Raw genomic sequence first — 69,718 nt, 5'->3', positions numbered from 1 at the left:
TGGTCAAACTGAGCTGTTGAAATAGAGAAGTGTGGTATTTTCTGGAAGCACTGGGTGTTGTTGCTACACGGCATCTTAAGGGCACAGTCAACTGAAGGGAAGGCAAGGCAAGGCAAGTGCATTTATATATTTCATACACTGGGGTAATTCATAGTCACACCTTTTCTTTGGGTTGCGCTTTGTACTTTCATGTAAGGCTATGGCTTTGTTCAAAACGAGGCCATAATTCCATTAAGATGGAACACACATTGTCCCAGTTTCCCAGATTTGTTAAGAAGCTCTTAAGTGCTAAGAACTTCTTAGGAGTGTTCTTAGAACATTCTTAGAGCGCTCCTAAGAAGTTCTTAGCACTTAAGAGCTTCTTAACGAATCTGGGAAACCCGGCCATTGTTAGTCATCTTGGTCCCAAATGGGGGCTTATTTTCCTATAATAAGTTAATAGATATTTGTTCATATCATCATAGCTTTGTAATAAGGTAATAGATCTTCATATCATAGCTTTGTTTGTAATTTATTCATCCCTAATCAATGCCATTAGATTGAATACACAAATAATAAGATCAGGGCTATGTAATGCTATAAGACACTATTTAAAGCAACACTTAACCGTTTTTTCATATTAAACTATGTTATTCCCTTAATTAAGACGAGTTGATACATACCTCTCACGTTTCAATGTGTGCACTGGCTCTGGCGCGCGGCGCAAATTTGATAGCACTTAGCTAGCCCAGTGCATTCATTAGGATCCAAACAGAATACGCCACAAAATATAGTTATCCCTCTTACCTGCTTAGAAATGCACCACGTTTTATTTTGTCTCACCATACTTGGTCGTGTGACTACTCATGTAACTCTATTTTAAAAGGGAAAACATGGAGGTGTTTAGTCGCTTCTAACTTCTCTGTTTGGATCCTAATGAATGCATTGGGCTAGCTAAGTGCTATCAAAGTTGCGCCGCACGCCAGAGCCAGTGAGTGCACGCATTGGAACGTGAGAGGTATGTATCAACTCGTCTTAATTAAGGGAATAACATAGATTAATATGAAAAAACGGTGAAGTGTTCCTTTAACATGTAAAGTAACACATCACCCCATGTGTTTGTGAAGTTGTATATGGGACATTTGGTCCCTCCCAGTGTTGACTCTATGGCTGCAGCCTTGTCATGCAGAGTAACAGCGCTACAATTAATTTGGACAGTTAATGTCTAAAACGTCATTGTTTCTCATAGGATGCATACTCATAAGATGCATACACATAGGATGCATACTTGTTTTACTTTGCCAAGAGTAGAGTATGACAGGAAACCCGAGTTCCTACTCCAATATTTTATTTGCAAGGTAGATGTCATGCCCTTCAGCATTTAACAGTGCTTGGCACCATAAAATAAACAGAAAAGCGGCAATGACCTACTGAGAAAAAAGATTTGAAGTGCAACAGAATAAACAGTAACAGTGAATGTGAATTGTGGTACCCAATATCTTTCTGCCATATGAAAACAGCCCGGCTAGATTTAAAAAGGACCAGAGTGGTGGTTGGGGTTGTGTATAAGGGGGCATATCTAATAGCGTCCTGGGGCTGTTTCCAGCTGGCTGCTTATAATTCTGTTTTTTCACTGTATCACCAGCTTTATTTTTATTTTATTTTTTTTATTTGCTCACTTGTGTCTGACCTATTGCTTATGAACTGAACTGACTGTAGTCAGCAAGCACAGCATACTGGAATAGATGTTGTCTCTGCACTGGCTCTCAACCTGCCACAGAGCCATGGCCAGCATTGAGTTTTTGGGGTGATGTGTTGAGCCCTTAGTGTCATGTGAGGACTCTTGCAGCTGTGTTTTGAATGAGCTGCAGCTGTCTTGTGGGAACAGAGAGAGAGAGAGAGAGAAAGAGAAGGGGAGAGTAAGAGAAAGAAAGTGAAAGAGAGTGGAGTTTGCTAGTGATAAAGGTGAACATGAGGTTCTCTTTTGTGATGTCTGTGATTCTCTAAGTCGTCTGATTCTGGTGTTGTTAGCCGTTTCGGATAAACGATTCCTGTAAGATAGCTGAACAGGGAAGAAATTGGCCAAACCACTGTATTCGGTCTCTTGGAACTAATTGCATGATTTGTGGAAAATTATTATGTGTGTAGCATTATGTGCTTTCTCTTTCCTGTCACTACTGAAGAAATTCCAATGGCATTATGTAAAACATCTATTAGCAGCAGTGATTAAAAACACCAAAACACAGTTACTGATTTTTTTCAGAAATGGTCATCACACTCACCACTAGTGAAAAAGTGAGTCATGATTGCGGAGGCTAAACAGTTTAGTGCATGCATGCATGCATGTGAAGTTATCCCGTCGTTCAATGTTACTGTCATGATATATAACAAGACCTTTGTTTGAGTTGGTTTTGTGATCTTATTCAGCGTCCTGTCATTGGGATCGAAAAATAAGGGTCAACTGAGTCATCACCTGGAAGATTGCCCAGAAATCATCCAGAAAACTGTTTCCCCCTTCATGAGATAGCAGAGTGCATGCCTAAATGATTGCTGTTTTGAACAGCTGAGTCACATCCACGTACAGATCCTTTCGTAATGTCACAAGCAATAACTAATGCTGTGTCACTTAACTGAAAACCACAAGTGACATCTGCTGAAAGATTTGCTGCATGCAGCCTCGGTAAACAGCGGAGGTCCATACGTGGAGTCCTAATAGGCGCTGGGATTTACGTCCCTCCTGTACAGCTCTAGGCCAGTAATGGAGGTCTAAATCCTGCACGCAGTACATTTGTCAAAGTTCAAAGAAAAATCATGCCTGGCCTGCTTAGGGCAGGGGGAAAAAAAAGAACTCTGTGAATCTTTAATTCCCTGACTTCATTAACATGTGCAAGCTTCCCCAGGCTTAGCACGGCACTGCTCTGCTCTCCCAGGTCCTGTCCTGGGCTGGCTCAGTGGAGGATGAGCGTTCTCCTGTAGGCTATGATCAGTTGTCAGTCATCTGCGGTCACGATACAAACCACAAAATTACTCTGTGGTTGTTGTTTTTTTGTCTCCCGGTCCCCTTAAAGATGGACAGAACCCCCCCCCAGATGTCTTGTCAAATCTCTCATCTTGCACTGTTTGCGTTCTCCTCCCCTCTCTCCATCTCACTTCACTTTGCTGTTTTAAAGCAGCTGTGTGTGAACTAAGCCCGTCAATCCTCCCCTAATCCTGTGCTCTGCCAGGGGAAATGTTGATTCCTGTGTGCGTGTCACTCCAGTGCACATCCTTCTGTCTGTTTCGCTCGTCTTGGTTCGTATTTATTCCTCATTCTCAGAAACATATTTTAACGATTTTCTCTGTCCTTATTTGTCCACGTATCCATTTTTTTCATAATAACTTCCTCATATGCAGGGATGGGCAGTATTTATGATAGATGCATTTCAAATACAAAATAGTATTTTGTCATTTGTCATTTATTTGGTTGAAAATGGCTTTGTATTTGGTTTAAAAAAAAATACTGGCAAATATTTTCGGTAAAACCAGCCTACTTTTGGTGATATGATGACATATGATGATGATGTGATGACATCTCTCTCTTCCTCTCACACCAACCTCAAGAGAACTCTAATCATCCAATCGAAACACATGGAAGAGGTTGTGTGGTTGCCCTGCAACATTGCCCCTAAAGTTGCTCAATACAGCACCGTTCGGCTCTTACCCAGTTAGTGAAAAACCAACTAAAAGGGTCATGTTGCTTCCTGATCACCAGCGTTACACAGTGCAGTGTCAAGACATTTGGACACGCGTTGACAATGTCACAGACTTGTCTCCACTTTGTACGGCTTGACAAGAATGGACACATTGAATGACCTCTGTGTATGAAATGTGCTATGACTATGTAAATAAACCTGACCTGACTCTTTCATTGTGCTTGAGTCGTGTTTGTCAGAGTGGAACAGAGCACGTCTCCGTTGCTTCCCGGGGCCTATTCCTGGAGCTCCTTATTTGTTTTGTTTTAATGTTCAATCACATTTCCCTTGTTATCTCTGTCTGTCCCACCCCTCTTTCCTCGGCCTTATCCCTCCCCTTTCCCTTTCATGTTTTAGCAAATGTTCTTTGTAGTACTTTGTATAATTTTGTGTCTTTTAGTCTTTCACTGTACAGCACTTTGGTCGGCTCATGCTGTGTGTAAATGTGCTTTATAAATCAATTGTACTTACTTATTTACTGACTTACTTCCTTCCTCAGATCACCGGAGCGGGCATGGACCGCGTGAGCCAGCTGTGGCGGCTCCGGCGTCGCGCCCGCCGAGGGGCGCTGTGCATGGCGCTCTTCTGCATGAGCATGGCCGTGCTCTACACGCTCTGCGCCGAGAACAGTGTGCCCGTCACGGACGCCATCTTTGGGGAGCGGGCCAGGACCCGCGCTCAGCCAAGAGCACACTCTCTTGTCAAGGTAAAGAAAAGACCCAAGGTCTGTCAGTATGGTGATTAAGCACAGCTGCCACATTACATGTACATAGTATTATGTACATAATCATACTGATATTCATATACTGATAGCTATAATACATATGGATGGTACAGTTTTATCCAGACGTACGAAACTGTGCAATGCATACACATGAATATTTTTGTATATTTATATGCATATACATGTTCTGAATTATTTGAAGGTGTTGCGAAGTGGCGGGTCAAAGCCCATCTACGTTGACCCACAAAAGCTCCCCGGGGTGGTCCCTGGTGACCCGCGCCGGCCCATTCCCGTACTCTCCTCCGTCAACCACTCCTTGGAGACGGACCACCACCAGGAGGTTCGCCCGAAGCCCAGGGACCGCAAGCCCCACGGCGGCTTCTTCTCCTGGCTGCCACGGCCGTTCACCCGCGCCATCGAGACCTTCTTTGGAGGCCGGCGCAAGGGGGAGCTGAGCGGCTCCTGGTCGGACAAGGAGTTCTTCGGGCCAAACGGCACCCTGGGAGAAGTGTGGGACGACGAGATGTCGAGCACCATGCTGGGGAAGAGGCTGAGGAAGGTGGTGCAAAACTATCAGGTGAGGAGGGTTTCACAGTACAGTTGTATGGTTTGATTTACATGTAATTAATACATTTCACACTCGCTGTGTCATAATGATGGAGATGGAGTGAAACTAGCTACTGTAGCTACCTGACTGAAAACAAATCTCCAGCAGCAATCTTGGCACGGATAAAAGTTTGATAGCATGCTTACCATCCAATCACTACCTCACTTTAAACTTTTTGCACTGTATAATTCATTTCTATTTACTGAACATAAAGAGTCAACCCCTGATAAAGGTGAACTATGCAAGTTTTTTTTTAGCTTATTTTGCCTTAACTGATCAGCTTCTGAGTCATTGGAATGGTTATTTGTCTTATTAACCTAAAAACCACGCTTGCAAGTTTGTGTCACCGGGCCTGTGGCACAGACAAAAAGTTTGCAGCCTCGCGATCATGCTCATGAAAAGGCAGACTGACCGATTGAGTAGTGCGCTAAAGCTGTAGGGGAAGCTCTGGAGAGAAACCTGCAAGCATAAAACGATAAAAACAGCGAAGTAATCGCCAAAATGGAACAAAATAGTTCCTCTTTAACAGTTCAACCCTGTGTCTCCATCACCCGACCCAGGCGATGAACAAGTACGGGGTGCAGTTCCAAGACGCAGGAGCCGGGGGGCGCCACCCCAAGCGCTCCGGCCCCGAGCTGCTCTGCCAGATGAAGGAGAGCGTCTCCATCAACACCCTGACCCCAGAGATGGAGCCCTTCGCCCACTTCCCCTGGGCCGCCCAGCTGCCCCCCCGACCCCTGAGCGTGGACATCGGGCCGTTCAAGACCTGCGCTGTGGTGTCGTCGGCAGGATCCATGAAGAACTCTGGATTAGGCAAAGAGATAGGTCAGTGTTGTTGAGAAGCTGATTTGTGTGTTTATGTGTAGCCTTTCTTATTTTTGCATGTCTTAGTGATTTGATAGTACTGCAGACAGTACAGTATGTTAAAAATTGAAAAATAAACACTGGTGCTCCATTCTCCATTTGTTACAGTATCTGTTAGGTGCACAAAATCAAATAGTGCTACCATAACATCACTGCTCCCCATTTACCAAAAGAAACCAGGCTTACCAGAAAAGGTTGCAAATAAGTAGTGTGTTAATCACTGCTAGAAGCCAGACCTGAAATGAATGACTGAGCTGTTATATATAATATACTATATATATTAATTTTCTTTGTATTTCACAAAACCTTGTTAAAAATGTGACTCCACTGACTTCTGTATTCAAGGTGAATTGAGTTTTTATTCCCGGGACGTTGGTGAAGCCAGAGTTAAAAGCTGCCATCTCCCCTGATGCCAAACCATAGCTGGCTAATCAGTTCTCCTTCTATAGGCTCACAACGCTGTTCTCTTTTCCTTTTCCAAATCCCATTAAATCCCAAATTAAAAGTATTTTAATTTTCATGCTGCTCTCCAGCAATTTGCCACTCCGTTATCAACTACGGATAAATACCATCGTACCACCAATATCAGTGTGCAAGTTTACACTGTATATGTACAAGTTGTGCTCTGTTACCTATAACAGAGCACTGCACCCTGTTGGGTATATAATTGGAAACAACTGGAGGTGGCTTACATCATTCTTGCTTAAGAGGTCCAAAAGCCTTACCTTAAATGGTGTGCAGCATCATCATGTTTTGTGTACATTTGAGCGTTTCATCTGTTGTCTTCCTTTGTCTTATGACCTCGCTCACCCACACACTCTTTCCCGTGATACACGTGTAGGAGCTGCTACTGCAGCAGAGGTGTGTGCTTGTGAAGGGTTACCTGAAACGATGCGTGAGCGTGTGAAGGATGTGCTCCAATACTCTCTCTCTCTCTCTGACTGAAGACAATGCTTTAGGATTCAATTGACGTTTTGAGATGCGGAGCTCTGTCATTAATTATAGCCTGCACACCTGTGTCTGCATGCACCAGGAAGGACAGTAGATATCTCATATAAAAAAATAAGATTACAGATGATGAAATAGAAATACTTGTGCACTCAGCATCTGGTGCCTCCCCAGAGGGCTTTATGGACTAACTAGAGTTGTAAAATTACCTTTTTTTTTTCATGTTGCCTTTACTGCGCTGACTGTGTTCTATATTGATGTCATTATTATTGCAAACAAAGAGGAGCCCTCTGAATGAGTTCAGGTGCTGATAGAAGGATTCATGACCATGTGATGATAGTTCTTTCTGAGTCAACAATCTTGTCAAAAATACTAGCTTACTAACTAGGTACGGTTGCAAATTTTACACAAGTAGTCTCTTCAGTGTCAGCTCTTCCACTTTTTGATGCCACAGTTAACATCAGCAATGTGGAAGACAAAATTCCAATCAACTGTGTTGGTATGGCAATAAATTATTGAACTTGAATTTGAACTTGAGATAAAAAAAAATATCCAACATCAACATTTATTTATGTTTATTGTTTGTTTGTTTGTTTATCGTTTTTTTAAACAGATGCCCATGATGCTGTAGTGCGGTTCAATGCCGCCCCCACAACTGGCTTTGAGAAAGACGTGGGCTCCAAAACAACGATTCGCCTCATTAACTCCCAGGTTAGCAACGTCTCCTCTCCTTCTGAACTGCTCTTTCATAGCTGACCCATTTGCTACTGCCATGTCAAACACACAGTGATAATAAGAGGAGAATGTGCAGTAATTGCCTGGATGTTTGCTGGCTTGATAGCGTCTGTTATTTTTGGACGCCCTCCCTTACACAGGAGAGGTCAGAAACACAGGTTTGTGTGAGGTCCCTGAGAAAAGCAGGAATATTGCCTTGGAGCTCCAGAACAGCTGGTGCCTTTCTAACAATGAAACAATTAAACTCTAAAGACTAAACATTTTCTATGCAGACACACTGTATTAAATTGTCTGCGCAGAAGTGTAGGCAGAACGCACACATTACACACTTAATTGTGGAGTGGAGGAATGCATTTTCACCTATTGTTATGGCAGCTACTTATAGAGAATAAGGAAATCCAAATAAATATGCCATACCTTTTTCAGTTTTGATAAGTGTTTTGTTAACTGCCCGGCATTTTAAGATATGGAAACATTGCAAGAGCATGCTGTGTGTAATTGATCATGAAGAGAGTTATCTGTGCTGTGTGTTTTGATCATGAAGAGAGTTATCTGTGCTGTGTGTTTTGATCATGATGAGAGTTATATCTGCTGTGTGTTTTGATTTTGGCTGGTGATGTGTAGGTGATGGCGTCAGAGGACCATCGGTTTCTGTCCAGTTCCCTGTACAGCACTGGCATCTTAGTGGGCTGGGACCCTGCCCCCTACTCCTCAGACCTGAGCGAAGTGAGCAGGCACTAGGCAGCCCTCTCTTGGGCTTGTTCTCGCACTGTACACAGTGTTGGTGTCTCTTATACTGTAGATGCCAGTCCCAAACACAATACCTCCATTGATAAAAATGTTAATAAGTCATGTTATTTAATTGTGTTTTGCAGGGAGTATCAGTGAAAATGTAGTTGTGTTGTTTTGAATCAAATAACCTACTTGCAGTTCCACTGATAATACCTGGAAAACGGCTAAAATCTATATATATTCATGAAAATGCATTAAAAATGGAGGATAGAGCGTTTTCGAACCAAACTCTTTATATGTTGTAAATATAGATAATAATAAGATAATAATTGCTGCAAACGTGCTATGTCTGCCTCTGCAGTGGTACAACAAGACAGATTATCCCATCTTCCTGCAATACCAGCGGTACCGTCGTCTCCACCCACAGCAACCCTTCTACATCTTGCACCCGCGGGTGGAGTGGCAGCTGTGGAATCGGATCCAGGAGAACATGGCAGAACCCATCCAGAAGAACCCTCCTTCCTCTGGCCTATTAGGTACCCACCGCCTGCTGCTCCACACCACATAATATCATTTTCACTATCACTTCACACCGGTAGAAATGACGCACGGAAGTTTGGAAATGCAGTGAGACCGGATAATAATTACAGAGATGACTATATTGATTTGACTGACAAGGCCCATTTCACACAAAACCCACTCAAAGAAAACCTGAATAACCTAAATAATATAATTTTCACTGTCATACCGGTAGAAATGATGCACGCAAGTTTGGAAATGCAGTGAACAGAACTCAATTATGTTGATAGAGATGACTACAGTGTATTGATTTGACTAGCAAGGCCCATTTTATCATACATTAATCTTTCTTGAGACTTTTATTGTTTTTTAAAACACAAACTTATATCATTGCAACAAAAGTATTGAAATTCATTTATACATTTTTAAATTTAAATTATGACATCATAACCTATGAATTCATGTGGTGGATAAATTGTAAGCAAAGTAGTTAGTCAGACATACAATGTAATGTTCAATTTTATCATAAAGTTTGATGTTTAATGTTCAAAAATATCTTGACCTGTTCCTTTGTTGTCCTCCTCTCTCCCAGGCACAGTGCTGATGATGTCGTTGTGTGAGGTGGTGCACGTGTACGAGTTCCTGCCGTCTCGCCGCAAGACCGAGCTGTGCCACTACTACCAGCGCTTCATCGACGCGGCGTGCACGCTCGGGGCCTACCACCCCTTGCTCTACGAGAAGAACCTGGTCAAGAGGATGAACCAGGGGTCCGACCGGGACATCTACACCCATGGACGGGTCACTCTGCCAGGTTTCAGCACTTTCAACTGTACCCATGGCCTCCCGGCTGCCCTGCGCTGAAAAACAAATTAAGGAATGAAGAAGCCCCCCCCCCCTAAACAAAAAGACCCACCATCAACACTGACCACAACGCCAAAAAAATTGCTTTGACACTTAGTTTAGCAAGTCACTTCATTGAAGACGCAACAGACTGAACAACACTGCCTGATAACACGACCATGTACCATGAATATGCAAAAGCATGTGTAAACCACTAGGAGGTGCTCTAGTCTAGTCTGTTGATCTCCTACTGACACGTTTTACGCCACACATGGTCAGAGACCTTGTGAGATAGCTTTACAGGTCCCCTGGCAGTGCAAACCAGCGTTATGTTTGGTGAAGTGTGGCATTTCTCTGTACGGCCCCTAACAAGTCACATGTACAGCATCTGTGACAATCTCACATCCACCGGCGAATGGATAATGCTCTAGCTATGAGGTCACCAATTTTGCTCAATATGTATGAAAAGCAGTGGGAGTTGACACTGCCATGTCTAAAAAGTATCACAGTAACAATGAACACATACCTTTACCCCTCTAAATCCAAAATAAGCATGTTTGTGTTTACAGTTTACAGACAGCATGTCATATTGCAACTTTACACTCTGAACGAAGGATACATTTTGTTTTCATTTTGGTTGTGCTCTGAGCATACGCATTTTTGAATGTGCACTTTCATAGTATAGGCACTGAATTTCTGTGCTGTAGGCATGTAAATACTCTCACATCAGTGATGTGAATCCAGTTCGTGTCACCTTCTATTATGCACAGTGGAGCTATACAGTATGTGGCAGAAACTGCTGCCCGTCTGAACTTGCTGTTTCCTGCAGCTGCTACCAATCTTACTGCACTGTGTGACCTATGTGTGCCAAATAAATTCACTATCAGTGGAGCTTGTTCTCCATATCTACTGAGACCTACTGGAACACCTTCCAGCAAGGCGTTTTTGCTTAAAACGTTGTTGATCAACTACCATAGTGACAAGGTAGAGAGACACAGTTACTATGGTAGTTTCTCAACAATGTTTTAGGTGGAACAAGGGCCAGAATGGTACTTTTTTATGCATATTTACTTATTTGCCTACTATGCTAGATATTGGTAGCGCTAAGGGGGGTATAAAACAGGTCTTATTTGATGTAGTATCTAATGTTTTCTACAGGGTAACCAATGCAATATTTGCTACATGCTTAGGTCCATGTAGAGATCGTTTGGAAGAGTGTGTACATTTTATGCTGTGAAAATGCTTCGATCTTTGTTCAAAAGCTTCAATCTTCATTGTTTCCCCTCCTGATTATCAGATTTATTTCTCTTCCTCTTATTGCATTGACCATCACCTACCGTAGTTATTTATATATCAAGAAACATTTTTTTTGTTTGTTATTAAGGAATGTAGAATGATGAGTCAAATTTGGACTATTTTTGATTCTCTGTTCAGGTAGCTGACATACAGTGTGTAGCCATTGTCGATACCAGCGAACTGTCAAGCTAAGAGTCTGTACCGATAGTAATAGTAGGGAGGACGGAAGGCTAAGTTAGCGATTAGCAGTTAGTTGAATGCCTATGGCACTTCTAGGAGCATTGGGGAGAGAGAGAAACATTTCTGAACACTACGTGAATGTTCAGAAATGTTTTGATTCTGCAGTCATAATGAAAACAGCCTAGACTGCTGATCTTTAAAGTTCCTCGGAGCTATACAATTCTGCTTGTCTAGCATTACTAAAAGAGATAGGGCACTCATTTAGGTCAGTTTTGTGCTTTGAGACACATCCAAACACTATGTAAGGGATAATGGAAAGCCTGCAAGCCATTCTTGAACGATAATTTCCTCAAGTATTGGCATTTTCAACAACTTCAAAACCTTTACACACAGCAGATATGAAAGATGTGACTCAGAATATGTGCAATGAAAATAAAATGAAAACAGAAATATCAACCCTCTGAATAGTCTGGCTATCACCATGCTCAATCTTTTAAGATTGAACATTAGTTTGGGGAGGCTGCGCTTTGTTTCTACTGCACAAGAGGCGTGATCAATGGGCATCGTTCAAATGAGTCTGTACGCGGATAGTCTTTCAACCAATCAGACCAACAATTCGGGTGCGTCTTTTTTATGCTAGTTTCTGATTGGAGCCAAAGGTTCGGGCAGAAACAGGGGAGGGAGACGTGCAGGTTTCCAGCCTGAGCTGCCGGGCGAAATCCAAATTCGCCGGAAGTTCAGGCAGGGTTCACCCAGCCTATGAATGCTCCATTGACTGCAATAAAATACTTAATCAGAATCCAAATGTAATCTTGAGGGCCATAATGATAATGAAAAGCACATAGACATTTGTATGCTATAGATGTCTTTGTACATGGCCTTAAGTAGCATCATTGTGACTATAATACAGAATTCATCATATTCCCATCCTTGGGATTTTGTAAATTACTGCACTTGGCTCCTAACACTAACTCTACGTACTGTAGCATGCACCATGTACAGTTAAATGTATTATATATGTATTGTAGGCGACAGCTGAGCATGCCACACACCACAGTAGACAGTGTGCTCTCTTTTCTTCATACTGAGAACACTATGCAACAGAGGTCAAGTTTAAGTGCGTGCAGTTTAGAACTGATATGTCACATACAATTTAGAACTCCAACAAAGTTACTATTCGGAGTTTCATACTTTAAGTCCGTTTATTTTGTTCAGTGGAAGAACAACTCGGCTTTCAATGTCAAAAATAAACCAACGGGCTGGACAAGGCTGAAGGCTGCTTAAGTGTTCAGTGTGAAATACATTGTCCAACACATTACATTCCTGTTTACTCAGCACAAAAGATGACCATTACTCTCCAGCTCTTGTACTCTGCCAGTTAGCTCAATAAAATGGCGGTGTCCTATACTGTCGCAAAACTGTTGTCTGATTGTTCGTTCACCACTGTAAAAGGTTTTGAAATGTATTGCCTCTTATCAGTATGCCGTGTATTTAACTCCTGGGATGTGTTATAGCTGCTTCATGTACTTAAAACTACAAATCAGAAAACACCCTGAAATTAAAGAAATTAACAGGAACACCAAGTTATCGGTCTCTCTGTAAATCAAATATTTATTCAAGCAGCTTTAAGAAAGAAAGATCAATTACACCAGTGAACAGCACAGCACCTAGGTCTGCCCAGCAATTTGATAGCAGTGATTACCTCAGGTACCATGCCATGGTGCACCTGAATGATTTATAGGAGATATGGACACCTGTGTGATAACTTTATCGTTGAAAGACTATCACAGGATGCTGTAAATCCTAACAGCCAGTTCTTTTACAAAATTAAGTAAACATAACCTCTGCACTAGAATGTGAGGTGATTAGAGGTGATCAAAATAACTGTTTATTACTGTTTATTGTTAAAGTTTTATAAAGTTGACTCAGTACTGACAAACACATGTCTTTTTATGTGTGAAAAAGGAAACTTAGCAAAGATATGAAAAAAAGAGAGAGAAAAATTAGAGCACTCTGAACATAGTTCTCGATTAGCGTTTCTCTACAGTAGGCCTACTGCCCTGGTTTTGTTTTGTTATGTAGCCCCGCCCCCTTAGATCTTCTTTCAGGTCTTTCAGATCTTCTTTCTAGTCTGGAACACCGTAGTTCATAACCGTTTCAAACAAGAAAAATGTCAGGCCAATCAGCGATGAGAGGGGAAGACGAAACCGAACGTTATTGTCATAAACAATACCAGCAACACCTGCAAACATCAGAAAATGCAGTTGGAAAAATACGGAAATGTATTTACAGCAAATGGTAGACACACATTCATTGTTTCCTGACTGTTGATGCTGTTTAGTGTTTACTGTCGGTTTGTAAGGTTTAGGCAAAGTACAGTAGTGAGTAACATAAGGAATCTCTGATCAATGTGATTGGTAAGGCTGGACGATTGAAGGTGGTGCCTTTCGCAATGCAAGGTTTGTACTTATAAATCCCAATCGTGGGTCACCAGATTCTATCCACTGTGAATGAGTCTGAATTTTCCAGGCTATAGGAAGATTGGTTCATTTAGAAAGATTTCCTTTATCTTTTATTCAATTAACCGGCGCTTTTATGGACTGTCTGATTTCTCAGAACTCTATGCACTTTATTTGCTAATGTACTTTGATAATGTACTAACATGATCATACTGCAGTCTGTGTTTTAAGTCTTTTTTTAAGCACTAGAAAAAGCACTTTTTAATGATTGCACTACTGGTTAGATGTTAAACTGCATTTCATTGTACTGGTTGTCCATACTTGTGCAATGATAATGAAGTTGAAGCTAATATTTGTCCAAAGCCAATGAGTAAATAGTAAAGGAGAAATAGTGTTCCCCAAACAGGTGAGACAGAGATGCAACAGGAAGACTAGGTGACTAACAGCTGGTACAGACATCAAGAGATCCAGGTAGCACAGAGACAGTTGAGAAGCACTAGAAAGCAATTAACCAGAACCTTGGAGAGAGAAAAAATCTCTCTCTCTTCGCTCTGCTCCTAACCTGAGTCTTCCGTTGATGAGAGCGTTCATGCTGCGGATGGGGGTGATGTTATACACCATGTACCCCAGGGCCAGGTCCATGTCCTTCATGAAGCTGCTGGACTCTCCAGCCTTCGGCAGCAGTGTCCGGACTGCGCCCTCGGCCTCTGCATCTATGTCCTGCCCCAGGTGAGCAAACAGGTGGGCCAGCGTCACCATGGCAGCACAGGATACCACTGATGTGCTTCACCTGGTTGGGAGGAGGGACTTAAAATGACAGCTTGTACCACTTTGACGTGACATGTATGTATATAGTTTTGTGGAATTCCATTGAAGGGGGGCCATATCAGCTACACATACACACATAAACACACAGACACACATAAAGACACGGGCACACACACAGCACACGCACACACATTTTTTCTATGTCCATGCGGAAAAAAAAAGATGACAGCCTACAGTGGCGCTCTCAGAGTGCTTTTCTAGTTGTATTATTCGTTCTGCACAGGGGCCACAGCAGGGGCCAGAGTCAGCATTACTGGGGCACTGGTCCCTGCTGGACCCCCCCTTAGAACCGCCCCTGGCAACTCTGTTGGAAAACCCTTCCCCTGGACATCGACCTAACATCCATAATTACGTTTTCACTGGGAAAAATGTTTTTCCCATGTGCATGAATGCACCAATACTGACTGAAGGTGCCTTGATCCTGCAAGATCTTAAGGGCGTTGTAACTTCCTTTCACACAAGAGGAAGTCGGACATTTCTAACCAGCATGCAACACGTCAAGTCAGATCCTCGCAGTGCTGCATTAAGTCGAATGAGCCTTCTGCTGCTTGGACAGCGTCCCACCGGTTATTACCCACATGAGCTGATGCCCAGGATGACCGGATGTCCAGGATTTCACTAGGAAAAAAATGTCATGTGCATGAATGGACCATTAGTTATTGGTTACCTAGGTGCTCCTATTCATTTGTGATAACAACTTGAAAACAGTTAATTAAATAGGCTATGTTGATATAATTATTATTTTATTCTAAACACGAGAGATTAAACATAATTCACAATTTACTTTTTGTCTTCATTCTATATATATCTATGTGCGATATAAGTTCAGGACATTGTATGTAGGCCTATTTAAATGTTCTGTATTTGTCCTTATCTTGGGAGCTATTGGAGCCAAAATCACAGTGATATTTTCTATAGCCTAGGCTAATTTAGGATGGATGGATTAACTTTAGGAAGTCTGACTTGGCCTACTTTAACTATAAATAGTCTAGAATTACTTTTAATTCAATTTAATAACACTTATTAAATTGGTTTCATAAATTAGCCTATGGTGTAAAATATTTCGGCCAATTGTCAGGGTTTACATGTTAACCTGGTGATTAAGGGAAAGCTTCCCCCTGACACTGTCCAATTCATTGACAGTAAAGGTCCAATTGTGTCTCTGACCATGTAGCTCCTTTGCCCTATTTACACCTTCATGGCATATTTGGTTTCGACGTTCCATTGCTTATGCCTCTTTGGTTCTTTCAGACGCCCGCCCCCGCCCCCCAACATCTATGCCATAGCCTAAATGTGTGTGTTTGGTTTATCGATGGACCACTGCCACAACCACGATGGTGCAGATGATGGAGTCACAATGCGAATATTTCATGTATTTTCCTGCTGTTCCGATATCAGACTTGTCAGACCCTGGACGGTACCGAACACTCCCAAGACGAAGTCATCTCTACCTGGGAGAGACTGTGCGCTTCTTGCTGGTTCTGCGGTGCAGCGATGCGGAGAGCGACACACGGACCGATAGCGCATTTGAATTCGGTGTCGAAAGTCCGAACGGTCGTGCATGGAGAGAACTGGCAGGTTCGCTTTGCGCAGTGGCGAGTGTGAGTCCAGCGGAAAAGCATCGCTCTCATACCTATCTCGACCATGACCACAGTAGCGGGAACGAAGGTCCTGAGGAGGGGGAAGAGAATGATGGAAGATCGTCAGTCAAGAGAGATGCTGGCTTCAGAGAATGCAAGCCTCTGCTTATTCATAACAACGGCAGCGGTGTCCGCGAGTTCCGCAGGGCCCCTCTGAAGGTATGAAAATGTATACATTCGTAATGGAGCAATATGATTTCTTCAAAGCATGAAGTAAATGATTCATTTTTATGATGTTGACACGTTGTGAAGTGATCTTGTGCTAACACTGACAGTGAAAATATCCATTTCATTAATCTATCTATCTCTCTAATGAGGTACTAGTTAGTAAAGCATGGCTTTTCTGTTTTTGAATGTGTGGTGTGAGAGATTGAGATTGCTTTCCGTCTTCCCATCCTGCTTTCCACACCATAACAAACTTATGCTTCACATCCATGTGTTGTATTTGTGTCACCCATAACAATGGGCTCATAGCCTACTGTTAAAGAAAAACAATAGCAAAGCCCTCCTTCTGGGCCTCATGAAAAATGATTTGCTCAAGGTTTATGTAATATGTCTCTGCCTGAGCATGAAGGCAAATAGAGCAGAAATAATGATCTTGTGCCCTTGTCTCTTTATTTTGGTGTCTTCCTCTGTCCACTCACTCACACTATCGTTTTTCTCCCTGTTTTTCTCGTTACACATCTCCTATTCCCATTTTCACCCTCATGCCTTCTGATTTGCTGACCCTCTCTGCTATAAGTCTTTGACTTCTTGGACTCACTTTACCCGTCATGCACTTTTCTGACATTGATTGATTGATTGATTTACATCATACTGTTTGTTCCTTCCAGTCGCCCTTGGACGAGCCGGTGGTCCTGAGTGACGAGGTCATCTTTCCCTTGACCGTGTCCCTTGATAAACTGCCCGTCAACACACACAAGGTCAAGGTCAGAGTTCAGTGGTTGGGTGCCACGCAATATATGTGTTCAATTACTGTATTAATGTAGGCTACAGTTGTGTCTGTATTCCATCATGTCCGAATGTAGCGCCCGTAAATGCGACCGTTTTGCGTTGACTGTGTGTGCGTGTTAGGTGATGGTGACGGTGTGGAAGCAGGAGGCCGATAAAGCCGAGGTGCAGGAGAACGGTTACCTCACAATCCTGCAGCAGCAAGCGCCGACGCTCACCTTCCGACAGGACCTCAACACCTTTAAAGCTCAAGGTGTGTCCCTCTGTTTTCAAAACATGCCTATGTGTCTGAATATGTCAGAACCATGACTCTGTAAAATACAGTAAGTATCTTTCAGTCCCATAAACAGCAGTGCTCAGTGCTCCTAGTCTGGCTATCACCATACTAAGCTCAATCTTTTAAGACTGAACATTAGTCTGGAGAGTCTGCGTTTTATTTCTACTGCACAAGAGGCGTGATCAATGGGCATAGTTCAAATGACTCTGTACGCTTTTGGATAGTCCTTCAACCAATCAGACCAATGATCTGGGTGCGCCTTTTGGATAAGTTTGTGATTATACCCAGAAGATGTGGACAGGAAGCAGGAGAGATAGACGTGCAGGTTTCGAGCCTGAGCTGCAGGGCGAAATCCAAGTCGCCGCCGGTAGACCAGGCAGGGTTTACCCAGCCTACAGTTCTCCCATTCTTTTGGCTGCATGCTCTATCATTAACCTCCCTTGGATGCCTGAATGCCGGGATTTTACTGAGCCAGCACTGGCACTCGCTACAAAACAATGTATCACTTTCTGGTGACATGTGTTTCGGGTGCTGGGCTTGCTGTTATGCACTAAGGAAATTGAATTAAATCCCTTCTACTGCAACTCTTAAAGATTAAATTGAGGTTACATCGTCAGCAGTCCCAGGAGCTCTTCAAATGCTCTTTCAGCGTTCCTAATCAAATGCATAGTCATACTTCTCTCTAATCAACTCAACCTCACTCAGTCCATCTCTAACGATTGACAACACTCACAAAGACCCTTCAGATAAAACAAGCCCTTCAAACCACTCGTTATCTTACTCTCCTTTGAATCCATTCAGTGTTTTTGAGACGTATTTATTTTTTTCCCAGTGAGCACGACTTTGACGGTGCTGCCGCCCCCGACTGTGAGATGCAAGCAGATGACTGTTGCTGGGAAACACCTCACAGTGCTGAAAGGTAGGAAGGGCCAGCCTTGGGAGACGCTCGTATCCAAGCTTTAAGCTATCTTGCTGCTGAAGACAAGAGTTACAGCAGTGGCTTTGATAATGCTCTGTCGTTTTGAAATGGTGGTTGTTATTGCGGTTTACACTTGTACTCTATCCATTCTTTCTGTTAGTGTTAAATGAGTGCTCCCAGGAGGATGTTAGCATCCATGACCTGAGGATTCTGCCAAACTTCAATGCATCGTATCTACCCATGATGCCAGACGGGTCTGTCTTGCTGGTTGACAATGTCTGGTAGGTGCCTGTCTACATGTTTGTTTGCTTGTACAGTATGTGTATGTGTTCGATGGTTTGTGCTCACTGACGGTACATATGTATCTATATACAAAACAGTCTGGCATCTTATTTCATGAGCTGTCTATTTGAACGTTTATGGACATGGAGTCAAAATAGAACCTTCCCTTTTCTACTACCAGCCACCAATCAGGAGAAGTTGCCATGGCATCGTTTTGTCGAATGGAAAGTCTTGCCTGCCAGCTACCCAGCATGCTAAGCTCCTTGGAAGAGCATGACTTCCTGTTTCAGCTGCAGATGAGTGACATGTCCCAAGATGACTCTGAGGTGAGGGGGTGAGCTAGTTAACATGGACACTAGTCCGTCATTAAAAAGTGCCCTAATGGTGAGATGAGGCTATAGGCAAAACACACTCACCCACACACACACACACACACACACACACACACACACACACACACACACACACACACACACACACACACACACAGTGCCAGTGATGCAAAGCAACACAAAATGCCATTAACTTATCATCTTCATTATCACCATAATTATTGTCATCTTCATCTTCATCGTCATCATCAGTGCAACCTTGTATCTGTGTCACCCTGCTTTAAGATTATCTCCCTTTTGGCAGGGTCTTGAGGTACCCCTAGTAGCAGTGCTCCAGTGGTCAACTGCTAAAATGCCTTTCACCAACTGTATCTATACGCATTACAGGTAGGTTTGTGTTACATTTTTCTGGTCCGAAGATAACATTTAAACAAATTTGATCTATAAAGGAAAAAGAGTGTTTTTACTCACAATACACACTTTGCCCATCTTTTCCTCTGGAATCTTGTTCCATCAGACTACCTAGTATTCGGTTGGATCGGCCACGCTTTGTAATGACAGCCAGTTGCCCCAGTACAGTCAACACACAGGACCTTTTTCGGGTCCGCTACACCTTATTCAACAACCTACAGGATTTCCTAGCTGTGAGACTGGTTTGGACCCCAGACGGTAAGATAACTGTGTGATGGGATATGAATACAGTTGAAATAACGATCACATCAACAGACTAGAAAAGCACTCTGAGAGCGTAAACCTCCGCCAAGCGAAAACATAACCGCCTCCTGGATCCAGATGGTGATACGGATTACTCCCAAAATTGAATCGTTTCTTCCTTGGGTCATTTCAGACCTTCCCTGAAAATTTAATTGAAATCCATCCATAACTTTTTGAGTTATCTTGCGAACAGACAAACAAACAAACAAACAGACAGACAAACAAACAAACAGACAGACAGACAGACAAACAAACCCTGATGAAAACATAACGTCCTTGGCGGAGGTAATGAATATCAGAGAAATATTTTATTGAGCAAAAAATTATGTAATGTATAGTTCTTGTCACCATCATGTCCTTCATCTCATTCTTCTGCTAATAAGTGATCTCACCTCTGCACAACTGATCTCCATCGAATCTCGTCTTCTCTATGACACTCTTCTCCAGGGCGTGGCCAAAGCGAAGAGGCGACGTCTGGCCCTGTCGTTTGTCAGTCACCTCTCAGTAACCTCGGCCACTGCCGCAAAGGCAGCACCCTCTCCTTCACCGTGGCCTTCCAGATTCTGAGAGCTGGACTCTACGAGGTACTTGTGTTTGATTTGCATGCAAATAATCCAATCTCCCTCTTAAGATCAAAAGAGTACTGTAGAGTACTTCAGTGAAATCCATTATAAGGGAATGTAAAGAATATGGCAAATGTGTCAATCTGCCTATAGCAGGCCGTCACCACAAACTGAGGACTGTTCAAGAAGAATAATGGTGGGGGAGTAGAGACCACCAAGGCACCTATGACAACTCTGAAGAAGTTAAAAGCCTCAGCAGCTCTATGGAGTAGCTCTAAGTAGTAAAAGTGGAAATATCTAAAAGGGGTGAATACTTTTTTGGGGCACTGTATGCTCATTGATGCTTTATGTTAGACAGATGAATTGTCATTATTGTCATGTCATTGGTGTGTTGTGCTTCAGTGTATTCCTGTTGCCAGCACTGCACTTAAGTTCACTTCCAGGCTCCATGAAACATTATTATACTGCCTTAAAATTATGGCACTGGGTGCTTTAAATGTCCTTGATTGAATTTTAAAGGCCCTCAATTGAATTTCTCTTTCTGTGTCTGCTATGCAGGACGGTTTGTTTTTTGGGTCTGACCCAGTCTGGGTAGGGTGTAAAAAGACAGAGAGCTATATATCACCAGGAAAGCTGAGTATAGTGAGAGTGGAGGTCGATTTTTGTAACAGTTTCTCTTTAAAAATCTTAAAAAGCGAATCTTCTACAGTGTTACCAAAGGCATTATTATGTCGTCCTTCCTTGAGCTTCTTCATATCGATGCTGAAATATCCATTTCCACCCTCTGGCCATTCCAGCTGAGCCAGCACATGAAACTGAAGCTGCAGTTCACGGCGCCGGTGTCCAATGCTCCGGTGGACGCGCGGCCCCTGTCCCGCAAGAACAGCCCCTCCAGCCCGGCCGTCCGGGACCTGCTGGACCGGCACCAGACCAGCCTGGGGCGCTCCCAGTCCTTCTCCCACCAGCAGCCCTCGCGCTCCCACATCATGAGGTACCGCTCAGCTCAGCACACGTACAGTAGACCACAGGGGCACCTCACCTGGGCAGTCGGTACGGCTGGAATAGCCCATTGAAACTTGAAAATAAACTCCTTATGCCAGGAATCAAAACACATGCACTATTTGCATTATTATTACTATACTATTATTATATACTACTATGCATTATTATTTATTGATTATTATTTATTGTAGATATTGCTATCCAAAGCGTATGGCAACATAATGGTTTTCCATTAGTCTGTGCCCTCTCTTTAAAACACCAAAGGTGCTCCTGCACCTTTATTTGGATGTGTGCATGTTCTTAAACTAAATACCCTCTCTTTAGAACACCCCACAAATCTCTCTTACTGTAGCTATAGGAGCTTGCCATTGATGATGAGCTACAGTGGCATATGCATTGGTTATGTTATTGGCCGGTTGTTAAGTGAGGTTATGTGTCTCTATGTGTGGTCTCTCAGGGCTGGCAGTGCCATGGAGCGGCGTGCCATCACCCCCCCTGTGGGCTCGCCAGTGGGCCGGCCACTGTACCTGCCCCCTCAGGAGAAGGCCGTCCTCTCGCTGGACAAGATCGCCAAGAGAGAGTGTAAGGTGCTCGTGCTGGAGCCTCGTAGTTGAGGGGAACGCATAGGGGAGCCAGCAGGACGGACACAGGGAGAAACAGGGAGAAACATTAAAGGCCCCCCCTTTAATGGGGGAAGGGGGGGCAAGACTCACAACTTCTGTTGAGGGGACTTTTACATTCCTTTAGGGAATTCCTTTTAAATTATTTCCCAATGCATTTGCTTGTTTTGTTTTATGAAGCTGTTTTTATTTGTGTACAAAATCAGTCTTGCTGTTGAAATGTAGAATCTACCTGATCCGGGGGTGTGCTGGGTGTAGTGGGTGCCAACACCGCTCAACAGAGACACTCATGTGATCGCTCTGCGGTGGCCTCTTTAAGGAGACAGTGCTGCCTTTCTTCACTTAATGAAAACAACCCCTTTTCCTGTTCTGCTGTTTACGGTCAAAGAAAGGAACAATGACATGCACTGTTTTCTAAAATAAGGTAGGGGGTAAGAGTATATTATTATGCCAGTGCGTCTTTTTATCCTGTGGACATTCGGATTAATGTGCAAGTATTTAATTTCTGTATGCATGTGTATTTGTAAATAAGTTACTTGTATGACTGTATTACCTTTCTACTGATGCTTGGATGAGACAACATTTGCCAATACACTTTCAAACATTGTCAACTGTGCTACCTGCACTGCTTTCAGCTAATCTCCTTTCTAATAAATAACATTGCATCTGCGGTTACTCTTCTGTTGTACAGTGGTATGTGTTAACATTATGCAGAAGAAGTGAGATTTATTAAGCTGATGTTTGTGACAAGCCACTGGGTTTATTTTTACACAATCCTCATCCATATAAATACAACTATAGACTAATATGGTTGTGGGAGCATTTCAATCCACTGTTTTCTTTTAACTAGAAATGCAATTCCAAGTTATGTAAAATATCAAATAACAAATACTAAGGTGTCGATAGGATAGAAACGTGGTGGTTGCATATGAAAGATAGTTGATAGTTTAATGCATGTTGAGATAGTTTAAATAATGTTGATGGACAGAATGTTTATTGACTGTTAATAGGCAGATAATTAAATGGGTGTTCATAGACAGATAGTTTGATAGTTTGACAGGTTGATCGTTTTTAATGGATGTTGATAGGCAGTTTAATGGATGTTGATGGTTATAATTTAATTAAAAAAAAGTGTAAAAGTTCTTTATAGACAGATGCATGTTGATAGGCCGATAGTTTAATGGATGTTGATACACCTAGTTTAATGAATCTTGATAAGCGCCAAAGTCGCAAAATTGCATCAAACTGTAGGTTGATGAATTGACAAAAAAGAAAGAAAATCACAAATATCCAGCATTTACTAAAATGTGCATAATTTGAGGTGGTAGCCACCCAGTGATGCCATAATATGCCAATTAAATGAGTAAATTTACTCCCCTCATAAACTTCTAACATTTACAGTACTTTATCTCTGTCCACTTTTTTGTGGGATAAATATTACGTCATTTGTATCCCATTGTTCAGATTGGCCCAATTTCTGACATGCATTTCTAAAAGAGGACTTTCAATGAAACGGAGATGTCAGAATGTGTAGCTCTTTTCATATGTTCTTGAATACGAAGACTACCATTATTCAACAAAGACAAAGTAGACACGTTTTTGATTCTCTGTCTCCTTTAATGTCTCAAAATGTGTAACATTTCTACGTGAAACAGTTAAAGATTAATTAGACGCAGAAATGTTGGTTAGAAAAATAGGAAGACGACGACTTCGGATTACAGAATAATGCATTTTCATATACTGTAAAAGATTAAAAGTTGCTGTAGCACCAGTGGTTTCTGCAATCATAACCCATTCAGTGCCCACAGGGTCTTCTCCCGATCCCCACCCCGTCTCTCTCCGAATCGCTTCCTGTCACTCTCTTCACTGTTTTGTATGAATAAAAGCTACCCTCCAACCCCCACGAGTAGCTACACAAGATCAAGTAATAAAGTGTGCTGCCAGTAGACCCACTGTCAAGGACATTAGCAGAGAAAACTATGTGAAAGGTATCCAAATTAATTGAAATGAACAGCAGAATGAATGTGAGTGAATGAGTGTGAAGGCCTTCTATTGCTAATGAACGTAGAACGCAGAAATAGCATCTCTGTTTCTAATCTAGCACTAGATCGCTACGCTGTTCTCAATTCGAAGAGGGGAGAGATAAGGGTAGGGAAGTTCCATCTCTTTGTTTCTCTCGGAGATCTCCTCTGCTATTGCTCTCAGTTCGATCTGCACCTCCTCAACCAGCCTGCAGGGGGCGCCATTGCAGAAGTAAGCCTCACGGTACTGACACAAAGGCACCTGGGGAGACAGAAGAGACACTTGATGTCAAACGTGCAACAGTAACATGACCCAGGCATGACCAGATGAAATTAGTCACAGGGAAATGAGCTATCACTACCACAGAAGCAGACTGTGGGCACAGATACGACCTTTGTCTGAAGACATTTCACAAATGGAAATAATGTTCAGAACAGAGTTCAAAAGGACCACAGCTAGCGGAAGAGAGGAACAGCAATTCTCAACAGGAGCAGTATGAAAGTGTCATGAGAAACATACAATAAAAATGTATACTGCTCTGTTTAAGGCAGGCTTTTCACAAACATGTTTGTTTCAGGTACAGTGGTTGTAATGGTCCTTCATTGTGTACAACCTGCTCACATCTCACAGTTATATCACTGCATTGCCAGTGAAATCTAATGGTTTGAAAACCAAAATCTAATGTAACACACTTTTTATTACCTCTGCCAAGGAGGTTATGTTTTGGATGGGAAAAAAAGTTGGATGGATTTCGATGACATTTTCAGGAATGGTCTGAAATGACCAAGGAAGAAGCCATTCAATTTTGGGAGTGATCCGGATCACCGTCTGGATCCAAGAGGCGATTATGTTCTCGCTTGGCGGAGGTCTGCGCTCTCTGAGTGCTTTTCTAGTTTTATCTATATGATACAAAAACAAGACCTGGACTCGTTCTAGTTCAAGTGCTCCTTACAAAGTTGGCCGCCGGCTGTGAGAGCAGAGCGAGGGTGGTGAGCACGCTACAGGTGGCGTTGACATCGGGCAGGAAGGTCAGTAGGTCCTCCTCCCTCACCGAGCCTTTGGACTGAGGCGGCGGTCTGGACATGGAGGCTGGACAGTTTGGCATCCACAGGTTGAAGTCCAGCTGGAAGTGTTTTTGCAAAAACAGAAACAGATATAGTAAAACTGAAAAAAAAATAGTTTTTAGTAGTTGTAGGTGGATTATTGGACATGTGGAGGTTTTGTTAACATTAACTTCTTTTTGGTAGGCTAAATATCAAATGTAATGAAAATTACCATCACTCACTAATATCTGACCAAAAATGCAGTTACTGCCTTTTTGCTTTGTAGGGCAGTTTACTGTCCTGGGTTATATATATATTTGTACGAGAGTGACCATGTCCAAAATGATATCTCATTTGTAATTATTCAATATCTATGTACTTTGTAGCTATTCAATGCAATATAAGAAACAGGGTCAAGAGTTTCCATGTTAAGTTTATGTTGGCTCTAATGGAAAAGCAGTGTGAATCTCCACATTCCCTCACACAGAATGGTCTCCTTTCACTTAAACAGATTTTAGACCTAAAATAGTAAAACATTGCTCAAACAAAGCAAACTACTGTCTTTTCAATGGTCTAGCCACTGGGGCTAGACTATTAAGTTCGCAGCTGCTTGCTAAATCAAACCGAGTCTTCAAACAGAGACATGCAGTCATTTGAAGCGATCTGCGTACTTGAGAGAAGTTGACTGCGGCGTGCAGGGCAGAGCTGCTGAATATCACCATGGTGATGAACTTGATCAGCTCCTCCTTGCTCTCGAATGACTGTGGCATTCCTGCAGAAGAAACACAGAGTCGTCTGAATATCAAACAGGAGCCTGTTCTACCCCCAGACTTACATACTAGAAACAGGCTGTGTTGTTTTTGACGTGGTGGTTCTGCCACATTCTTGGGCAACAGTTTTATGATTGAGTTTTATGATTGAGAAACCTCAATCATCAGGAAGCAAATTGTCATGATAATCCAATCAGGATGCATTGAACTGGTTATGTAGTTGCCCAGCAACATTGCTCAAAATGTTCCATGTGCAGGAGTCAAGGCATATAGAAGCCAAACACACTCAGATAATAATGTAATTGGACATACAAACACACATAAGACATGAAAATCTGATGAAATTGCAGGTTTCGTGACATACAGTATATGAAATGCATATATGTAGCAAATGATGTCTTTCATCAAACATATGATGAAACATATGTTTCCTTACCAGATTCTGCTTTCCCCAGAAAGCCCCTTGTGAAAATGTCCTTGATCCAGCTCTGCAGCTCGCTATCCTGTTGGATCTCTGTGTTGCTATGGTAATACACATCTACCCACTTTGTGGCAAACCTGGGTAGCATGCAAATAAATTGCCCGTAATTTCACACCAGTACAAATACTCGGAAATGTCAAATGCAAATCATGCAAATCAAAGTACTAGATCATGTTCTAAAATAATGTTGAAAAAATGTTCGACTTGCCCTAAGTCTTACTACCATGTCTGATTACAAATCACCTGGATTACATAATCAGATTACAAAAACCAAGTAACTATAATCCGACGGTATTACAAAAACACAAAAAAATAGTGTCATCAGATAATACTGTCATTTTTGAAGATTACTTGATCAGTACTTTACAGTATTAAGTAGGCCATCTTGCACCATACGCCATACCACCAACACATACTCATAAACACACAGAGACATGGGCCTTTTCTATACATTTTTCTATGTGTTGGGATCATGGATCATCAATGGATCATGTTCTAAGATAATCGTCAGACTTGCTGTAACACGCCCTGTCCTATTGGTCATACCATATTATACCTAGCTTCTGCCGTTGATCCAAAGATACACAGACTCTACAGAGAAAATTAGATGACTAGATTATGTGGCTAGGTTGGCTTGGTTAGGTGTTGCTCAGATGTGATTGAATATTAATTTTTGAGTGACCTACTGACGTGGAATCAACAGTTGGAAAGGATACGATACTAAACCTTTCACCTTTCACGGACGTAAACGGGTGTTTGAAATACCGACACATTCGCCAACTTCACCTATTTAGAGCATTCCACACTTTCAGGGCATCTTGGGCATAGTAGCAGTTGGGAAGTGAGTCCAATCCCCTGGCCTCCAGGTCCTCTGGAACACACAAAGTGTCGTAACGTAGCCTGGCCATGGCATTCGCCAGCAGAACAGGAATTGCCTTCAGACCACAGCCTATGGCCTAGGGCATGAGCAGGAACCAATGTTAGCCCACTCATATGCAAACACATGCACCAATTTTGCACCAATTTGCATCAGATGATCCACAAAATCCACATGTACAGTGCATACACTTCAACATACATAGCTGTACAAATTCCAAGAAATCTTGTTTTTAACACACAAATATGAAAGAGCGCACGTACCCGATCAAACACCCCCTTAGGGGCCAGTAGAGAGGCCCGGGCTTGGATATTGATTTGGAGAGAACTCCGAACATGTGGCATCAGAAGCTGGGGAGGAGACCAAAGGACAGGTTTATATTTACATTTATTCATTCATTTATCCAAAGCCACTCGCTAACATGAGGTGGAGACCTTTGGTAGCAATTAATCCTAAATCAGTCCATAGTACTACCAGAGGATGAGAGTGCAGAATTTTGTAACAGAATTCCCACTGTTAGTCAATTGTAAAATTCCATGATCTTTCCCTGACAAACAAACTGAATTTCCATGCCCTACTCCGTATATAATGAATGGTCCTACAATATATCTACATAGTGCTCACATAGCCACATAGTGCTCAAGTCTATTTGACTTTTTTAGAGTGGGAGATGACTAAATGGGCATTGAATAAACAAAGTTGGGCTTGCCACAACTACTCAAGCAAGCAGTTAACCTAACAACCAAAACATAACCAAATATATTTGTATTCATGTATTTTGGCAAGTACATACTAAACTGCTACAACAAAATTCCCTGATATTCCATGACTTGACGAAGACTAATGGGTCATTTATAGTCGACGTGCCCGACAGATTTCAGCCTCGCGCAGACCGTGATTTCAGCCTCGCGCAGACCGTGTAGCTCTGTGTTGCCCACTTTTGTTCTATGAAGATCATGGGAAGATATGAGTATGACTTTAAAATGGAGAGTAAAATGTTAATCCTTAGCCTTATCCTTCTAGTCTCCCTCTTTATAAAAAGATTCGGTTTTCATGGTTTGTTGCCAGCCATTTCAGGTCATGTGAGGATAATGTCGAAGAGTGGCTTCTCCTCTTGCCTGGGCCTACCCTATGAATAGGATGCACTTCCGGTAGCTGCCTCAAGGTGGCGACACAGAACACCTCTCCCAGTAGATGAGTGCGCAGGAAGTGGGAGATGAGCTGGTGACACTGGAAGTCTGCACAGCGAGTCCACATTTTGGCCAGCAGCCAATCAGGCTGAGGGTCAGATGGCAGGAACACTGGATTGTCTGTGGCGGGTTTCTGTTGCAGCTATGGGGGTACAACGAGTAGAGTAACTGTGTTGTGAGCCACTTGTTAGTGATAGCAGTCATAACTGAAAGGACTCTCAGTCTAGGGAACTGAGGATAAATAAGAATGAAAAGAATTATGAATGGAATATACTGTACAAGATGAAATGGCTAGATTCACAGAAATGCAGTATAATAAAATACAATATGTGGCAAGTATTAAACAGACCTGGATGGCTATGGGTTTTAGATTTCCATCTGGGCCAGCATGCAGGAGACACAGAGGAGCAGTCAAGTACTGCTGTTTCTCATTGATGATGTTTGGTGGCACACCGTCCAGAACCTCATAATCCAACAGAAACACTTTCCCTCTCTGTAGCCATGAATACAATATACACAGACCAAGAGAACATGTGAAAAAGTACCACTGCATACTAGATGACAACTCATTGCTAAACGTAAGTGAACTATACACTTAAGTGTGGATGGACACACAGACCTCCAGCTCTAGTTCCAGGGAGGATCCCTCAGGTAGGAAAGGCTGGACTAACTCTGGGCTGACTGACAAGTTGGTGGGGATGCTGCGAATCTGCCGAACCAGAAGAGGATTGCAGCCATTCAGACACTGATATCCAAAGAAGGCATCTTCTCTCCAGTGAGACCAAACATACACTGGAACAGACAGAAGGGGAGACAGAGAGACAGGCAGGCAGACAAACCCAGCAGAGGTGTTAAGAAGGTAAATATGAGAGATGCTCTCAACAGGGACATTAGCAGGTAATACTGAAATATACTTACTGGCAGTACGATTCCCATTACCATTGTGCATAAAAAAACATTCTATCTCCTTGAGGCTTCTCCATGGTTCTTTCCTCTCTGCAAACCCCTTAAGATAGTGCAAATTAGTGCCTGGGCTGAGGAAGGGCGGCAGAAAGAGAGAGAAAGACAAAGACGGACAATTATTGTGATCATCAACGATCATTAATGATCAATAATCAATACTGATGATTAATATTGCATTATGCAACTGACTACAAAGACAACGCTCATTTAAACTCAGCATTTTTCCTCACAGCAACTATGTGATACAGTGAAAATACCACTGTCTATCAGACATCATGTCACTATTGATTACTATTGTGAGGTGATTAACATTGCATTATACAACTCACTACAAAGATAACTCTCATTTAGACCCAAAATTCTCCTCACAATTTCTATGTAACACAGTGAAAGTACCAAGGCATTGTCTATCAGACATCAACAGATGTCACTATTGATTAATATTGTGTGGTGACTGTGGTCAATGGGGAAGTGAGCAGACATCATCATAATGCAGCTGACAGCTGGCAAACTGAAACACAGTCATGCTGCATGCATGTAGTAACAAGGATGACAGCAGCCAGCGAGGCACTGTCTTTAACCACAGGTATTTTAGCACTGACACAACCACACACGATAAACACTACAGCTTGCAAGAGCAACATGGTTTCAGTCAGCAAAGAGGGAATCACAGCAAACATGACATGAGCTGCACTATAGGTTCTACACTTCAGTTCAGCACCGCCTGCATAATGCCATTTCATTATGAGGTGGGGGCACTTGAGCTATGCTGCCTGCGAGGCACTTTCATTTTCATCAGTTAAAGTTTGGATAAAGCTCACACACACGCTGTCAAAGTGTGTTTCACAAAGGAAGCGAAACAATTTATCAGCTTCACAGAATAGATAAACCAAACATAACCAAGCATGCTGGCCCTAAGCTTGTTACAGTGCTATACTTCTGTTACGCTCTTATAATTAAGCAATAATAGCGATCAGGGTCCACATTACAGGAATGAAAGGTGCCCAATATGAGACTAATGCTAATGCAATAGACCACAAAGATGCATGGTGTAACCACCATGCAGAAATGATGCTTTTTTTGCACCGCACAAGTGAAGCACCATGCATGAGTGCTCCCCCCCCCTCCATATGCACAACAGGCGAAGGAACCGACAATTTCACTGCATTCTTTACTTTAGTAAGTGCTGACAAATAAACCTCTTTGTATCCTTGTATCCTTGTATGAGTGAGTGATAAGTGAGAGCGCACAGTCATGCTGATTCACCAATGCACCCACCTCTGACGTGTGTAGCTCAGGTTTGGTCCCAGGGGCTGCAGAGTCTGCATGTCCACACAGTGGGGGACTCCTTCAGCAAAAGTGCGCCACCTAGAACGGAGCCCAGACACGGTGACGTCAACACACTCAAGCTGAAAGTGCATCATGCTGAGAGCAAGAGTTTAAGAAGAAAAACACCATTCAAAAACACCACGTAGCTGTTCGAGAAGCTGGTTTGTAATTGCCATCAAGCAATGTCTTGTGACTTCTCAAACCTGACCATTTAAATGTTGAGAAACATACTGTTTGATCCATTTCACTATTTCATTTATGCGAAAGGCTTACTGCATTCATAATAATCTCTGTGCCTATACGGCGCACTTTGGCATTTCTGTAATGTTCTGTGTTGTATTGATGTTGTTTGTCCAGCACTTACTTTGTATTGCAGTGTTACACAAAAGTAAAAAATAAATAAAAATGGATTGACTGGTTGGTTCATTGAAGTTGTTGGCCTCAGACAGACTTTGTGACCGCTCAGCTTTACCAGTGCGGTGAATCGTACCTAATGTGTTGTTGTCTTGTGCTCAACTCTTGTGTCCTGTGGTCCTTCAGGACCTGCAGTGTTTCCATGCTCAACGGGCACACTGAAAAGAGAAGACGAGGAAGTTTACAGTGAAAAGCACACAGGAAATGAATACTTTCACTGACTGTTACTGCAAGTAATGTTTTCTTTTGGTGACATGCGAAATGCATTAAACATTTTGTTTAACTTTCTGGGGAAACTGTAGGGGAAGGAAACTCTTAAAACACACACACACAAACACAGACACACACAGACACACAGACACACACACACACACACACACACACACACACACACACACACACACACACACACACACACACACACACACACACACACACACACACACAGATGCAGATCACAGACAAGACGTCAGATGTCCATATCAGTATTTACCATCTTCACAGCGTAGATCTACATCTCCATCAGCAGCCTGCAGCCACCTATGGCAGGGGAAGACTTGAACTAGAGTACCATGGTTCACTTCAACAGTCTGGCAATGCCAGTCCAGTTCAGGAAATCCAGGCTGGACCTCCAGTCGTAAGCGGACCAGAGCCACTTGCTCCACATTATCACCTCCTCCCATTACTATCCTACAAGCCTTTCAAAAACAAATATGTGTACAGTTAAGCTGGGAGAAGGGGTGCATTCTTTAGGTGAACTCAAAATGTTCAATGTCATCACTATCCTTACCGATCCAGATAATAGGTGGCTTTCTGCATCTAACACAGACGATACTATCTTGCCTTGGATGCTGATCAAGGAAACGTGTAGTTTGCTGTATGAGCCGGCCAGTGGTGGAGCCGCTGTCCTTACGGTAACGTGATAACCCTCCATCGGTATCCAGCGCAGTCACAACACTGAGGTAGGCTTAATCCAATAGCCTAATTACTGTAAAACATGAAAACTTTTAGGCGAACTTGAGTAATGAAATCATACAGGAAAACGCGTGCCGACCGTTCTCTACAGACTAACACATGCAGGAAAAGAATGTTACAGCATTCAAGTTGTTTTCTGCAGCTAGCGTTAAATTTCAATGTATTTGCATACACTATCTTCCAACAAACACACGTATCTGAACATTACCGGCGGCGGTATTTGAATTGGAAATAATTAGAGGGCACATTCACATATGATATCTTCAAAAGCAAACGTAACTCAACATAGTACCAGTTTGTCGCAATGAAATGGGCTATATGATGATAGGATTACTATTTGCCTATTTGTAAAGACAACCACAGAAGACGTAGTCTACATTTGGCCATTTAACATGTCAAGTTTCATACCTGGCTGTTGATAGCGTTGCACAGAGAGAAGTAGTTCTGTGGTGTGCAGTGCACTGTGGGCTACCATCACAGCAGGATGTCCTATATTTAAGCTCTGCCCATCAGTTTACATTTCACTCAATTGCTTTGCTTTTTAAAATAATATATAGCCTATTAATTCATAATATAAATATATAATAATATATAGCCTATACACACACACACGTTTTATATAGCCTAATACAGTCGAGCTGAACACAAAACTATGAATATTGAAAATAACTTCAACTGTTGAATATACTGTAACTAGTTTGAGCATAGCCCGAATTTGAATAATAGGCAAAGTCGTAAGTAGGCTATCAGACCTACCAAGGCCACTTAGACCAAACATGTCACTCCTTAGCAAACTTGCATAGTGCAGGGCACATTGTGTTAGTTCAGCTGGAGTAAAATGTGTTGCAGCTGATTGGTTTTCATTCATTGCATGAAGTGGCTGTTGTGTAGCCTAGAAATCTAGACGCCCCTAGCGGCAGCAAATGTAATTTGGCTGGCGGGGCAGTCTAGGCACGATCCATAGAGCCAGGGAGCTGAGAACTTGAAAAACCAGCGGGCCAATCACAGCGTGTATAGAGTCGGTGGGTGGGCTTAACATAATGGTGACTGACATGCGAACAGAAGTTGCGACGGTAACGCATCCTGTTATTTTGAAAACAAGAAGATGATTCGTTTAGCGTTATCCTATTGAGCCCTGTCTACGGTGAGTGTCCAGACCCTACATCTTGATGTGGGTCTGGCTCGTCAGGCTAGCTGTTGTGCTGATGTGCATGCAATGTGCCGACAAATCAGGTTGGATGACAAACAGGGTGAGTGGGCAGTTGCATGTCACAGACTATTGTTTGTCTTATGATGACAGACACGGCTGAATTGACCCTTCGCTAAGTCCCACTCTTTTTCCAGGCTAAAACCCATTTAACACCAGATTTCTCCTTGGTATTAATATGTTTTTTTTTTTAACTTGCATAGAACACTGCGGTTTATATACAATGCTGCTAATAATAATACATAGGAAATTATTCAAGTCTCAAGTTTTTCGAGAACCTAATTGCTCAACATTTCAGTTAGTTCAGTTACAGTAATTGCTTGCTCAACAATTCAACATTGTTGCAATGTTGCAATCATTCAAACTTTCTCCAAACGCAAGTAATAATAACACTTTATCCACTTCTGAAATGTCAGAAATAGAGTTTATCCACCTCTCAAAAGAGTTTATTCACCATTGCAACTTTTAACATTAAAAAATCACACTGTATTATCCACATTCACAATATGTACACTCACAAACACTATAGAAACCATTTAAAAACATTCTTAATAATTGGACCATAAATTCCACCACCATAAAACTTCCAAAAAAATCCATACCCACCTCTTCCCCCCTAAACCACTGCCTTTGCTTTAAAGCAACACTAAAGCACTTTTCCTCTGTCGCACACACGCTATTTGTTTATCCAGCAAATGACAGACAAGGTAGAATATGTTGCATGATTTTATGAAAGTATGATGTATTGCGACATCGAAGCAAGTGAAATTTGTAGTTTCTGATGTCTCATTTCATCGAACTACAAATACACTACCCACCTCGTAAAGTTATATAGTGCGGGTATAGCCGATAGAGGGTCGTGAAATGAGAACAGAAGTGCCGTTCACCCTGTTACAAGTTGATGAACCGCTGAATTTATTTTGGAAACATTATTTTAAGGTACGAAAAACTCTTTAGAGTTGCTTTAATCCAATTTACATATTCTTCCAACTGCAATTTTTGATCTTTGCAGGCAATGCTACTTTGTTTAGTAAAGCCACTTTTGATTCTGAAACTATAGCATCATCCCCTCTCATCACTGATTGGGCAGCTAATCTGACGAACGATGGAACGTTAGTGAACTGGTGTTCCAGACTACCCTGGAAATCCAGAGTTCTTGCAAGAGCACAATTTGAATTGCGTCTGCAAGATAGGCTACTCTGGCAACGAGCAATGATGCGCGTTACTTTACCCCAGGCATCGGGGGAAACCAATCACATCGGTGTATCTGATATAGGCGGGCCAGAGGCAAGCTGATCTGATGACGACAGCGCTGCAACATTCAAAGTCAGTAAACATTGGTCATAGTGTTATCCAATTGCGTTGAAGTCCGGAATCAGTCAGAGTAAACATTTGGTTGTGGTGTTATCTAATTGCGTGCAGTGAGATTTTCAAATGCATGTTTGGTGCCGCCCCTCGAGTTGGGCCATTACATTATTTGTGGCCAGACCCTAATCTGAAAGATTAGCAGGGTCTGGATTTTCCAGGCTCGTTCCAGACTAGTAGGCCTATCTGCCTGAAAGGAGAGATAGGCGTGGCCAGGTTAGCTATACACACTTTTGAGACAGACAGAAATAGTAAATACCATTTAGCCACAAGCACTTTGCGATGGAGCTGTGTGTGTGTGTGTGTGTACACGCATGTCTGTGTGTGCATGTGAATGTGTGCGCGCGTGTGCGTGTTGTGTGCATTTGTGTTGTGTGCATATGTGTGTTTATGTGTAGTGTGTCTGCATGTGCAATTGTGTGTGTGTGTGTGTGTGTGTGTGTGTGCATGGGGGTGTGTTTTTGTGTGTGTATGTGTGTGTATGTGTGCATGCTACACTAGCAGTGGTCATAATTATTATTATAATTTGTATGTATGTTTTGCCTTTTTTTATATATATAGTGGTAGACTAACAGAGGTGGCATGCAAAACATTTTACAAACTATATATCACACACACACACACACACACACACACACACACAGAGCAAACACTGGTATCCGTAGGCCTCAAGGCCGTAATCATATTATAAGGCATATGGCTACCCAGAGGTGGGCACAAATACATCAAAAACTATTTTGTTACAAAATACAAATACTGGCGTAGAAAATGTAACAAAATAAAATACAAAATACGGATGTGAAAAATGTATTTAATTAAAATACAAGTAATTAGTAATTAGAAAATACAAAAATACCCCCACAATAATCATGGTATACCAACTTTTAAAATAAACTACAAGAAATACTAGTTTTTTTATTGGCGGACAGAGTCCTAAATTCTTTACTTTGGGCTGAAGTAGCCTGGTCCTACCATACTCTCGTACATTCATAATGTACAGAGAGTCTGGACACTTTCCATTGCCAAGCATGAATTTCCTTGAATGCGGATACTCTGCCCAGAGCCCCTCAGATCTGCCATAACCAATCGATAAATGTTTGGTCGTGAGGTGACATGCTCAAACTAGCGACCTCAACGTCATCGTTCTCAGCTACTCCCTCTGTTCGCTGATTGGATCTGCACATTTTTGTCCTGAGAAAACCTGTGAATATACCGCAGACCCAGACTACGTAGTGGAGTGAAATGAAAACTGAACGGAAGTACGTAGGAAGGCGGAGCCAGGCTACCCATGAAGTAGATCTAGTAAAAAAATGTAATCAGCATCCCATATCAATATAAACGATAATTGAACTGACAACAAGCAGGCTTTGCAACAGTGGAATCAACTCTGACGAAGCAAACTGCACCATCATTTTCCGTATTCAATGAAAGTAGTACAACAGATTGAACAGGTTAGCCTTTTTAAATTGAATTGCATTTCCCTTTTTGTGCTATAAATGCATGCCTTTTGCCTTCATACATGACTGGCAACACGGGGGACAAATAAAGTAACATCCTGTATGGTGTCCCAATACGGAATTAATTAACTGGGAGGTGAAAACTCGAGACTGTTTCGCATTGGGGAGGTTTTTGCCTCAGTCTCCTCCATTATTTCTGCAGATCAGGACACCTTGGTTGATACCTTACATAAATCCTCATGTCATGGGGTTCATGTCCTAAAGATTCTGACCTTTGGCTCCCAGACTATGATAAGCATAGCATATTGTCATGGTTATACTAGGTCAGAGGCTATATTTAACTGTGTGATGAATTTTTGGCTAATTTGAGGGGGGAAATGATGAGATTTTTGTTAAGTATTTAAGTATTTTAAATACTCTAAATACAACCCCTCAAAGTATTTTGTTACAAAGTACATTTGATTTTTTCCAATCCTGCAAAATACAAATTACAAAATACACTAAAGTAATTAAATACGTATTTAAAATACATATAGGCTAATTGAAATACTGCCCATGTCTGTGGCTACCCCTCCCCCTCTCCAATATTAAAAAAATGCTAAAAATGCCTGTTGTGCCCAGGGTGGTGTGAGAATGCTTCCTGATTGGACGAGTGTTCTTTTTATTCTCATAGTATTCAAATCTCTTGTTTTGTGAAAAATAAGTCATGTAAAATTTCTATTACAAATAGACTATCCTTACAATAGTTGATCCTTGGATATTCACTACGTAGACCTGCGTAGCATGACTGAAAATGCGATGGCGCAAATGTTGTTAGATTTTTTAATGACAGTGATAACTGATAGCGTAGTCATAGCCTAGGCCTATTATATAGGTTAGGCTATATTTATTTGGTGAGCTAAAATGTTACAGTAGCCGATCGCCTACATGGGCGTAGCATAAACCAAGAATGGTTGCAGTGTCGTTTAACATTAGCTAGGCTATGCGCCAACGTCGACAGTAGCCTAGGCTATGCCTACGTTACAGAGTAGCGCTAGGATATAATGTAACCGGATTGTTATTACCGCAGATGAACGGTTACAAACGGAATACTTTTGTTTCGAAATGCTCACAACTTTATCTGGCATTTATCTAGTTTACTCAGAATGTACCCCCTCACTGGCAGTAGACCTCGTGGCGCAACGGTAGCGCGTCTGACTCCAGATCAGAAGGTTGCGTGTTCAAATCACGTCGGGGTCATACGGAAATACATTTTTTTGCACGGTTGTTTTACGTTGATGTTGTGTTTGTATAATATAGGCCTATGGTATTGTCCCAAAAGTGCACACACACCATTAAGATAAAGACCGTGAGTTCATTGCAATGCCAGCGTAATGTAAAAGTTGGATAGGCACAAATTATTTGAATTTGAATTTCCCCTCGGGGATCAAATAAAGTATTTATAGTCTATCTATACATGTACAGTATCTAGGCTACTTTCATTAGCCTACATTACATTACAACAACATATTAAAACTTTTAAAGCTTTTAAGAGCAATTCTAACATCAATTTAAAAACACAATAAGTGCAGTAAGTGTAAGTGCATAAATGAGTGCAAGATCCAGACCTTTCACTTTACAGTGTGATTCTGTATTGCCTACCCGAGGGCAAAAGTTCATATTTTGTGTGTAGGATATGTGATGCGTTGGTCAATATCCTCTGAGCTTGCCTAAATACAGACTGGTCATATAATGACTGAGGGGACCTCCTTCCTTCCCATCACCAGACGACTGAGTTTGTTTTCCGATTGCACAGTGAGGTTGCCAAACCATACTGACATCATCCCATACCTGACCAATACAGCCTGATAGAATAAGAACACTCTAGTCTAGTCCACACCAAACACCGAGTCTACTGTATGTAAAAATATAATCTCTTCTGTAATTCAGAACACAGACTATCAACATGGACACTCCAAATAAAAGTATTATCCAGGCGAATTCCTTGTGAGCAGAATGTCATGTATGACCACAGGACTATGATCACCTACAGACCTAGGGTCCCAGACCATCTCAGTGACATTTAAAAATGAGATGGTTAGCGTTGCACCACTACAAATTTTCTATTTCTGAGAAATAGGCTGATTTTGTTGTGCTTTTGTGCAGTAAAAGGAATGGTGTCATATCAAAATGTTAAAACATAGTTCCCAGAGTGGCTGTTGAGCACTCATTCGTGTACAGTGTGAAAACAAAGTTGTGAGCTGACACACCCCTGTGGAGCAGGAGCACCCATGCTGATTGTTCTCACTTCCGATATGGTGTTGTTGACCCTAACACACTGTCTACGGATGGTTAAAAAGGAAAAGTACCATTTGATTGAATTGTGTATGTTTTGTCTTTAGTCTTCCTAGAACAAAAGAAAAGATATTCTGCCACAATATCAGTCCTGTCACACGACACATTATGATATAAATAAATTGAGAAAATACAGAGAATTATGAAGAAGGTTTGGGGCAGAGATGTAAAAGTCCAGCTTCAAAAAGTAAGAGTCCTGTGTATTAGTTGGCCCTTGCCTTGACACAGGTGATTTCACGAATTACCTGATCTACTTGGCTTAAGAGTCGTGCTAATTAGAATCAGTTGATTAAGTGAATGATTGGAACAAAAATGTGGCACTTTTACTTTCTGACGTCAGACTTTGCACCTCAGGTTGTTGATATATCCACCATTATGTATTTGTAAAAAACTCCTTTGTAAAGGTAGGCTAATTCTCTGCAACAATATGAGTGTCTGAGAGCCTGAATCACCCAGGGTCATAGCCGATTTAAAACTTCTGTTATTAAACTACATGTGTGAATAAAAGTAGCCTACATTCAATAAAAGCACATAACACATTTGAAAAATAAATCTCTTTAATAAATAATCTCTGAGACCACAAATAATTTGTTTGCTCCACAAAATCCAATGATCAACACACAATGAAGTCTGACATGACGTCACAAAAATACTCTTGGCATTTGCATTAATACTGGGTATAGATGTGCTTGATCACACAAGTTAAATCGAAGACATAATGGCAAACAAATGTTCACTGAAATATGGCACATCTTGCACTTGAGGTTCCCAACCAAACAACCTGATCAGACATGGATAGTGTACATGTTCAAAGACATTCACCACGTTAATAATCACCTGTGCTTATGACCGCAACTCCTTCCTGGGTCTTACATGTAATTTATGATTACTGACAATGATGAAACTTGTGTCTTCAATGAATGTAGACAGGTGTTATTCTCTCAGACAAAAAAATCATCCCATAAACAAAACCAAAGGCCATCCCTCATAAGAGTCACTGGACAGAACTCCATGACATGGGTCCTAAAAAAGACAAATAACACCAATGTTACAGACTAATATTGGAAACAAGGGATGCACAATTTTGGATTTGAGACAACATTCGAGCCGGGTCTGTCCTGTGCTAGAATGAACCTACTGTTCAGTTTTTGCAGATACAGGCATAGGCATTTCCTCAAACATAAATGTATACTCTAAAGAAATGTAGACATTCACTGATTTCACTCATTAAAAAAAGGAAAGGTGTACATATGTAATATGCAACTGACATGTAGTGTTTTCTATTGAAAATGTAGGCCTCATTCTATTTCAACAGATTGTATCATGAATCTTCCTCTGAAACTGTAATAAATTCTGCAGATTATGTCTGCTGATATGCTATACTGATATCATGCACTGCTAAAAATAACTCACAGAACTATATGGAAGTATAAAGTAAGTACGTTCATTACATGAAACACTGTTGGTTAAAACTGTTGGTGCAAAATGGCAAATGAAGGGCATATACATACCAATACTGGTTACCATGATGATAATCAGCTGTGCAGCTGGCCTAACTGGGATCAGGACTTTCTACAATCCGGTGTAACTAAAGAGAGTAGAACAGAAGCAACCATCGTTACGGAACTCCGTGAACATTCTAGGTTAATGACCAAGATGAAGATAAGCCCAAGCCATCAGTTAAATTAAGATTTCAGTTGCAATTTGCCATTAAGAAGATGACCAAATCCCTTTCTAAGGAAACGGGACATAATCTCCTTCCAGGACCCAAGCCCAGAGTTTTTAGGACATAGGTATTCTCACACACACACACACACACACACACACACACACACACACACACACACAACAACAACATTTTTGCTTAACTCTGTGTTGATTAGTGTTCACTTTGAATCATACATTCAGAACTCTTTGGAGCTGAGACGCCATACTGTTGCCCCTCACCAGCAAGCTGCTGTTGCCATGTGAGGGCTCTTGCAGTTTCGTGTAGTCGGGGGGGTTGGCTTGAGGGTCGTAGCCAAGCCGGCTCAGCATGGGCGCGATGTCTGCCATGTCTTTCACCACGTCAGCCGGGATCTTGCCAACCCACTTCACCAAGGCCTCTGTGTTGACCGGATTCATCACTTGGTCGGTGGACCGCTCTGTTCTGAAAGATAGCCAAGTGGCCTTATTAAGAAAGCCAGATGGTGGGAGCACATTGCTGTAGTAGCGAAAAGCAAGACTCTGTCTCCAAAAGGCTGCTACATTAAAAAAAAAATATCTAAGACATTATTCTGCTGAAAGCAGGATGTGATAACAAACATAACTAAAGGTTTAGGCATTGCCATAGACTGCTGCGTGATATGTCAATGCCTGAATCAAATATAATTATTGACATATGCTGCAACTACCTTTGGTAGGTAACGTTCCATCTTAGGACAATCATTTTAATGCAGAATATTTCCCTGACCAATCAGCCAATGAGTGTATGGTTATAAACAGTTTTAAAAGCAGCACAACCATTGCTTAATCAACCATTTCCAATGCGCAGAAACTCCAAAAACAATTATATCAGGAAAAAAATCCATATATTAGCCCAATAACAAAGATTTTGGAAACCTGTGTGCCTGGACCTGGATTTTTTCCTTTTGATGTTCTTGCTTTGTACCTCTCCAAGAGTACCAGGCGTTTCAAGGGACACTGGTAGCTCTCTACCAAACTTTTTTTCTCAACAACAATGATATATTGAACATTAAACTGTATATCAACCTGGATTTTCAGAAAATTACTAAAAAATGCATGAAGTCTGTGCTGGACTGTAACCATACCCTGACTTGCGTAATGGAAATATTTCTATGAGACATTACATTTTTTACACCCCACTGTTATAACACATACAGTATAGCAGAATTCTACCAAGTCAGCGTTTGAGTGAAAGAAATAGTATGAGGAGTGAAGAAGAGGAGAGAGCAAAATCCTTAAATTTAATGTAGGATTTAAAACAAGAACAGAAACAGTATCTGTGGGGGCTTTTTTAGAATATAATAGTCTGTTTATTATCAGCTGACAAAAACCATACTGGATACTAAGCTGCTCTTATCAGTTTGGCATTTAGAGTATAACATGCACAGCACTCTCTAGATCAAGGTGTTGTGCTGAATATCCAGCAATTTATAGTTAATCAATGAATCGTTTTTTCCTAGTTGCATTCAGATGTTTACCAACAGAGTTCTTTTGAACATTTTGAAAATAGTTAAGTTGTTGACCTTTGCCTTTATCGAATTGAGTAACAAACTGACTCCAAAGGTACGATCTGAGCAGGAAGTCAACACAAGTCAACTGAGTGTGCAGCAACACAACATGGCAAAGATAGAGAAACGCAACATCACACCCTGGGGCTGGGAAAAAAAGATTATTTTCATGGTCGATGAATCTGCTGAATATTTTCTTGATATGATCCATTGTTTGATATGTCAGAAAATAAGGTGAAAAAGCCCAAAGCCCAAGATTTTGTCCTCAAATGCCTTGCTAGTTAGATACATTTAATGTATTTAATAGATCATTTATTATTATTTAATAATTATTTATTATTTTATATTTTACTGTAATAGTATAGTATGAGTAAGAGTATGTAAAGCTTAACATATCCAAGTTTAAGACGCTGCAATCACAGAATTTTGAGGTATTTCCAATTTAAAAATGATACTGTGAAAATACGAATTAATCCAAAACAAAGATTTGTTGCAAACTTATTGGTGAGGAACCATACTGTAGCACCCTCCCCTCCCCCCTTCCCCCTCCATGTCCTCTCAGCTGGACTTACTTGGACAGCGACACCCCGCCGGCCTTCCCGATGAGCTGCTCGTGGTGGAGCACGGCCGTGTCCCAGGGCAGGTCCAGGAAGCGCAGCAGCTTCTGCATGGCCAGCTGCGGCTCCAGGACCAGCTGCTCGTAGCGCAGCAGCATGCACCGCTGGCGGCCGGCCTCGCGGCACTGCTCGTACATGCTCTCGGCCGCCCGGCTCCACTTGACCAGGCAGTCGCGGTAGCTGCTGAGGTCGAAGCCCGTGATGGTGACGCGGCGCGAGATCATGGAGTGCACGGTGGCGCGGCCGTCACGCAGCATCAGCACGAACTTGGCGCGCGGGAACAGCCGGCTCAGGTAGGCCAGCGACTTGAGCGTGAAGGGGTCCTTGTTGCAGAGGCGCGGCGCCGGCTCGCCGTGGCCCACGATCACCTCCAGCAGGAAGGCGCGCACGGCGGCGTCCAGCACCTCGTCGGTGACGCCGGCCTCGTCCAGGCGCATGCGCTCGCGCGCCGAGCGGCTCCAGGTGGAGTGCATGGCCAGCAGGCGCGGGATGACGCGCGTCTCCTCGCCGCAGCGCACCAGCGGGTGGGCGTCCAGCATCGCCCGCATCAGCGTGGTGCCGCTGCGCGGGACGCCGCCCACGAAGATGAGCGGCGTGTTCTCGTCGTACTCCAGCGGGATCGCCGCCGCGGCGCTCTGGTTCAGGCCCGGGTTCTGCGAGGCCCAGGCGTAGCGTCTGGACTGGCTACCGTGCCAACGCCCGCGGCTCGGACATTCCATGGTGCTCAGGCCAAGGTAGAATATCGTGACGGAGCTGACGACCACACAGGCCAGCAGCAGAATGTTTTGCGGTTTCCTCATCGCGACGTTGTGTCGGACAGAGACGAGGATGCAGATGTTTTGGGGGGAAATTACACTATGGATTGAGACAGAAGATGAAATGTGGAGAGGAGAGAGCAGAGAGAAAAGAGAAGAAAGAAGAAGAAGACAAGACAAGAGAAGGAACAAGTCAGAAGAACACCATGAGAGTGGGAGACAATTGAACAGGAATGCTGGAGGTAAGATGTTAAAGGTCAGGAAAGGAATGCAAGGTATAGGTATGTAGGATGACAGGGGATGGGGGGTCGAAATATGAGCACTTAGAGGTAAAAGACCTCCTCTCCTCTGGGTTCAGACAGGGAATATATAGGGAGGGCTGAGTGAGAAACCTCTTACTGTGGTGACCAAGATTTGCTGTTTCAGCTCCATGGTGCCTGCAAATATAAATAGAAGAAAAACATTAAGCATTCACAAACAAATCAGTCTACTGTGTCACCAGCCAATAGCACGCCTTTACCTAAAAATGACTGATTGTAGGCTGAATGGCTTATTACATGAAAATGGGAATATTCCTTCACACGTTCACATGCACAAACATACACAAATTTCCCCTTAGTTTGCTCCCTGATGAAAAAATAACCTTGCACACTTGTACACGGCACTTTGAGTCCATTGAAAGGAAACCACAATCTGAGAGAACAGAGCATGCTTCCTTCTACCCACTGTGAACCTTCAGTGTTTGATCCGACTGTTACCATGTCTGGGCCAAATAGGTAGGCCTAACTAACACACTATGAAGTACAGTATTTGAATATGTCATGAAAGCAAATTGCTCATCTCCTTATTCCTGAGTGCTTTGCGTTTCCCATAGAGGCAGGCCAATTTTTATATTTCATATCTTTATATTTCTTAAATGCCAGTTATTTCATGGATCCAGGACACTATGCACCCTTATAAAGTCCCCTTGGCCTTTGGAACTAAAATAGCCCCACATCATCACATACCCTTCACCATACCTAGAGATTGGCATGGTTGTATTTCAGTTAGCCTATTAGCTGGTTTGATTTGCATTGAGCTCAATGAGAATGAAACCAGCTAGGCTAACTGAAATAAAACAGCTGTTGCAATACTTATGGAGGGCACTGTATGTCATTTTGAGAGGGATTATGCATCTCTCAGGTTAGGGCCTATATGTTGCTGTCATCCAACTATCCAGTTATCAAACGATAGCTATACGTCTAAGGGAAACCTGATCATTGTACCATTAAGACTTGTTTGAGGTGCTTGGATTGGGATAGATTAAGATTAGGTGTGAAAAGAGGGTTTTGCCTAGACTATGGCATGACAAATTAGGCTACCAAAGATATTCAAACAAATCTCAAAGTAAACACACTTTAGCAAAATTGCATCGTTAACATACAATTTCGGCCATAGGGCAAACCTTAAAACAATTGTAATAGATTTAAAGCAGGTCAAGGTAGCCTATAGGATGAACTCAGCAAGCCAATAACTCATTTTTCAAACGTTTGCTAAAAATTGACATGAACGTGGTTAGACAGGGTTTTGCTAGCTGCATTGCCATATAGGGTATTGGTAGGTTACTATTACTTGGATTAATCGAATAGCTAGGCCTACTTGCACACTAGTGCAGAGTGATTGCACAATATCTTACAACAAAAAACGCATCAACAAACGTAAGTTAAAAACGGTCTAGCTAGCCAGCCGGTTAATTGTGTCATTTTAGTGGAAGCTGTCCGAATCGCACATAGTATTTTTTTTTGCAACACAGTGTATACCTGCATTTATGTTGTTGATTTTAAAACGTGATAACAATCGACCATCTAGCAAGCTGCTGGCAAATTGCGACATTGTAGCATCATATATGTAACCATAGGTTCAAATGTAGCATTTGCTTCCGAGGTTATGTAAGTTCGAAAATGACTTACCCAGGTGTTATTCCTTTATTTAAGTTGTGTAGGCCTACTCAGCTTTCCGGTCAGTGAACTGTTATCTTACTTGGACAATGTTGTTGTCGCAACGTGACAAGATCATACAGATCAAACATAAAAACTTATTGTAAATTCAGCATAGAAAGAGAAGAAACAAAGCTCGAATGTCATTGGACGTGCAAATGGCCAAAGTCGACAGTCACTTGTTTCAATGTATGTGATTGGTCGAAGGTCACGTGGTGTGTGATTTAAAGGTCCACTGTTCCTTTTTTTCATGAAATAAAATATTTCTAAATATCTCTAAGGCTATCGTGTTAATTCTCTCTCAGGATTGGATTGGCGTATCCCCTCGCCACTGTAGAGAACCACACTCAACATGATGTGGATGATATTATTTTATCTCTTTAGTTCCCATAAAATGGTATTATGTAGAACTTAGCCTATGATCCAAACACACTCTCTCTCTCTCTCTCTCTCTCTCTCTCTCTCTCTCTCTCTCTCTCTCTCTCTCTCTCTCTCTCTCTCTCTCGCTCTCTCTCTCTCTCTCTCTCTCACACACACACACACACACACACACACACATGCATAATAATCCACTTTTAAAGACCTCAATGAGATGTAATGATATAGGAATAAAGTCAACATCAACAACACTCTCAGTAGGTCGGAGTCTAGCCTCAGTAATCAAAGAGTACAGAAGCTGTAATCCTCTCGAAATGTGATCTCAGAAGTGACCCTAGCTGAAGTCTAGCGCACTTTAGAGCAGAAACAATAAAATGAAATAAAAAGTAAATAAAAAAACAGACAGACAGACTGAAACAAGTCTATGCACTTAGGTCATTGTGATGACCTAGGATACATTCCTGAGGTGGCTTGTGGTTATGCACACTGGAACAGATAACGTTTTTTTTGGTTTGTTTGTTTTTTTTCTTTTCGGTGAGCTAACAGTCAAGTGTACAGTGGGATCCCTTTTGTAGGAGAGAAATAGCCAAGTCACAGGAGGGAGTATGCCAGGTGAGTACGTCATTTACAGAAGCATGAGCATGATGTAATCCCACTGCCCCTGACACAATAGAGAAGGTACTTTGATGAAGGCTGTAGTGAAATTATAGCTGACCACTTGGAGTTATTCACAGCTGTTGTTTTGTGGTATGATTGCTGACCAGTGTCCAGACACTGTTGTTGTCCATATAAAAACAAACACCAGCACAGGTCATTTGCATAGGCCTACACATAGCCTAAGGTATTCCTCTTTTGAGGTTTTGAATACAGATTGACATTGTGTGACCATGATCCCTAATGAGACTACTGTAGGCCTATATGTAGGCCTATATTAGCCTACATTTAAGAGATAGTGCTATATGAAGAATCATCTATGTGATGGGCCCCTGCCATCCCTGAAATGAATCCAATGTGTAACCACAGTGAGCAAGCACCAAAAACAAAGAGGTTGGCATGTAAGGAGACCCTGTGATCTGAGCAAGGTCTGATAGCAATGCAAAGCAGGGACCAATGAGAAAGAGGAACTAAAAAGTAAAGCTAGACATGTTGAGCTGTTTACAGGCATACAATATGAATTTCCTGTTTCCGTGATGATTTGTGTATCTTTCCATGGAATCCAGAATCTCATATTTCTCACCTACATAGACACACAACCATCGGTGAGGTTGCTTAAGATCGCCATCTACTGTTGTTCTTTGGCCACAGTCTGTTCAGACAGTTGCTGGTATCATATTTGATTATATTCTGCTTAAGCCTACCTTACACTGACAAGATTTGTGAAAGATTCTTGAAAGATTGTCTTTTTAGTAAAGCTTGAATGAGGGGCATTAGTTAAAAGACTACAGTCTTTCAAGAATCTTTCACAAATCTTGTCAGTGTAAGGTAGGCTTTAGAAGCATGGGTTACAGGCCCTTTCCACAGGTGTTTTAATCAAGCACCATGCAGTCTGCATCCATAATCCAGGTGCTTGATTGTATACATGGAAAGGGACCTTATGAAACCCAGTCTGGTGCATAGCCTACTTGTAATGTAAAATGTATAGGGATAAGAGAAATGCTTCAATCACGAGCTCTGAACGGACAACCAAAGCGGTTTTTAATCAGTTTGACCCTCTTTTGATACCATACCAGAGTAAAATTTTAACAGTGGGTGGGAGGGGCTATATGAATGCACACATGTACACAAACAACGAGCAGTCACTGCCTGGCTTCAGTGGACGGCTGAGATAGTGACGTGACGACTAACAAGTGCATGTTCCTTAGGATTACACATCTAATGTTTTAATGAACGCATAACCTACATGCAAGTTGCAGAAGAACGGTATTCTAGGTTAGAATAACGCGAGGCGCTAGCTAGCTAGCAGATTCAGGCTACTGAACTTGAAAGCAGTGAACACCACCACCTGTTGTCAGAGTTCAGCTTTGCTTGTCTGATCATGAGTTCTACAAGCGCCTGTGACAGTTCGGAGGTAAAGTCTGAGTAAAACTAATTATATTTGACTCCCAGTTGTCTGTGTATGACACAAGCATATCATTATGTTAACGTCTTTCAAGCAGAACAGCATTTCACAGGCGCACTTATGATTCCATGTTGTTATAATAACCCATTGTCAAGAGACACTGTATGCGTAAAGACAGCTTACAGTTGATTTTTCTCTGCAGGGGTCCAAGTTGTGGGGAGGAAGATTCGCTGGTGGTACGGATGCTATCATGGAAAAGTTCAACGCCTCAATTGCATATGACCAACGAATGTGGGACGCTGACATCAGGGGCAGCAAAGCATATGTTTTGGCGCTGCAAAAGGCTAACCTGGTGACAGAAGATGAGATGAATCAGATTGTCTCTGGTCTGGATCAAGTGAGTTTCTATTCTATTCTATTCTCTTATTTCCTTTGATGTGTTAGAAGAGCCAGGACAGCTTTTATATGTAGACAACTCCCTTGGCAAACATGGTGTTGTTGTCAACTTAATAGGTGACAGGTACAAAAATGGATGACAGAAAGTAATGGCATCTGTGCTCTGTTGTCCACGGGACAATGGTTGCATAATCATGTGACTGCCATTGAGCTTTTGTTAGTTGCATTCACGCAGTGCCTGTGGTTTGAACATTGAATTTCAATCAGGTTTGAGCGCTGACTAAGAACATAGGCGGGCCTACATTATTGAAATTCTTGATATCAAAGCTAGATGATAGATGGCATAATAAAACATATTTACTACTGTCCTGTACCTGTTAAAACCACGCAGGTTCATGCAGAGTGGTCTCGGAGTTCCTTTCAAATTAAATCAGGAGATGAAGACATCCACACAGCCAATGAGCGACGGCTTAAGGTAAGCCACATTCCTACTGTCTTGCCTATAACCTCTCTTCTGCATTGCTTTAACATGTTCAAAGAGGACTTTGACGGTATACAGTGAAGTGTACTGTTGCAGTAGTCCTACTTTGCTCTCTACCAGTTTTCTCTTTCTTTGTCTTAATATTTGTCACTATTACTTTGATCACATTCACACCAAAAACAAGGAGAAATTCAATGTTACCTTGGTGATGATTTTAACTCCTGTAATCCAGCAGTTCTATTACTGGAAGGAAAATAAAGATTGTGAGGTGTTTCCCCTTAAGTGAGAAGTTCCCATTGAACCCCTTGTTGCAGTCAGGTTTGTTCATGAGCTTTTTTGGCTTTGTGTAGGAACTGATTGGAGACGCAGCAGGCAAGCTGCACACTGGGAGAAGTAGAAATGATCAGGTGAGTTTCAACAGTTTGCTGAATATTTAGCTTGAAGGCGCTCTACAGTGGTAGTAATCTCATAATAGTTCAGGTGCAGTCAGTGGAGGATTAGTGGAATGGATATGAGTGGAGAATTGCCTTCATTGTTTGTTCTTTTTTGTGATCCTAACAGGTTGTAACGGACATGAGGCTATGGTTGCGGGATGCTATAGGTATTGTGAAGGGTCATGCCTTACAGCTGATTACTGCCATGGTGGACAGGGCCTCCAGGTAAATATTTTTTTCTTATCATACACACACACACACACACACACACATACACACACACATGCTTGGTCACAAACACTGTCACATAAGCATATAAGCCACAGTCATACATCATACTAACGCACCCAGATGCACATAGGGTCCTCTACTGTAGCCTACATAATAGAAACACCTGCAGGATACACATCAAAGATCTGCTTTGTCATTTGTGTGCCGCATGCATCCACCCTTTTGGCCATGTGTAGGGAGATGGACATCATTTTCCCTGGATACACACACATGCAGAGGGCTCAACCAATCAGATGGAGCCACTGGATTATGAGGTAAAGTAAGTTTCTGTTTTCCAAGAGAGCTATTGACCCCAATTAGACAATAGTAAACTGATTGATTAGTTCTGTGTAAACTGGAGGTACAGTCCTTGTCTTTATCGAAAGGTTGTTGATATTTGAATTCAACAATTCAATTTCATACACCTTTCCAGTCCATGCCAGTGAAGCAACATTGTTGATAGGCTGGTGTGTAGAGCCATGGGCTGGTCCAAGTGCCATGGTTTGGTCCCATCTGAAGAGCCCGGACTGTGCTAGAACTTTTTTTTTGTTTGCAAAATTGTCATGGATTATAATCAAGGGTTGACCCTGTAGATGTGAATGCTGATAGGTACAGTACATATTCTATTTGCCATTTAGTTTGTAGAGCACCTTGTCTTGTCTTGTGATTATAATTTGCGGTCTTCCCCCCTCTCTGTCTGTCTGTCTGTCTGTCTGTCTGTCTGTCTGTCTGTGCATTTCATGTCAGCCATGTAGTGGCCTTGAGCAGAGATGTGGAGAAACTGGATGAGATGCGCCGGCGGGTCAATGTGCTGCCTCTTGGAAGGTACCGTACCCCTTTATCTTTGGGCTGGCTCGTGCCACTCCAAACTCATTTATTCAAAAGATCAGCTCATGTTTCTGGTCATTCTAATCTTTCACAGTTCTATACTGATGACCAAGTCTTTCATTTACAAATGCTCAAGTAGATTTTAAACTGCCATTTATTTTCTTTTCTTCGCTTTAGTGACCTCTTTCTTCTGACCTCTCTCTGTTTACAGTGGCGCCATAGCAGGGAATCCGTTCAACATTGATCGCCAACTCCTTTGTAAAGGTTCTCATTTTTAGTATCCTCACACTTGTAGTGCGATTTTTTACAGTCTACAGAGTACAGTACATAGCCTAAGACCTGGATTTTCCTCTGTGACAGAAAAAAATAGATATGGACTCTCTAGAGATATATACTGTAACTGTTTTTTTCTGTACAGAACTTGCCTTTGATTCAGTCAGTATCAACAGCATGGATGCCACAGCAGAGAGGGATTTTGTAGGTATGTATTTTTGTACACAGAGGATGAGAACATTTCATATCACTGTTTCCTACACTGCATATGGCCATGTGTGTGTGTGACTGGTATTGTGTGTGTGTGTGTGTGTGTGTGTGTGTGTGTGTGTGTGTGTGTGTGTGTGTGTGTGTGTGTGTGTGTGTGTGTGTGTGTGTGTGTGTGTGTGTGTGTGTGTGTGTGTGTGTGTGTGTGTGTGTGTGTGTGTGTGTGTGTGTGTGTGTGTGTGTGTGTGTGTGTGTGGGCAGCTGAGTTCCTCTTCTGGGCATCTTTAAATCTCACCCACCTCAGTAAGATGGCAGAAGACCTAATTATCTACAGCACCAAAGAGTTCTCCTTTGTTACACTGTCCGATGCTTACAGGTAACACACCACACACACACACACACCTACACAAAGTGTTAACGATGATTCCAATGTCCAAAAATCTCCTTGTTGACCATCCTGTGCTCTGGCCTGCGCTCCCTCTGTGGTATGTCCAGTGTGTGCTTTGGGTAGTGTGGCAGTTAGAGCTCTGTGCTTGTGTGTTTGTGGCGTGAGCAGCACCGGCAGCAGCCTGATGCCCCAGAAGAAGAATGCCGACAGCCTGGAGCTTATTCGCAGCAAGGCTGGACGCGTCTTCGGAAGAGTAAGGAACTGTGAACCGTCGTATTGTAAGACGATGTGGGGATGTTTGAGTGTTGCACATGAAGCTTCTTGAGAGAAGGGATGTATGTGATTTTTTTCCCCACCATCTGTGGAGGAAATACAGAAACTCTGTGCTTGCACAGCTGCTCTGAGTTCCGTTTCTCAGAAAAATCTTACTTAAGAGGAACGTAAGACCTCCAAACACTGTTTAGGACCATCCCCAACCAAGACACTTCAAGAGAAACTTCAGTGTTTTCATATTTCACAATAAGTGGACAGTGTATCTAGTGCCAGTTACTGGTTGTTAGCTTGAGAATCTGAAAATGTGCCATGTTTGTCAAATGGTGTACATGTGACTTATCGGGAAATGCGGATCTCCTATTTGCTACAGCCTCTGCACTTACCACACTCTTTTTGCCTCAGTGTGCAGGTTTTCTTATGACCCTGAAGGGCCTGCCCAGCACCTACAATAAAGACTTACAGGTGAGGAATGTCAGCATATCCTATAGGAATGTATGGAGATCAAGACTGGTGTGGCTGTTATGAAACAGATTTGTGAGACTTTAAGAATGGAAATTCTTTCGGCCCATGTCTTAGTCACTGGCTTTGTCTGTTGAATGTTAGCAGTTAGAATAACTCCTATGTAATTACGACTCATATGGAGTATGTAATGTATACAGTATACATATGTTATTATATAGCCATTGTTAAACCCCACTGTAAAATATGGTCCTTTAGGGGTGAACAACAACCCACCACTGACCCCAAAGCAAGAACGCCAATTTAAAATGACCCAACCAGTGGGATTTATTAACATTAACATATACCAATTACAAGACACTAAATAAAGACATGACCAAAGTCCAAATCAAGTTGACAAGACAAAATCCCAGTCTGAGAGGCAGCAAGACCCCCGCAAAATGCCTCTCCTCAGGGATTGGATCCTGGAGCCTTTAACTCCCAGGTAATCACCGGGTCAGGTGCTGCCAATTAAGGTCGTTGCCAGCAGAGCACCTGAGCAGTGATAGAGTGAACGGAAGAGGAACAGGGACAAACAGTACTGGGAACACACAACACAAGAAACGCATACAGTCGTAACACCATGAAAGGCATAATTCACATGTAGTGTTATTATAATAGTGCACCATTTCCTTTACATCCTACAGGAGGATAAGGAGGCCATGTTTGACGTGTATGACACCGTGGAAGCTGTTCTCCAGATCGCCACAGGTGTAATGGCCACACTGACGGTAAGGGCTCCGGCTGACCTTTCACCCCGACTCCTTTGTCCTTGGCTGCGGGCGCCAGCTCATTACGGTGCCGTCACATATTAGTTTGTTCTTAATTGTTCTTCACAGGTGAATAGCAGTGAAATGAACGCTGCCCTAAGTCCAGACATGCTTGCCACTGACCTAGCCTACTACCTGGTCAGAAAAGGGGTGGGTGTCTTTCTCTCGGTTTTTTTTTTATTATTATTCTTGTTCCTTCCTTCCTCCGTGTTAAGCAGGTGAATGAATGACCTGATGTTTCCTGTTTGCCTCAGGTGCCGTTCAGACAGGCTCATGGATGCTCTGGGAAGGCTGTAGCTCTCGCAGAGTCCAAAAAAGTCCCACTTAATGAACTTACTCTGGAAGACCTGAACACCGCCAGGTCAGCAGACTCAGTGCACACACACACACACACACACACACACACACACACACACACACACACACACACACACACACACACAGTCTCATTGTTCCAGACCTGCTGACATTGCTCTGGTTTCCCTTCTCCTTTTCTTCTCTCTCTTTCTCGTTCTTTCTCGTTCTCTGTCTCTCTCTCTCTTTCTTTCTCTTCCTCTTTCACTCTCTCACTCCCTCTCTCTCTCTCTCTCTCTCTCTCTCTCTCTCTCTAGCCCGCTCTATGGCAGTGATGTGTCCTCTGTGTGGGACTACAGCAGCAGTGTGGAGCAGTACAGTGCCATAGGTGGCACTGCCAAGAGCAGTGTGTTGGCACAGATAGACCATATGAAGACCTGGCTGGAAAAGCACAAGCAGTAACGCATCCTGCCATGCTATAATGAACACGCACACTCACACCACTTATATGAGCACAATATGAACGTCCCTTTAGAAACCCAAACACACACTTGATAATAAGTTGGCTTTGTTCTAACGTGAAACCCAAACACACACTTAATGATAATAAGCTGGCTTTGTTTGGGCTGAGGTGATTTCTGGTTGCTATATGTGAAGAGTGGGTATAATACTGTTACATGACTTAATGCACTCTAGTCTTAAAGAGAAGTTGTTGAAAGTGCAATTTAAACTTTTGCGTCCCAAGTTACGGTTTTACTGGATTTGTTGATTCTTTGCACCTGTGCTTATATTTAGTGTCTAAAACATTTAGGTCAACCAGTTTATGCTGCGAATAAAACACTCAAGTCTTGCGTTATACTAATATCTGGCTTTATTAGTGTTCTTTACAGCATGTCAATGTTAGTCATGTCAGTGTTTGTCAGTTAAAATACAACAATATTCTGTTTCAGTTGTAGCACATTCACTAATGCCATATCTAGACATTGTGCCTATATATGAATTGTAAGAGATTCCTGTCTATTTAGAACTTTGCACATACATAATGGTAATTGAGAATATATGAAATTCAACCCCCGAGAGCCTAAAATTACATCAACTGTGATTGTGTCTTCATAGCTGGCGATCCAGCCTCTAAGTCTGGAGGATTTCCGCCATTTCCCCTTGCTCAGATGGCTTCATGCACAATTTTCCGCAAACTCATTACCGCTAGAAGGGGTAAACAGTATCCCAGAAAATGAATAAATAAATCTTTCCCATCTCCCATCCCAGATAAATGTAATAAGCAGACAGAACAACCAAATACCACAAGACACTCTCAGACACAGAAGCAGACATGGACCATCTGGTCATTAGGAGATAATGCATCTGCTCTGGAAGCGACAGAAGAGATATAGAGCATGTGCGTATTTTCATGTTAACTCGGAGCAAGCTAACACAAGCTAACAGATACAAGGACCGAGCACAGACAGAACGCAGATCCTGAGAGAACTGGAACAGCAGAGTAGGCCGAAAATGGAGGCTCATCTGGCAAGGGTGAGGACCTGGACACCACTCTGCCGTTGAGCTGCTGAGCGGGCCTGAAGATGTTGGTCATGGGCTTCCCAGTCCAGTACCATACCTCCCCAGCCACTTCTACCAGCTGAAGAGGGGAGGAGAGGAGTGGAGATTTACACTAACAATACTTACTAACTGTTTTTATTTAGGGCACTTCTTTCTTACAAGACTTCCAATGAGATCAATACACATTACATTAACAGTATAAAACGAGTTTACAGTAAAATCATATGGCCAAAGTAAACAAACACTTATTAGACTAAGTAGACTTAACAGAATAACAACAATAACCATAAACATATACAGTACAGTATCTAAATTTAAAAATGTAAAAACATTTTTTAAAAAATACATATATATATGGGATCATGGTGTCTTACTTGTCTGTGACTGGCTGGCAGTGTCCTATGGAATATGGTCCAGATGACCGCCTCGTTGCAGGCAGGGGTGGTCATGGACCCCGCGTAGCGGTAGTAGGCCGACAGCTCGTGGGCCGGAGGGATGATGTCACTCAATTTGAAGGCTGCCACTGAGCTGGTGTTTCCTGTAACCACCGGATCGCACAGGAGAAATTAGTCAAGAGCACACATTAACTTCTTAAGTTAAGTAAATAGTTCAAGAACAAATGATCAATGAATCTTAACATCAAAGGCCTTTGTTCAGGGCTGCATGAATGTTGGTATTAAATTATTTATGGTATTAGATTTTGCATGTAGTTAATAAGCAAACTTTTGTTATACTTTATACTCTGTTCTTTTCCCAGCATTTAAATGAGGGCCTACTATCTGACAGTTTGTCTGACAGTCTCTCAAGCTCACCAATGAAACGCACTCTCCTCAGAGCTTCTAGCACTGTATCAAAGTGAGGGTTGTCCTCTTGTGATGCCTAGATAGGACACAAGGAAGTTGGTCATGATTTTAACTTAATCTATACAGTAATTTCCTGTGTATAAGCCGCAGGAAAGTGTTTTATGCAAGTTAAAAGAAATAAAATCATATTAATACCATACTGCCCCCTGTGTATTAACCTCATAACTGAATACATTTTGCAAAATCGAAATATATAAGCTGCGGCTAATAGTTTGGAAATGACGGTAGTCAAAGCAGAGGCATGTAAGATCAAGAGCACCTCAAAGAAGAAGCCCAGCACGGCTATTCCAGCACTGTCACTTTCGGCCTCTTCAAGAGACTGGTACTCCTCTTTGATGTGGACGATGTGGAGCTTCAGGGATGAAAACAGAGAGATGCATACGTACACCCACACAAGCAACAGGACAATTTAATACCGACGATAGAGCATGGTGTGCATAGAGTACGTTCCCATAACCTAAAGATGATCAAAACAACTGCAGTATTCAAAAATACGTTTCAACTTTGACTCTTCATCAGGGCATCAACTTCAGTATTGTTCCAGCGGTTCTCTGCATTGAGATGAAGGCGAGCTGAGCTAACCTCCATGGGGTAGCGCTCTCCATCCACCGTGTGCTCCGAGCCTGGCCCAGCCTCCACGCCCCAGTGCAGGTGAAACTGCAGCGCCTTGTACACACTGGCCAGGCCCCCTCCACGGATCCTCACAGATTGTGGCAGAGCAAAATGAGCTGAGAAAACAGTATATCACACTAAATTGTCATGACACTAAATGGTTTATTATCAATAATTGTACTGTCTTACTGTAGATACAAGTGTAATGAGATATAGCACTAAAGGAATCATGAATTTTTAATCTACATTCATAAGGCCTAGCCTGACTCTCGCCAGACCCTTGTAGTTCCGCCATGCTCCACCAGAGTCAGGTTACATAAGGCCCACATCTGAAGAACAGCTGAAGAAAAACGACTTGATATCACCTGAGTGTCCGAGGTGATCCACTGTGATGTTGCTGATGTGATCATGCCCTTCGAAAGTGAATGGGTGCAGGTCTGGGTCATACTGAACTGTGCTGGTGACTATGTTAATGGGAGACTGTCTCTGCCCTCCACACTCAGGGAACAGATGGGACCACTTTCCCGGCTCTGACAATGACAAAGACAATGGCAACAATAACAACATCAGCAGCATTAAAAGAGAATAAGAAGAAAACATCTACCGATAATAACATAACAGAGGACAGGGACCACTTTCACTGTTTCCTTCAAATTGATACATTATGGAAGCCAAACTTAAAGCAACACTGAAGAGTTTTTTTGTACCTTAAAATAATGTTCCCAAAATCATTTCAGTGGTTCATCAACTCGTAACAAGGGGAATGGCACTTCTGTGTTCGCTTTACGGCCCTCTATCAGCTATAACCGCACTATGTAAGTTTACCAGATCGGGTAGCGATTCTGTAGTACGATGGAATGAGACATAAGAAACAAATTTTCTTATGTCTTATGACAAATTTGACTTGCCTCAATGTTGCAATACATCATCTACGTTCATAAAATCATGCTCTACCTTGTCGGTGGACATCGTTATTTGCTGGTGCTACAGAGGAAAAGTGCTTTAGTGTTGCTTTAAATACACAAATCGTGCTATAGATTTATTTCACCGTGCCTCTAACCTACTGATGCATTTGACACTTACCCTCGCATGTGTCATCACATGAGTACTGGCTGTGGTAGCACCAGGGCCGAGTTGTATGGTACTGACCTGGAACACACAGATACACACACACACACACATAGACAAACACACACACAAACTCACACAAGTGTGCAAGCCGTGTGACTGTCATGGGTCACAGGAGTCTCTCTTAGCAAAATAACACTTACACTTGTGTGGTCATTAACTGACACATTTGTTTATTTTTCAGGCCTTTTGAGACACGGCCTAATAATCTTGCCGTCAGCAACATTTCCACTTGACCTTACAATGAAGTGTCACCGAAGCAACAACACAGTCATTTCTAGTGTATAAGCCGTATTGTGTAGAAGCCGTAGGGCAGTGTTTTATGCAAGTTAAAATACACAAAACCGTATTAATACCATGTCAACTGTCCCCGAGTATCAACCTCATAGCGGAAGCATTTTTGCAAAATCGATTAAGCCGCGGCTAATAGTCGGGAAATTACGGTACGCTCTCATAGTCATAGGCCCTCTATCGTCTTCTCCAGGCCCCTCCATGTCTTCCCCAGCTCTATGAGGTAGTTTGTTTATTGATTTATATGTTTGTTTGTGTTTGACTTTCAATTTTCTTTCTTCCTTTCTTCGTAGCTTGAGTGTCAACCCCAGTTGTAAGTCGTCACCTTGGCTTGGATAAAAATGTCAGCTAAAATTTTGCTGCTAAATGAATAAGGTAAATATTCTTTCAAAACTCCTCTTCTGGTTGCTTTTTGATGTTTGTTTGTTCAATCTGTTCAATATCATTTGTAGTGTTGTGTAAGCACACTGGTATAGCCCTGCACAAAGACTATACTGTAAGAGACAACAAGGGTCATTTTGGACTCCTAACTGCTAAACAAACAAAGCGTCAATTCATTTGATGACAACCTTGTCACCCCTTTTTTGACAAAGACACCTATTGAGCCTTTCAGGTAAAGGTGGAGTTTTAACAAAGGCCTGTTGTAGAGTCTAAACTCTCAGCTTTAGATAATGATCTAAGAAACATTAATAGACTATTAATAGACCATTAATAGCTCAACTGCTTATTCAACACCACTGACAAGAGGACAAGGAAAACATATACCATAACCTCAGCAATAATTTTCACATTATATGCTGTTGCTAGCTGCTTATACAGTATATGTGCATATATTTTTGCCCAACAACTCGTTTTTTCGATTGACGTCTACTGATAATAATCGATAGTTCAAAGCAAAGAAACATATACATTCAAAGATATAGGCCTAATATAGGTCTTTAAAAATTATTCAGTGACATGCTATATAGTATTCAGTATTAGCTATGCTTGCTGAAAATACATGAACATATAATGGAAATGATCATTTTTCAAACACAAATACAACAAGTAATCAAACTTGTACTAACAAGCAAACTAAGTTTATTCATGAACAAAGCACATTTCCCATGCTTCTTTTCATACAAGAGCTTACCTGTGCAGTATGAGAGAAGAGACAGGACAGTGGAGAGGTGCAGAGAGGTCCTCATGACTGTGGAACGGCACTACACAAACTGCTCATGATGAGAGGAGCGCACCTGAGAGGTAGAGAGAGGGAGGGGTGGAGGAGGGGGAAAAACTATGCAGACAGATTCTGACTGTGGGATCCTCCTAGCGACCCAAATGGTGTGCTAATACAGTATATCCTTCATGACCATACAGGTACCGTAGAAATTCATTTGAGTGGCCACAATTTTTTTGCATAGAGTTGCTTTAAAATATTTGGTGACTATTGGGGTTTGGGGGATGTGATGTCAAACTAACTCAGAATATTTGAGGAATCTAATTACTCTCTCTGCTACTTGACTAAGATATTACTTTCACATTGAGAGCACATAAATATTCGACTTATGTCTCTTAAGTTGTCTTCTATGGACCTCTCCACAGTGGCTACCCTGATAATATTCCATTTACCAACATTTGCAACCCACATGGCACAGGTCAAAATTCACCGTAAAGACGCAACCCATGTCCAACACTGTCTGCATCAGTATTCTAGTGCACCCAATACTGTCAAATGCACACTCTGGAAACTATATCTGACAGTTCAAAGCTTTTAGCAAAGGATCATGGTAATAAATTAGGAAGATCAGATCTTACCTGACACAATATGCCACACAACTTCTTGTGCGGACCTGTGTAGGCCTGAATCTTTGGAAACTGGACGACTGCAATGCATTGTTAGCTGGCCTGCCTGCTTGTGTTGTGAGAACATTACAGATGATTCAGAATGCAGCGGCACAGCTGCTCTTTAATCAGCCAAAGAAGTCACCGATAACTCCCCGGTTAGCTACTCCTCATTGGCCTCCTATTTCAGCCAGAATTAAATTCCAATCCCTCTCTCTGACCAATAGGACACTCTACGTTATTTGAATTTCATAATCCATCTCTACATCCCCCCTCACCCACTGCAGTCCTCTGATGAGCGTCTGCTGTGTTGATCATCCATTGCCATCAAGACTTCACAGTCAGGACTTTTCCTCAGGGGATTCCTCATTGGTGGAATGAGTTACCTATAATGTTCCACTTTAGCACTCTTGTGATAATTTTAAAACTTTCAAGGACTCATCTGCTCACCTTGCACTCAATTCATTCTCTTACAGGTTTGCCTGTTTACGTTTTTGTTTTTATTCGTTTTTATTAAATGAAAAATCATTATTGATATTTGATATTATTAATAATATTGTTGTTAGTGCTATTATGATTAATGTAGGCTTCAACTTCAAATTTGCGTAAAGCATGTTTGGCGATATCTCTAGCCAGTGTCATGGAGTGCTTTGCAGAGATTGTGTAGGAGTGTACTGTGCAGGCAGAAGTCAGGATCCATGCGTACATGCTATTCCTAACTTAAGAAGAGGGGAGGCGTGAGGGGAGGTGGTTAGTTAAGAGCGAGGGGGCAAACCAGTTGCTGCAGGATGAATAGGATGAATAGAAGGAACAGATTACCTGTTAACAGTGACACTGTAGACGTGGCAAATTTCATCACACTCCTTCTAAACTTCTGTTTAAAAATGGCATTAGTTACTGTAATGATTTTCATGTGGTTGCAAAGAATCGTGATTATCTGGGGAACACTCACAGCAGTAGAGTTGCTCTTCAAAATATGTATTTTTGAAATAATTAAAATGAATTTGACAATTTGGGTTTTCAGTGTGCTGATTTCAACATCTTCAAGTGGCAGAAAAAAAAGACAGAAAGTTACCTCTCGCAAATATTATTTATTTATTTGCAAATAAACAAAAAATATTTTGTAATAGATAAAATGTCATAACATTTCCATGTGCAGATCTGTTAACATTCATAATTGAAATGTAAAGGCTTACCGGTAATTCATATTTCACAATATTTTCATAATAAATGCCAAAAAGTAGAAACATTGAATAGAAAAGTACATCGCCTGCATACTCACATCTGCGTCAATGTGAATATGAATTGGTCAGGTATAACGGCTTAACGCAGGTGCAATATTGGACCATAGTAAAATACAATAACAGAACTATAACTTCAGCACTCATCTCCTGTCCTTCACATTCTACTATCTGTCTTCATTTGAAATCACTTTGCCATTTACTGTTTAAAATTCTTAAAAATGCCTTCAGAAGATTCCTTCATGTGAACAAAAACCTTCTTAAATCCTTTCTGAGGTACTTCAATACGCTGAATAGCTGCTTTAGCATACTGTCTGCCAATATTTAGGTGTAATGGGGTTCATTGTAACCCATTATTAGGAATGCAACAGACCAGACAAGGCCAAGTTGTGAGTGGAGGCGATATTAAAATAAAGAAAGATGGGTACATTTGTGACAATATTGCAACGTTTAAGTTTCTTCTATTAAGAGAAATCTACTCTAACGGAACATTAAGGCATTTTTTAAAAGGCTGAATGAATGAATTAAAATAAAACACAAATTAAAGTGCTATGAATCCGATTTAAAAATCATATATAATCAATTACATAACTGTCAGTATTAATGTGTAATCGTTACAAAGTAATACTCTACAAGCAGCTTTGCATAATGGTTAAAATTACCACCTCTTTCAGTCACTTCAAAGGTCAAGGCCAGTTCAGTTTAGTTTAGTATGGTGGATGGCCACTAGAAGCAGTGTTTACTTGATAGAAGATATCAGTCACGTTGTGTTCTTGGTTGCTGAATCAGTCTAAGAGTCTCTGTGAAAACAAAATGGTCAGAACACAAAAATGTCAATTAACCAGTTCACCTATCAGTCCATGGCATATTTTAAATGTGCAATTTCTTTAAAGGTATTCAGATCTTACAGAATGATACCAGCCATTAACCAAAGGGAGTATCAAAATATAGCCATACATACTACAGCGTACATGATCTAAATTACATGTTATCCTCTATTTAGGGTTGAAAAATGAAATGAATTCCTTTTTAGAATTTGTGCTATTCACCTGTTTTTCAGTCCTTACCTGGATCATGAAGGCAGCGATGACCACCAGCACAGCCAGTGCGGCATACTTAAAGGTCTTGACCACGGATTCGTGCTTGAGGATGAAGAAGCGTGCCCAGCCCAGCTTGTCTTGCGTGTGGGGTGGGTAGCGCATGTTGTTCATCCCCTCCATCTTCAGCTGCTTGACGAGACAACCCCTCAGGTGACTCAGCTGGTCGAAGCTGTGCTTGCCGTGGTAGGCGCCGATGCCACTGTTACCTGCAGGGGGCGACAGAGCACATTGTTTTTTTTTACAGAATCTAGCTCACAGGTTCTGACGTGCTTCCTTTTTTTTCTGTTTACACAAGATCTTACAAGGTATTCCAGAACTGGTTTCAAATTTCCCATGTATACTTGCCTACAAAGGCTACTGAATATATACTGCTACCATTTCTTATATCAAACACATTTAACCTATTAGGTTAACACCATTTCGGATGCAAAATTGAATATTAGACTCACCCACACCACCAAATGGCAAATCATTGACAGAGAAGTGTACAAGAGTGTCATTGGCAAGGAAACCACCGCTGGAGGTCTCGTCTCGTATGCGCTCTATCAGCTGGGAAACAGAAAATACATTTACTTATTTTTTTTCAATCACTCTAACTTCTAAACATTGTCAGATAAATACACATCAAATACAATAAATTGTTGAGAGATAAGAAATGGCTTACATTTAAAACATTCAGTGATGCTGGGTATTGCTTAACATTACTCATTTGTCAAAGAGTCACACAGATCTAAACACAATCACACAGATCTAAAAAAAAAATACATCTAATGAAACAAGACCACATGCACTTATGACACACACACACACACACACACACACACACACAGAGAGACACACAGACAGACACAGACACACACAGACACACACACACACAGACACACACACACACACACACACATACAGAGACAAACACAGACACAGACACAGACACACACATACACACACACACAGACACACATACAGAGACAAACACAGACACACAGACACACACACACACACTCACCACAGATATGTAGGAACATGCATTGTATCTGCGGCAGTTAAGGCCTTACACACCTTCTTGTCCTGGGTGAACACATAGAGGGCGAGGGGCTTCTCCCGGTCATTGATGAAGTCGATGGCCTCGTCCACACCTCCCACCGGCAGGATGGGCAGCAGGGGTCCAAAGATCTCCTCCTGCATCACCTTGGCCTCTGGCTTCACGTCCCTCAGAATAGTGGGGGCTATAAGACAGCAAGTGAAGAGCATGACACAGTCTGCCTTTAAGTCGTTTACACATTTTCATTTGTTGCCACTTCAGGTATTGCCTTTTTGTAATTAATGGTTCAATGTTTTTATGCAAAGGAAGAGTGTGAGGAGCTTTTGTACAACATCTGTAATTGTGTACCGTAATTTCCCGACTATTAGCCGCGGCTTATACATTGATTTTGCAAAATTTCTTCAGCTATGAGGTTAATACAGGGGGGCAGTTAATATGGTGTTGATATGGTTTTGTTTCTTTTAACTTGCATAAAACACTGTCCTGCGGCTTATACACAATGCGGCTTATGTGTGGGAAATTTCTGTAATGTAAAGTCTGTGAAAATGTCTGTTAAAGCACACCTATGTAGCATTCAGACTCATCATTGTCTCCTCCCAGAGCTACTGTGCTGTCCTCTGTCATCGCCAACACTCGCTTGAAATGCCGCTGGTTGATGATGCGTCCATAGTCTGGACAAGTCTTGGGGTTTTCCGTATAGAACTCCTGAAAAGGGAACAAGTCGTGCTGTTGAATCTGACCTGCACATGAAAATCCTAGCTCCAGAACACAACCACACACATGCATCATCACACACACACACAGACATGAGAATGAAACGTATAGCAATGCACGTCTCATCAAATATGTAGCAGTAAACCCTGGGTCATACTGCTTGCTTTGGGTGTGCGGAATATCCTGATTTTCCGTGATTTTCAAAACAATGTGTGCGCTTAAATGCACACACACACACACACACACACACACACACACACACACACACACAACATGCAATGAATCCAAGGGGTGATTGTCAGCTGTCATGCAGACTCTCAATAGGGCACAGGGTTCATACACATTTCCACCAGAGAATTTCCATGACTTTTCCATGACTTTTCCATGATTTTTTTCACAAATTTCCATGACCTAATATTTCTCAAAACCTCACATCAACTAGTGCTACATTAATAATAGATATGACGTGTGAGATAACGGGATGGTTACCTAGAAGGAATGCTCTCAAAACGTAAAAGTTTGCCAATTGGTTGTGACACAAGTGTGAGACATGACCTGCCCAAATGAGATATGTTTCTGAGTTGAATTGGGTGAAGCAAATTTCCATGACTTTTCCAAAACTTTTGGGATGTTTTTTGTTTTCCAAAACCTTTCCAGGCCTGGAAATTGGCTATCTTTTCCAGGTTTTTTAAAAACGTATGAACCCTGAGGGCAAGACTGTCCGTGGCATGGCTGATAGTATATAAACGTATCTCATAACTAACAGGCAGCCAACACCAGCCAAGTAACTCAAGCATTTGCGGAGCAACTGCTGCAATAACTAACCTCCACTATAGTGGAACTGGCTATACCAAACGTGATAGCTGTGTGTACCCTTAATTAGACCAGTCTTCCAAAACTATTTTTACTACTTGAACTATTGAACAAGCCATTCGTCACCTGAACATGCACTAAGCACTTCATGGTTTACTTCATAAGCTGGTCTACCTCTCTTTTGCACTTTTTTTGCACAACTGAACCTTACTGCTGCTTTCTCTGTAAACCATGCACTTTTACATGTGTGTTAAGTGATGTTACAGCCTGTTATTTACGTGCCTTTTGGCTTCTGTCTTGTGATGTTGTGTTGTCATGACATGTGAGCATACCAAAGCGCATTCCTATCAACTGTATCTTTATATTGTTGAAATGGCTATAACAATAACTTAGCGCTTCAATCGCGGAGCTGGTGTAGCTACGGTTGCTATGGCGGTCTTTACCTTCACACTCTTCTTGAGCTCCTCTATCACCTTGTCCTGGATGCCGGGGTCACACAGGATGTAGTCGGGAGCGATGCACGTCTGCCCACAGTTGGTATACTTTCCCCACGTAATGCGGCTACATCACAAAGATAATGCACTTCAGACATGGTGTAGCTAACACTACCCTTTCCTACAGTATTTCCAGTGCCACTACTACACTACAGATGTACAGGTGTCCCTACAGATAACAACATAATAATAACAATAACAGCAACAGTAGTACTACTACTACTACTAATAATAACAAGTTATTAAATATAACTCTTTTCACTATCATTGCACAAACAAATAATACAGACTACCCAGGAGAGGAGGAAGAGAGATATAGCAGATCAGACAGCAGAATTCAAGTGCCCCCACTAAGTCAATTTGACCCCTTCAGGCAGCATTTATACTGTAGCTCTCTCTCTCTCTCACCGGCAGGCGATAGTGAGGTCGCAGTTTTTGTCGATGTAGCAGGGGCTCTTGCCCCCGAGCTCGAGGGTGACGGGGGTGAGATGCTTAGCGGCGGCCTCCATCACGATCCTCCCCACGGCGCAGTTGCCTGTGTAGAAGACGTGGTCAAAGCGCTGCTTCAGCAGCTCCTGGGTCTCTACGACGCCTCCGGTCACCACGGGATACAGCTCCTGCAAGACACCACGGAGATGGGAACCATGAGGATAAACGGGCCATGGACCATGGAAGATCCAGTCTAGCATTTTCATCTTCCACTAAACGCAGCGTAGGATCCAGAAAGTCCATTTGGATAATAAACTGAGCTAGTGATGTCACTAATGGGCACAGACTATCATCAAATATAAGATTCCATGACCTACTATATAATGAATCGTGCAATATACCGACCAATGATTTCAGAAAAGTCACGTGTCATTCAAGAATCTTATACTTTTTTTGAGTGGGAGATGAATAAATGGGAATTGAATAAACACAGTTGGGCTATTCAAACATACAGTATTGATTGAATGTCTGGAATTACAATGTTTGCTCCTCATTGTGTTCCTGTGTGTGTGTGTGTGTGAGTGTGTGTACAAGCACATGTGTCTGTGTGATTGTGTGAGTGTGTTTGTACTACAAAAACCCATGCATTTATGTATGTATTACCTTATCTATATAAACGGGTAATAGGTCTTCCATGACTTTAGCCGTGTGGGCGCTGACTTCTGAGGGCTTTATCACAGCAGCATTACCTGAAAAGCACAGCATACACAAAAGCTCCACATAAAGACACAATCCAGACTCTCATTTACAGTTTACACAAGGTGTGTAACATTTATCTGTATAACACAAGCATCAGCTCTGTGGCTTTCTTAATGCCCTGGCCCCTGGCTTAGAATGCTTCTACTCTGGAAACCAAGACCATGTACTCCATGGTGATTCAGCACAAATGGCAGGCAGCAGTGTTTAGTGTATACAAAAGGCAGTTGGTCTAAATAGCCTAAACATGAGGTGAGTCATAGTTCCCTACGGCGATTTAGATGACTGCTGGGCAACAATCATTAACATACTACTCAAAGATCTAACTGCAGCTGTTTTGAATATATCCAATGCTTTCCGAAACACAAAGGGTAGGACAAATGCTAACAGCTATGCTGATTGTTGAAACATCTCTATACTCTAGTACTTAAATGTGTGACGAGCACAGATAATAGTCAGAGCTCAAGCACACAATGTTTTAACTGTTTAACGACATGGAGGCTACAACTTCGCAGCCTAATTGTTGTCTATTGCTGTCTTTTGCTATTTGCTATCTGAATGCAGTCGGTGAATCACTGCTTCTACTCAGTAAACAATGAAGAGTGTAAAGCCTCTTGCTCTGCTCTTAGGAATGCTAACATCAGTGTCAACTACTCCCTGAAGACAGGGCAGTTTAGAGAGGCTTTCTCACTGGGTTAAATTATTCAGAGATAACCTTTTGATGGTCATCATGTGAGTTACCGCAGTCGGATAGCATTGCTGATTCTTTAACCGTTAATACACTGTTGCTCAAAAGCCCAATCTACTAATGGCCAGTCTGTACACAGGTTACAGCCTGCTCTTTGGCCTATTTGTTAAGAAGCATTATACACATGGTCTGTGACTGAAGTGCACTGCTGTGTTTAATCAAAAGGGTGCCACTACATAGCACCGAAGAGGTGGAGTGAACTTTGACCCCACACAGCAGTTCATGGAGGGACATTACGTAAACTTCGCTGATAAAGGCAGAGGAGTAGAATGGACTGGCAGGACCTTGGAATCTAGCAATAATCTTCATGTTACACCAGCAAATTCACTCCTTGATAGTGGAGAAATCTGATCACTGTGAAATGCAATATAATCTGCAAATTGTAAGAATTTTCCCTTGGGGATCAATAAAGTATCTATCTAGCTTTCTATCCATAAAAGGTAATTTTCCTGTAATGCTACTATCATTATCCTGGTATAACAGTATAATAAATGTGTATCATCAAAATCAACATCATTATGTCTAGGAAGAGACAGATATTCACGCTGTCTTGTCAGAGTGTGTTTGTGTGGCTGCACAATGTGTGTGTGTGTGTGTGTGTGTGTGTGTGTGTACCTGCTGCAATGGCCCCTATAAGGGGTTGTATGGTGACTGCCCACGGATAGTTCCATGCCCCGATGATGAGTACGACCCCCAGGGGCTCGGGGCGGATGTACACCTCGTCCGAAATCGTGAGCAGGTTCCTGGTAACGGGACGCGGCGCTGCCCACTCCTTGAGCTTCTTGACGGCCAAATTGATCTCCCCCTCCAGCCCAAGGGTTTCGTACAGCGGGATGCCATATTCACTCTGCCAGGGCGACAAGCAACAGTCTCGTATGAGAATTAAGACTATTACGCAGTGTTTACTTCATCACCCATTTCTTTCTCTTTTCAATCTTGAGGTATTTTCTGAAACACCTCACACTTGACCATGAACTGTGTGAATGAGTGTGTGTGTGTCAGAGAGAGAGAGAGAGAGAGAGAGTATAGCCTACTCCGAATATTGTCAATAATCAAAGTCAATATTGACTTTTAAACCAACATTCCATATAACCTTTTTGAGATCCTTCTTGAGAGCTTCAGCAATGTCCTTCTTTCTCTCCTCAAACAGCCTCTGGAGGTTTTTGAGCTGCTGAATACGGTACTCCAGGGGCTTCGACCTGCCAGTGCGGAAGGCCTTCCTGGCTCGCTCCACTGCCACCTGTTGTTTGGACATTCTGGTCTAAAGCAATCATGGAAAAAAGAATAAGTAATTTAACAACAACACCATTATGTTCACTGTCTCATGCATTCCACTGAATGAGCATACATTGCTCTTTGATCCAGATATGTCCACAGCTTAAAACAAAAGAGGAAACGTTCATGGAACTAAGTGGTTCTGTCATCCTTCATTGTGGCAATAACTGACAAAAACTATTCACGTGGTTGTTGGAGCGCTTGCCTATGAGTTTTAATTTGGTCAGGAGTAACCTTTTAAAACGCCTCGATCTCGCAGAACGGAGCAAAAGCATAGGCTACGTGTCACACTTGCTATGTCGAGTAATCGAATTAACCCTATTCATTTTCAAGGTAAACACAATGGGTTTCTACGTCCAGTGCATTTAGAAAATTTGACAACTGTTTACTATGAAGTGGAATGTCGAAGTTGACAATATGACCACCAACATCGAATAGCGCTATTGTAGCCTATAAATTACGCGTACAGTGGACTAAACCAATAGGCTACTTCACAATATATTAAACGGTAACTTTATAGCCAACGTAGGCTACGACCTTTCACATAGTAACCAACCAAAGGCTTTTAGCCTCCAACGAACTGATGGAGGATTACAGTGTTACGCTCGTCGTTGAAATATGTTTCTGTTCTAAGAATAAGCGATGCAATTTATGCTTACCTCGTAATATTATGAATGTCAGATTTCCAGAGACGAGCCCCCTACGCCCAAAAGCTTGAGCTAAGGCCGTTGCTGTAAGAAGCAAAACAATCAAGACGGAACCTTGAAGTTCCGTTACGCAGTGAAGTCAGAGAACAAGGCAGGGGCAGGGCTTGCATCGTTGTCCACTCACTCAACATATCAGCCATGTTTGTTCGAAGGGCGCCTTTTAATTGGTCAGTGTACACGTCATTCAAAAACACATCTGCGCTTGTTAAAGGCTTCAACACTTTCTTATCTATTATTCTCGGTCGGTAAAGCCCCAGGTCTATTGTATTATTATGCATTATGTAACATTTGTGTGTGTTAAAGTGGATGAGTGAATGAATGAAGTGAATGAGTCCTTTACATCAAGAAACTCAGGCCTTGTTCAAATATGTTTAGTAGGCCTATTGTATGTAGAGCTATTCAATAGCCCTGATGGATATGAGGGAAAAGTTTAGGCCTATAGCCTAGGACTGGGTTATTATAGATTACAGTTCTTGCGCCATTCAAGTAGTGCATTTCACAAGACTGAAACCTTTATCTGAGCTGAGACAACTTTGGCTCAGCACCTTTCTGTTGGCATGCATGTTCGTCTGAACTGAGAGAACAGAGGAGAAAGCTCAGCTCGAGCTGGAAGTAAAACACATCTGGTCACCTGACAGGAAATGGAATGGCTCTGTCTCTCTTCTTATGAACCACAGGCTCGAGGACTGAGAGTAGCAGTGATGACACGTCATCATAAGCAGCTGGGTGTTGATCTCTCCGGAGGGACAGAGTCCCTGTAGATGAGATGCCTCCCATTCACAGACTTCAAAAGCATGCTCTCTCTCTCTCTCTCTCTCTCTCTCCCTCTCTCTCTCCCTCTCTCTCTCTCTCTCTCTCTCACTCTCTCTCACTCACACACACACACACACACACACACACACACACACACACACACACACACACACACACACACACACACACACACACACACACACACACACACACACACACACACACACACACACACACACACACACACACCATTCAGGTTAGCAGCACTTTTCATAACACTGTGTTGTAATTATTTCTGTTAAATTTGTAAAACTTTGAAGATCAGTGATTGGGCAACTAACCAGCCTTTAATACTCTTGGGGAAGTCTTTTTTTGTTATATCTAAGGGGAAGTCAACTATCATCATTATTCAAAACATAAGTGTTGAAGTTGCTGGTAATTGTGGATACTCCTCCTTTGTGAATTTATGTAAAATATATACCTTAATCAAATATGCGCCTTTTTATTCTGTAAGCCATTTAGAACAAACAAATATATGCAAGGACTTCTCATTCACATGCTCTTCAGGCTGTAGGCCTCACCTTCCCTGACTCTTTTCCTTATGGTCCCTTTGTGTGTCCATTGTGTGGTGAAATCCTGTCATTCCATTATGTACACAACTACACACACATGAATTAATGGGGTGATATGCGTATGTTTTCTTCTTATGCCATTGGCCATCGAAGGTTGAACAAATTACGACCATTACTACAATAATACTTCATCAAACTTGATTGTTCAACATCTGCAAGTGTTTTCTGGGCGTGCCTTTTTGTGGCTATACTACCATGGTTCCACGTGATCATGTAAACTAATGCAATCGGAGTAGAGGGGCCTCATGTGAGTGGACTAAGCACGTTCAACACATTTGTCTCCTCCAAAAGAGACAAAATTGTTAAGTCTGCCGGCCAGCTAGATTTATCACAAACTAAGAACATAAACATGTCTCAAATAGAATGAAAACAGAGAAAAGGTGAAGGTGAAATTGACACTTGGCCTTGTACTGATGGTGACTCACTATTCACAGATT

General features: G+C 42.0%; 7 protein-coding genes and 1 non-coding gene across 13 annotated transcripts in view; 4 read left to right on the top strand and 4 right to left on the bottom strand.

The window, feature by feature from the left end:
• st6gal1 (ST6 beta-galactosamide alpha-2,6-sialyltranferase 1) overlaps window positions 1-12,286 on the top strand; it is a 16,227-nt gene extending 3,941 nt beyond the window's left edge. Inside the window, exons 3-9 of the mRNA XM_062536989.1 lie at window positions 4,210-4,416; window positions 4,637-5,011; window positions 5,602-5,866; window positions 7,467-7,564; window positions 8,213-8,314; window positions 8,682-8,856; window positions 9,432-12,286. Of these exons, the coding sequence (XP_062392973.1) occupies window positions 4,210-4,416; window positions 4,637-5,011; window positions 5,602-5,866; window positions 7,467-7,564; window positions 8,213-8,314; window positions 8,682-8,856; window positions 9,432-9,700 (1,491 nt within the window). The 3' untranslated portion in view covers window positions 9,701-12,286. The remainder of the gene's footprint in view (window positions 1-4,209; window positions 4,417-4,636; window positions 5,012-5,601; window positions 5,867-7,466; window positions 7,565-8,212; window positions 8,315-8,681; window positions 8,857-9,431) is intronic.
• Window positions 12,287-15,747: 3,461 nt separating this feature from the next.
• LOC134079599 (trafficking protein particle complex subunit 14-like) lies at window positions 15,748-21,762 on the top strand. The gene is made up of 11 exons (XM_062535696.1): window positions 15,748-16,241; window positions 16,916-17,011; window positions 17,157-17,286; window positions 18,143-18,229; window positions 18,390-18,510; window positions 18,693-18,837; window positions 19,148-19,230; window positions 19,361-19,512; window positions 20,005-20,141; window positions 20,918-21,111; window positions 21,580-21,762. Exons 1-11 carry the CDS (start codon window positions 15,777-15,779, stop codon window positions 21,734-21,736), a joined length of 1,767 nt encoding a protein of 588 aa, XP_062391680.1. The 5' UTR covers window positions 15,748-15,776; the 3' UTR covers window positions 21,737-21,762.
• Window positions 21,763-23,378: 1,616 nt separating this feature from the next.
• zgc:152891 (uncharacterized protein LOC767741 homolog) lies at window positions 23,379-32,269 on the bottom strand. Its single transcript, XM_062535695.1, has 15 exons — window positions 32,215-32,269; window positions 31,622-31,819; window positions 31,325-31,529; window positions 30,908-30,989; window positions 30,367-30,456; window positions 29,044-29,159; window positions 28,745-28,917; window positions 28,475-28,618; window positions 28,064-28,267; window positions 27,199-27,285; window positions 26,845-27,014; window positions 26,014-26,135; window positions 25,479-25,579; window positions 24,717-24,887; window positions 23,379-24,025 (listed from the first exon to the last, which is right to left on the bottom strand). Exons 2-15 carry the CDS (start codon window positions 31,763-31,765, stop codon window positions 23,846-23,848), a joined length of 1,989 nt encoding a protein of 662 aa, XP_062391679.1. The 5' UTR covers window positions 31,766-31,819; window positions 32,215-32,269; the 3' UTR covers window positions 23,379-23,845.
• A 4,733-nt stretch (window positions 32,270-37,002) lies between these two features.
• On the top strand, window positions 37,003-37,074 carry trnaw-cca (transfer RNA tryptophan (anticodon CCA)). Its single transcript has one exon. It is a non-coding gene; the product is annotated as a tRNA-Trp (tRNA).
• Window positions 37,075-38,708: 1,634 nt separating this feature from the next.
• On the bottom strand, window positions 38,709-44,986 carry tpst1l (tyrosylprotein sulfotransferase 1, like). 4 transcript variants are annotated; one of them, XM_062536986.1, is made up of 6 exons: window positions 44,724-44,986; window positions 43,167-43,211; window positions 41,975-42,874; window positions 40,072-40,318; window positions 39,681-39,757; window positions 38,709-39,192 (listed from the first exon to the last, which is right to left on the bottom strand). In XM_062536986.1, the coding sequence occupies exons 3-5, from the start codon at window positions 42,817-42,819 to the stop codon at window positions 39,722-39,724; spliced, it is 1,128 nt and encodes a 375-aa protein (XP_062392970.1). In that variant the 5' UTR covers window positions 42,820-42,874; window positions 43,167-43,211; window positions 44,724-44,986; the 3' UTR covers window positions 38,709-39,192; window positions 39,681-39,721. The 4 variants fall into 4 exon arrangements, with proteins under 4 accessions (XP_062392970.1, XP_062392969.1, XP_062392968.1 ...); XM_062536985.1 differs by having other exon boundaries at window positions 43,174-43,211; window positions 44,724-44,985; XM_062536984.1 differs by having other exon boundaries at window positions 41,975-43,211; window positions 44,724-44,985.
• A 1,901-nt stretch (window positions 44,987-46,887) lies between these two features.
• asl (argininosuccinate lyase) lies at window positions 46,888-53,169 on the top strand. Its single transcript, XM_062536980.1, has 16 exons — window positions 46,888-47,196; window positions 47,390-47,584; window positions 47,975-48,058; window positions 48,415-48,471; window positions 48,626-48,723; window positions 48,966-49,043; window positions 49,516-49,593; window positions 49,808-49,860; window positions 50,015-50,077; window positions 50,338-50,452; window positions 50,633-50,717; window positions 51,140-51,199; window positions 51,883-51,966; window positions 52,075-52,155; window positions 52,260-52,366; window positions 52,617-53,169. Exons 1-16 carry the CDS (start codon window positions 47,164-47,166, stop codon window positions 52,759-52,761), a joined length of 1,416 nt encoding a protein of 471 aa, XP_062392964.1. The 5' UTR covers window positions 46,888-47,163; the 3' UTR covers window positions 52,762-53,169.
• Window positions 53,170-58,632, bottom strand: ca4c (carbonic anhydrase IV c). Of its 3 annotated transcripts, none has more exons than XM_062536982.1 (9): window positions 58,551-58,632; window positions 57,886-58,029; window positions 56,418-56,483; window positions 55,700-55,864; window positions 55,305-55,450; window positions 54,982-55,074; window positions 54,672-54,738; window positions 54,234-54,397; window positions 53,170-53,938 (listed from the first exon to the last, which is right to left on the bottom strand). In XM_062536982.1, the coding sequence occupies exons 2-9, from the start codon at window positions 57,938-57,940 to the stop codon at window positions 53,729-53,731; spliced, it is 966 nt and encodes a 321-aa protein (XP_062392966.1). In that variant the 5' UTR covers window positions 57,941-58,029; window positions 58,551-58,632; the 3' UTR covers window positions 53,170-53,728. The 3 variants fall into 3 exon arrangements, with proteins under 3 accessions (XP_062392966.1, XP_062392967.1, XP_062392965.1); XM_062536983.1 differs by having other exon boundaries at window positions 57,886-57,988; window positions 58,551-58,581; XM_062536981.1 differs by lacking the exon at window positions 58,551-58,632 and having other exon boundaries at window positions 57,886-58,280.
• Window positions 58,633-59,653: 1,021 nt separating this feature from the next.
• On the bottom strand, window positions 59,654-68,004 carry aldh3a2b (aldehyde dehydrogenase 3 family, member A2b). Its single transcript, XM_062536979.1, has 11 exons — window positions 67,849-68,004; window positions 67,008-67,175; window positions 66,530-66,761; window positions 65,074-65,159; window positions 64,390-64,598; window positions 63,931-64,048; window positions 62,524-62,665; window positions 61,978-62,144; window positions 61,368-61,467; window positions 60,886-61,124; window positions 59,654-60,618 (listed from the first exon to the last, which is right to left on the bottom strand). Exons 2-11 carry the CDS (start codon window positions 67,167-67,169, stop codon window positions 60,604-60,606), a joined length of 1,470 nt encoding a protein of 489 aa, XP_062392963.1. The 5' UTR covers window positions 67,170-67,175; window positions 67,849-68,004; the 3' UTR covers window positions 59,654-60,603.
• Between the last annotated feature and the right edge of the window lie 1,714 nt (window positions 68,005-69,718).

The sequence above is a fragment of the Sardina pilchardus genome, chromosome 5, assembly GCF_963854185.1.
Source record: "Sardina pilchardus chromosome 5, fSarPil1.1, whole genome shotgun sequence".
Classification (NCBI taxonomy): Eukaryota; Metazoa; Chordata; class Actinopteri; order Clupeiformes; family Clupeidae; genus Sardina; species Sardina pilchardus.
This window is presented reverse-complemented; position numbering and strand designations above follow the sequence as displayed.

Coding starts and splice junctions, on each gene's coding strand:
- LOC134079599 (XM_062535696.1), top strand. CDS start 15,777: ATGGTGCAGATGATGGAGTCACAATGCGAATATTTCATGTATTTTCCT. Junction 17,012..17,156: donor TCAACACACACAAGGTCAAG/GTCAGAGTTCAG, acceptor TGTGCGTGTTAG/GTGATGGTGACGGTGTGGAA. Junction 19,513..20,004: donor ACTGGTTTGGACCCCAGACG/GTAAGATAACTG, acceptor ACTCTTCTCCAG/GGCGTGGCCAAAGCGAAGAG.
- zgc:152891 (XM_062535695.1), bottom strand. CDS start 31,765: ATGGAGGGTTATCACGTTACCGTAAGGACAGCGGCTCCACCACTGGCC. Junction 30,457..30,907: donor ACAAGACAACAACACATTAG/GTACGATTCACC, acceptor GCTCCGTTCTAG/GTGGCGCACTTTTGCTGAAG. Junction 26,136..26,844: donor GTGTGGAATGCTCTAAATAG/GTGAAGTTGGCG, acceptor CATGCTACCCAG/GTTTGCCACAAAGTGGGTAG.
- tpst1l (XM_062536986.1), bottom strand. CDS start 42,819: ATGAGGAAACCGCAAAACATTCTGCTGCTGGCCTGTGTGGTCGTCAGC. Junction 40,319..41,974: donor GGCGGGGTGTCGCTGTCCAA/GTAAGTCCAGCT, acceptor GCTATCTTTCAG/AACAGAGCGGTCCACCGACC. Junction 39,758..40,071: donor AGCTCCAAAGAGTTCTGAAT/GTATGATTCAAA, acceptor TACTCTCTTTAG/TTACACCGGATTGTAGAAAG.
- asl (XM_062536980.1), top strand. CDS start 47,164: ATGAGTTCTACAAGCGCCTGTGACAGTTCGGAG. Junction 48,059..48,414: donor CCAATGAGCGACGGCTTAAG/GTAAGCCACATT, acceptor GGCTTTGTGTAG/GAACTGATTGGAGACGCAGC. Junction 50,718..51,139: donor CTGGACGCGTCTTCGGAAGA/GTAAGGAACTGT, acceptor TTTTTGCCTCAG/TGTGCAGGTTTTCTTATGAC.
- ca4c (XM_062536982.1), bottom strand. CDS start 57,940: ATGAGGACCTCTCTGCACCTCTCCACTGTCCTGTCTCTTCTCTCATAC. Junction 55,075..55,304: donor GAGAGCGCTACCCCATGGAG/GTTAGCTCAGCT, acceptor TCATCCCTGAAG/CTCCACATCGTCCACATCAA. Junction 53,939..54,233: donor TGCCAGCCAGTCACAGACAA/GTAAGACACCAT, acceptor TCCCCTCTTCAG/CTGGTAGAAGTGGCTGGGGA.
- aldh3a2b (XM_062536979.1), bottom strand. CDS start 67,169: ATGTCCAAACAACAGGTGGCAGTGGAGCGAGCCAGGAAGGCCTTCCGC. Junction 66,762..67,007: donor TCAAGAAGGATCTCAAAAAG/GTTATATGGAAT, acceptor TCGCCCTGGCAG/AGTGAATATGGCATCCCGCT. Junction 61,125..61,367: donor TTTGCCATTTGGTGGTGTGG/GTGAGTCTAATA, acceptor CGCCCCCTGCAG/GTAACAGTGGCATCGGCGCC.